Source organism: Sebastes umbrosus, chromosome 16 (genome assembly GCF_015220745.1).
Source record: "Sebastes umbrosus isolate fSebUmb1 chromosome 16, fSebUmb1.pri, whole genome shotgun sequence".
Lineage (NCBI taxonomy): Eukaryota > Metazoa > Chordata > Actinopteri > Perciformes > Sebastidae > Sebastes > Sebastes umbrosus.
This window is the reverse complement of record NC_051284.1, coordinates 9044117-9105073: the sequence shown is the minus strand read 5'-3', so window position 1 is coordinate 9105073 and position 60957 is coordinate 9044117. Positions and strand designations below refer to the sequence as shown.

Sequence of the window (60957 nt, the reverse complement as noted above, 5' to 3'; positions counted from 1 at the left end):
TTTACTCTCAAAAGAGCCATTTTAGGCAAAAAAAAAAAAAAAGAAATCCGTCTGGAGCCACAAAACATTTGATTGAAAACATTGACAAGGTAACACAGTTTATAGTTTAAGTATATAGTATATAAGTCTAATGCAGTGAGGGCCAAAGTGCAAATGTACTATGGAGTATTAGGGCCACATTGAGGGAAAAGAAAATTGGAGATTCCCAGAATAAAGTCATAATATTACGAGAATAAAGTCATAATATTACGAGAAAAAAAGTCGGAATATTACGAGAATAAAGCCATAACTTTACGAGAAAAAAAAGTTGTAATATTACGAGAATAAAGTCATCATTTTACGAGAATAAAAGTCGTAATATTACGAGAATCAAGTCATAACTTTACGAGAAAAAAAAGAAAATAACACCTAAAATGACTACTTTATAATATGACTTTATTCTCATAATATGACTTTTTTCTCATAAACTTCTGACTTTATTCTCATAATATTCCGACTTCTTCTCGTAAACCTATGACTTTTTTCTCGTAATATGACTTTATTCTTAAAAAAAAAAATCATGAGTTTTTTCTTTTTTCCTCAATGTGGCCCTAATACTCCGTCGTACCATAGATCTACAACAATGAACTGAAAATGTAAACAATAAACAGTTATTCATTTCCATTTTTAAAAATCCACAGGGAGCCACTGGAGAGGGGCTAAACAGCCACATGTGGCTCCGGAGCCGCAGGTTGCAGACCCTTGGTCTAGGTGGTAAGAGATATCTTGCACTGGCCTGTCTTATCAGATAATTATGTTCTCCACTGGTGTACACTACTTGGTCAGTAAATCAATGTGGCTTCCTATCATGCAAAACATTCCTGAAGAAGATCAGAAGACTGTATTGAAATCTGTTCTGTACAGGAAACCATGAGAGATTATGGTGTATTTGAAAAACATTTGTGTGCATTGAACAATGGAGAGCTAATCTGGTGGCTCCGCTTTGGGCAATTTGGAGTTTTTTTTAAGATCTTTCTTAGATGCGGATGACCAAATGACTGGACAGTAAAGGTGTGACAAAACTAAAGCTTGGATCACCTGGTTCAGAGTGCTTGATGTTACATACTCAGATCATTTCCTGGTCACAGCAATGCTCTTACCCATTTTAGTTACGATATTATTATGTGTTCAGTCCACCTAAGTCTGGCATCCAACACAATGCTTAGTCTTTTTAACTTGTTTTACTGGCTTTCCGCCAAGTGATGAGCCTAGTTGAGGATCACTGACCATCATATGTCTAGGTCACCATCCGTTTTGTTTTTAGAAATGTTCAGCATTAATTTGTTCTTACTTACCCACGCTAGAAAGAAAGGCTGGAATGCTAAACACCGGAGGCCAAAAACAACAACAACAAACTGGCAAGAAACAAAGGAACTGGACTGGTATATATAGTGTATATATGACTGATTGGGTGAAGTGAGAACAGGTGAGCAGGACGTGAGGTGACTAATGAGGGACAGGTGAAACTAATCAGGGTGGAGCACACAATCAAAACTGGTGGGAAAACACACAAAGACAGGAAGTGAAGTGATCTGAAGTGAGAGGAGAGGTGAGTAACAAAATAAAACAGGAAACATGAATGAATGACACAACAAAGGGCAGATCATGACAGACACACTGTTGCATTGGTTGACATGATCCTTCATTACCGGGAACACACATAGTCGATTTTGACTCAACCCCACATACACCGTCCTGCAGCCAGAAATACTCTGTGTGAAATACTTTGCTTTTTTGACAATGGCCGCTAGATGGCGCTGCGGTGGCCAATTTGGACTGTAAATGGCTGACGTTGCAATGGAATGAACAATTGACTTGAATTCACTTCTTAGCAATATATGTTTTTTTGATTCTCACTAGAGCATCATGGATTAATCCATCAATGAAAATGGTACCCAACATATACTACTTCCTCCAGTTTGAGTAACGTTTGCTAAAAACTACAGTGTCCCAACTGTTTTAGGAAATTACTAAGCTTTTTTTTTTTTTTTTTTTTTTAAATGAAACTTTATATTTATGAGGAGTTTTAGAGATTTACATCTTCAGTAGGAACCAGTAGCTTTGGAGCTGAGAGCCACAGACAGAGTAGAAAAGTACAGTAGTGAACTCATGCTGTCTGAGGGGCATGTACTTCTACATTGATATACAATGCAATACATAACTTAGCAACATGATAGTTTTGCAGTTCCAGTGACATACAACACAGCAAAATCACAACACAAAGAAGTCTGTTGAGACCATTTATTTTGCTCTGTAAACACCTGACGTGTTTAGCTTTTGCTCATATGAACACTGTTCAGCATGTACAGTGTGCATCATTTGAAAGATCTCTTTATTATGTGCATTGCATTATTTGAGTGTAGCAACACAGTGGTGTTATTTTGGAGAGACATTCAGGACCGTCCGGATGCTGTGAAACAAAAATAAAATAGAAATTAGCAGAGCAATTTATCTGTGTTGTTGTTGTTGAGTTATGAATGGTGGAGAAAGTATAGGTGTGTAAATCTACCATTTCCCATGCTTCATCAGTTCAATGGCATCATTGACCTGGTCCAAAGTCATGTTGTGAGTGATGAACTCGTCCACCTTCAACTTCTTGTCCAGGTAGGCTTTAACCATCTGAGGCACGGCATCCCTACCCTTATATCCTGAGCCACAAAATCACATAAAAAGAGCATGGAGTCTTCATCCAGAATACAACTAGCTAGAGAGTTGTAGAACATACGCCTAGGGCTGGACGATAAAAAACTTTATCACAATATGTTTTTTTATATTGATCGATGTCGATAATTATCACAATATATATTCATTAAAAATAATAATAATAATCATGCTCAATTTAGAGGGTTTTTTTGTGACAACAATTTTATTGGTTTACCTTTTTGTCCCACTTTTGCATTCATTATGGAGGAGACATTACATATGAAAATAACTGAAATATTGTGTTGACAATACATAACACAGCTACATGTATTCACTAAGGTAATCATATATGCATTATAAATGTAAATACATTTACAGTCACACAGTGACATGGGATGAACACACAAAAATAAATGTTGTGGTTTACAGTTTTAATAGTTTACTCCTAAACACACCAGAAGGTTAATTATAGTTTATAATATACAATTATATTTTATGAGAATGGCTCAATCAGGTTGTTGCGGGTTGATTATGTACAGTATCTACAGTATGATACTTCTTGTTGGCCTTCTCACTGCTGCACGCTACTATTGAGCATGCGCACCAGAGACTCCCGCCAACCAAGCTGGCTAACTTCCGGTTAGCCCTATGCTGATTTGAATTGGGATAAGATAATTCAATCATGTGGCGGCACGGTGGTGCAGAGGTTAGCACGGCAAGAGGGTTTTAGGTTCAAATCTGGCTTGGGGCTCTTCTGTGTGGAGTTTTTGCATGTTCTCCCTGTGTTAGCGTGGGTTTTCTCCGGGTTCTCAGGTCTCTTCCCACAGTCCAAAGACATGCAGGTCAGATTAGTTATTGGCTCTAAATTGCCCTTGGTGTGAATGTGAGCGTGAATGGTCTGTCTCTATGTATCAGCCCTGTGATAGTCTGGCGACCTGTCCCGGGTGTACCCCGCCTTTGCCCAATGTCTGCTGGGATCGGCTCCAGCCCCCCCCCCGCCCCACACGACCCTGAATAGGATAAGCGGTTACAGATAATGGATAGATAGATAGATAATTCCATTGTGCGGCTCTTTTAAACTTTCCAAATCTTATCCAACCAAATTGACCAAATGCTGATTGTGAAACAAGTCATTTCACTCACTCAGAACAATTGAACTACCGTTTTACAGCCGCAACAGTTGCAGTATGATATATTGGCCATTCATAGTGTTTGTAGCTCGAGGAAAAAAGATAAAAAAATAACTTTAGCGAAAAATATATCACATGAATTTATCATCGTTATCGTTATCAAGACTGTTTTATCGCCCAGTCCTACATAAGCCCGTAAGTTACCATAGATTCATTAGTTAGTGGTGATGGTCATATTTGTCTCACCTCCAAACACAGAGCCCTTCCATGTGCGTCCAGCGATGAGCTGAACGGGTCGAGCAGAAAAGTCTTCCAATTCTGTCCAGCCGACAATCACGCTGACGCCCCAACCTTTCACACAAGACTCCAAGGCACTGCGCTAGATGGAGAAACAACACAAAGTCAGTGGGCTTGTTATCAGAAGGGTCCAAATTTCTAGACTAGCAGAGGAAATGAAGGCTGGGAAACTTAATGAATGACACTCAGCTCTTCTCCAATACAAGTGAGCTCAGTTGACATTATTCAGATTAAAGGTCATTGTTTTACTAGTTAGGTCCCACCTCTTCATTATATTCTTGAACCAGATTAAATTAAATTTCCCTACCATGACTCCCACATTCCCGACACATTCCAGGGAGAAGTCCACTCCTCCGTCAGTCATGTCAGACAGCACTTCGCTGATGGGTTTACTGTGATCCTTGGGGTTCACGAATTCTGTCGCGCCGAACTCCTTGGCTTTCTCAAACTTCTCTGGATTGGTGTCAACAGCGATAATCCTCTTGGCTCCTGCATCCTTACAGCCCATGACTGCAGCCAAACCCACAGCTCCAAGGCCGAACACAGCACATGTGGAACCCGGTTCCACCTAAAGTACAAAAGACTTTGGTCAACGTGGCTCTTAAGGTCAGAATTAATGATGCTCTATTTAGTAATAATCAATGGAAAAGTATTGCGTCCCATAATGAGTGATAACTCTTTCAAAGGCTTTCCCATCTGGGCAAGAATATTAAGTGAAATAGTGATACAAATTGTCAAATTTATAGGCATTTAACCCTGAATGTCTCATTCCATTGTTTTAATCTAGTATAATGATGTAAGCAATCTACAACAGTCACACATACACACCTTAGCATTATTAACTGCTGCTCCATATCCTGTGCAGATCCCACAGCCAATGAGACAGACTTTGTCCAGTGGGGCAGCGGGGTCGATCTTAGCCACGGCCAACTGGTTAACCACAGTGTACTCAGAGAAGGTACTGGTTCCTACAAACTGGAGCACCTTCTTCCCCTTACAGGTAAACCTGGATACTGGGGGTAACCTGAACAAGATAATCATAAGACATAAGAAACCTGAAACTATATATGAGTGCTGCTCTTGTCCTATTAGAGGGTTCACCAAAAACTTGCAATATACTATTTATCTAAACATTCTGTCCTGTGGTGTCGTCAGACAGCACCAAAAGTTGCTACACTGATAAGGAAGTGTTGAATGAAACGAAAAGTTGAGACAATGGAGTGGAAGGAAGGATATGAGTGTTTATTGAGCTCACCATCCTTTGTCACATTGGTTCGTCTTTGGACTCTTACAGAAGCGACATTCTCTACACTGGCCGATGGTCAGAGGGATGACCTTGTCTCCTGAAAGACAAAAACAATGTTACCATGTGACAGTCACACTAATCTTTGGTAAACTTTTGTAATGGTGCAAAAATAAATATTCGCTGAATGGCGCAGAGTCTACATCCCTCAAACACCTTGACTAATACCCCAAATAGTCGTTTCTACATTTCTGTTCATGCACAGATTAAGTTAAGAAGACACGACTTGTTAGTACTGAGCTTTAGAGGTTTTGGTCACTGGGGATGTCACTTTCCAAAAAGTCAAAAAATGTGAATTTCGAATAAAAAGTGACAGCCATAATTCTGAACTTTGGACAGAGCCAGGCTAGCTGTGTCCATTCTTTTCACTAAGCTTAGCTAAACTAAGTACTTCCCAGCTCCGTAGGCTACTCAATACACAGACATGTTGTACCAATCGAAACTGACCTGGCTGGTATTCAGTGACTCCAGGCCCGACGCTCTCTACGATGCCGGCTCCCTCGTGTCCAAGGACTACTGGGAAGTTGTCTTTTTGAGTGTTCTCAAACAGCTGGTACAGGTCCGTGTGGCACACCGCAGTCGCCACAATCTGTACCAAAGAAAGTAACCAAACAATGAAAGCTGAAAGACGATTAAGGGGACTGGTTGTGTTCACTCTCAGTGGGTTCAGCAGTACTAGCAACGCTTTCATAGTATATTGATACTTTTATTTAGTGTTAAACAAATCAATAAATGGATCTTATTAGTTAAGCACTAAGGAGAATTTGTATGTAACAATACACTTCTGCAGCAGCTGAACCTTTGTCACACATTGGTAGTAACCAGCATTGCCAAATGTATGATAATTATCGTGTCTGTACGATAATTTTCTTCAGCTTCTGCCTGCCTATAGGTATATGAAACACACTTTACAAGGAACATTGAGCGCTCACTGCTTCAGCACTATGGAGTAGCATGTGTTTCAGGACAACAACATTAGCACAAACAGTACATGGATGCGGTCATTGGGCTACATCTGCAAATACATCGATAAGGTTGTACCAACAATTACTGTACGGACATTCCCAAATCAGAATCTCCGGGTTAATGGGGATGTCCGTACCAAATTTAAAGCATGGACTGATGCTTACAACTTTGGCGATTTGGACGAATACAGGAAGTCCAAGTATGCGCTCCAAAGTAATGGGAGTGGGAATGGCCCTCCACACTGCCTTCTGCCACCTGGGAGAATGCTGTTCATTGACTATAGTTCAGCATTCAGTACCATAGTGCCCTCCAAGCTCGTCATCAAGCTCAGAGACCTGGGAATTAACACTATGTGACCGGGTCCTGAATTTCCTGATGGGCAGACACCAGGCTGTGATGACAGGCACCACCACATCCTCCACCCTGACTCTGAAAACTGGCGCACCTCAGGGCTGCGTCCTCAGCCCTCTTCTGTACTCCATGTTCAAGCATAATTGTGTGGCCACCCACAGCTCCAACACCATCATTAAGTTTGCTGACAACACGACCGTCATCGGCTTGATCACCAACACCAACAGCGATGAGACAGCCTACATAGAGGGGATCGGCAAACTGCAACTACAGGGTGGCACAGCGCAAATCTACTTTTGGTCAGTCATTCGCAGTAAAAGGAATGCATTTTTGGAATACCCTACCAACAGAAATCAAAAAACACAAACTGATCTGAACATGATTAATGAAAAGGTGAAGCACTGGTTGAAACAATACCAAACCTGCGATCACTGATCTCTCATCATGCACTTGTGCACACTGTGAGAGAAAATACCATGTCCCTTTGTGTAGAATTTGTGTACTCATATAAATCTGAATACCCTGGGAAAGCACAGACTAGTAGATACTGTACTAGTTTAGATACATTACTTATCATCCTCGCCTCTGCACTCTGCTAAAACTAGCTAATCACAGGTCACTCTTTTTAACAATAGACAATGCTTTCACTCAGAAGCAGGGTGGAAGGTGTGGACTACAAGGGGGGGAGGCTAAACCAAGATTATAAAGAATGATGTAGTGAGGGAGCTCTTGGTCTTTGTACACTGACTTGTCTGTTGTATGAACCCAAATGCATTTGCTTATAAATGGTATTTGCTTCTTAACTGAATGACCAGAGACTGTTTATTAGATAATTTCTCCAACAACACCTATACACACAGGCACACATGGCTAAACATACAAACACACTCATAAAGACAACGTGCATGCATGCACACGGACACACACATAAATTATGCACATCCACACATATTGCCATAAATTACATACACATATCCAACACATATACAAGTATTGTAATGTGATGTGAGTATTTACATTTTTATATGATCATGTCATGAGAATGTCACTATTTATTATGTGCCCAATTTAACTTATTAAATAGATAATACTCTTGGCAGTGATGATGATGTTATGACCATTTTAAGCAGAAAAGCCAAACCAGGGATAGGGGTCGCAAGTTAGCCTTCCTATATGCAACACATATGTTTCATGTATCACCTGTTAGAATGTTTTTAGAATTGTCCCTAACAAACTAATAAATAAAATAACCTTAACTTGAACCGTGTGTGTCCAGGTGTGTGTTGTGATAGTGGACGTCTCTCACCTTGATGCGGACCTCGTCCTCCTGGGGCGGGGCTACCTCAATGTCCTCAATCACCAAAGGCTGGTTGGGCTCCCAGGCCACTGCTGCCTTGCACTTAATGATCTACAGGGCAGTGACACCACATGAAATTACCCAGCATGAGATATAACAAATACTACTGGGGACTGTTAAACCATATAGGGAAGAGCCGCAGTGCCACAACCCTTTGTTGAACTTTGAACACTTAACATAAAAAAGGCAACATGCTACATTAGCAAGATATAATGTTGCAATCCTTTGTGCTATAATTCAAGGCAAATACTCATCTAGAGGCCCATTTCAATGTCAAATCGACTGACTGCCACATCGCAAGAGAGTATCATATTAAGCAAACAAATGCAGTTCACATCCTCCCTACATTTTTGTATTACTTTATTAGTGGTTAACAGCAAGTGGTTTCTATGTCTCTGATACAGCTGCTCCTGGCAAAAGCAAACATGAAGAACAATGGTTTAAAGTCCACAAAAACAAATTTTTGTTATTAGATCAGTAAAAGTTAATTTAGGGTCAGTAAATAAACCACTGAGTAAAAATCAGTTGTTTCAGTTTTGATAGATCAAATGGTTTGTCTTGAATTCATGAGTATTTTTTATAGGGATGCACCGATCCGACTTTTTCAGTCCCAATACCGTTAGCGATACCTGGGATTTTCGGTATCAGCTGATATCAAGTCCCGATCCGATACCAGTCTTTAATTAATAAGCTGTATGCCTCACTGTGTGGAAGTGACCGGGCTCATTTTGTTATGTGTAAGGCAACATCCGGCTTGGCTTAAACATTGCTTTCCTAACTTAAATAAATACATAGATATAAATTTAGTGAATTGTTATTTATTATCAAAATAATGAATTGTACACCAACAACATGGAAGTGGGCAAATATGGTTGCTTTCTGCAAATGTATGTATATATTTCTTATTGTAAATCAATTAACAAAACAGAAAAAATTACAAATATTGTTCAGAAACCTTCATAAGTAGTGCATTTAGCATAAAAAAAATACGCTCAAATCATAACATGGACATGGTGTGTCAGTGTGCTGACTTTACTATGACTTGCCCCAAACTGCATGTAATTATCAGTATATTGCAGCAGTATAATACAGCAAAGGAAAGCATTGGAACACTTATTTATAGTGTCTCACTGAATCAGCCTCATACAGTATACAGAAAAGCAGGAACTGCACATCGTACAGAAGCACATTCAAATGAATAATATTCATGTAATAAATTGTCATTAACTACATTAATGGGATACTGTTTCATTGATGTTTCGTTTCACTATTGTGTCCAGCACTTTCATTTTCTAGTGTGTGTGTGTGCATTTACACATATTTGTCACCATGTGACAGATAGACAATATTCTTAAACAAGAAGAAGAAGAAGAAGAAGAAAAACACATCATTAATATGAGTGTCCACATATTAGGTTATTTACCTTACCAGCTGTGGCCATTTTTGCTGCAAAGATCAGAATAAAGAAGCGAGAGAGGAGTTAAGAGAGGAGTGCAGCTGCAGGACGGGAGTGGGGAGGAGACAACCCTGGACTCATGATTCAGTTGACATTCAGAAGGGCGGGGACTTGCTTTCACTTCCTTGAGTTCCCAGATAAGCAAATCTCTTCAACAGATCTGGAGCCTGTGTTGAATAAACAAGCAGCAACCACAACCGCAACTGAAATCTCTTTTTACACCTTTTTGATTAAACAATCATTTTCAAGTGACTTATTGTGTTATTCAGTTTCTTACTGAGTTAGACGAGAAGATGAAAACAGCTCCTAGAGTGGGCAGGGCTGGGAGCTAAGAGGTGGGAGGAGTAAGGTGGGAGGAGGGATCTGAGATCTGGGAGGAGGGAGCTGAGAGGTCAGGTTGAGAAGTGGGAGGCAAATCTACGGCCCAATTCCAATTTGGCACCTACACCCTCCCACTCCGTGATGGAGTAAACTCAATTTGTAGTCAGACTCACAGCTCAATGAAGCACCCTTCTTTAAGGTGTAGGTATAGTGGCCACTTCAGGATGAACTTCCCTCTCTCTGGCAAGGAAACTATAAATAAAAATCTGAATCTAAAAAAAAATATATATATATATATTTATAAAAATAAAATTATAATACAAATAAATAAAAAAAATAACATTTATATATATATATATATATATATATATATATATATAAATTATGTTATTTGTTTTATTTATTTTTATAATAATTTTATAAATTTTATAAAAAAAATCATAATAAAAAAATTACATAATGTTATTTTTTTATTTATTTTTCATTATTATTTTATTTTTTAATTATATCTTATATTATTATAATTTAAAATTAATAGATAAGAAATAAGTATAACAACAGCGTAAATATTAATGCATAATGCTGAAAAATAGGATCTATCATTAAGTGTGTAAAAATGATCATTTAAATGTACTGCATAAATAAATGCAGTGTTAATGCCAGAGTAAACCAGATTATTGCACAGCTGAATTATCGCACAAAATTATTGCACTGTTAAGTCAGTATTGCACAGTTGATGATATTATAAATGATGGGGTTATAGCTGCTGATAGGGATAAAAAAATAATAAATATGTTGTATGTATGTATAAATATACAACACTCAGTATATTTGTATAGAGTATATTTGAGTATATTTGTTCCTACAATCTATTTATTTTAACTTTATAATGTCTGTATGACAATGAAGTAGAATAAATTAAATGTCTATCTTAGTTTGAGCAGTTTATGAGTAAATGTTTGTACCAGTAGTCGCACGGAACTGACATTGGAGCGTGTTCCATGACGAACATAAAAAATGGCGTTGCACATCGTCAGTAAGGTCGGCTGGTTAAGTAGGCATCGATGCAGGCTCGCTGTTGGAGGGTTTTATAACCCACTTCCGCTCCCCGCTACTGTTATTGGTTTGGGATGACACGTAATATGGCGGACCCTCTATGTGAACGTGCAAACGGAGTGGAAGTGGGTAGGCAGGTGTAGGGGGGTGGATTGGAATTGTAGGCCTACTGGAGAAAAATGGCACAAGCGAACTGGAGTGCTGCTCAGCAGCAGTATACAACCACTGGTGGTCAAAGGATATGGAGATTACCATTTTGTTCTTTAACGGTTATGTAAAAGTTTACATGTAGTCGTGATCAAAAACCTAGGTCAGGTAGGGAGAACAGTAAAGTGATAAGGGAAAGTTAGACTGGGTTTATTGAAGGACAGGAGGGAGTGGCTGAGAGAATGAATGACAAGGAGCTGACTGCATATTAACAAGGCAGATAAGACAAAGCAAGTTTATTTGAAAGCTCACAAGAGTGTGTTGTACTGCACACTGATGCAAAAACATTAGTGTAGACAAAAAAGAAAACCGTAGCCTCCATCGCCACAAGCTAGGTTGACATGGTTGGTAACAATGAATTCCTTAGGTTTTCTGGTTTCATATGATGCCAGTATCTTCACTCTGGCTTTAAAACTGAACCCGCTACAACCTAAAAATCCCAAGTTGCGTGTGTTATTATCGCGTTAACTTTGACAGCCCTAGTTTTTTTCAATACTGTTAAACACATTTTTGAAAACAGGCCTCTCGTTGCTACTGTACGTTGACTTCCATTGCTGTTCTAAACAGGTACTCAGCAGTGGTCTTTTTGTAGTGCTTATATTCTGATTGATGAGCCGACAATCAAGCAATTAGGTGTTCGGCCAGGTGGCACATGCATTGGCCAATTGGTCCATGGGTGTGTCATTTTGAATGGTAGTGTTTTGAAATGGCAAAGAACTGAATTTATGTCAGATGTCCTGTGTCGTATGTAGAGAACCGTGCGCAGTATGTTGCAAAACGTGCCATGTTGAATTGCAAATTGGGTGCAAAGCAGAAAGAGGTTTTACTCTCTGAGTGACAGTTTCAATAAGTGTGCTTTATGTGTCAATTTAGGGTTTTAGCAATTGAAAAATCGATACAACTAAGCTGGAATGAGTAAAGCTGGGTATACAAGTTTGTGATGTAAAACCAAAGCTTGTGCTCACATTGTACGGTCCGATCGTCAGCCACGACTTGAGTGCTCACACTGTACGCAGCCCCTGCGCGTCGTTCTGGCTGTTGACAAGTTGTCAACAAAGATTTGTTTGAAAGCTCGGAGGCAGGTAAAGTTTGCTTGCAAGCAGAGGTCTGTATGGGTTGCAATGCTAACAAGGCAGATATGTGCTGCCTTGATCATCTGAGCCATCCTGCCTGCTGAAACATTTAAAAAAAGAGGCGTTGGCGTATATAGACTCGCAGGTGGTTAGGAAGACACGGAAAGTATGGCTTGTCCATTTTGCAGAGAGAACTGGAGGTATTACTATATCTATTGTACATTGTTATCTTGGTAGCTACAATTTCTGACATGTCTGTACACTGCATGGAAAATGACGCCAACGAAGCTGAAATTCAGTACGACTCTAAATTGAGTCGTGGGACTCAAAATTCGGGCCAGAAACGGGCTAAGATCGTACAGTGTGTACCCAGCTTAAATCTGACCTAAAACTCTGTGAAATACATAAATGACACAACATAACAAAATCACAACACAAACAAGTAAACCACAGACCGCATCTGTTGAGACCATTTATTTTGCTCTATAAACACGTTCAGCATGTATAGCTTTCGCTAGTACGAACACTGCAGATGATTCTCACAATCTGCACGTAATCCACTGAATTGTATTGAGTGTCGTTTTGAGTGATCTCTGTATTATGTGCATTGTATTAATTGTGTCAGTAATATCCTGAGATTTTATAAAACATACTGGTGAATTATTCAATTGCTTTGTGGTCATTGAAAGCAACACAGCAGCCTTATTGTGGAGAAACATGCAGGACCGTCCGGATGCTGTGAAACAAAAGTAAAAGAGAAATGAGCATATTAATTTATCTATGTTGTTGTCGTTGAGTCATGAATGGTGGAGAAGGTAAAGGAGTGTTAATCTACCATTTTCCATGCTTCATTAGCTCAATGGCATCATTGACCTGGTCCAAAGTCATGTTGTGAGTGATGAACTCGTCCACCATCAACTTCTTGTCCATGTAGGCTTTAACCATCTGAGGCACGTCATCCCTACCCTTAAAGCCTGAGCCACAAAATCACATAATAAGAGCATGGAGTCTTCATCCAGAATACAACTAGCTAGAGAGTTGCAGAACATACGCCCACAACCATTTAGTTACCAGAGATTCATTAGTCAGTGGTGTCTCACCTCCAAACGTTGAGCCCGTCCATGTGCGTCCACTCATGAGCTGAATGGGTCGGGTAGCAATGTCGTACATTGTTGACCAGCCAACCAGCACACTGACACCCCAACCCATCACACAGGACTCCAAGGCACTGCGCTAGATGGAGAAACAGCACAAAGTCAGTGGGCTTGTAACCAGAAGGGTCCAAACCTCTGGACTAGCTGAGGGAAATGAAGGTTGGGTAATTTATCGAATGACACTCAGCTCTTCTCCAATAACTACTGCTGAGAAAGAGCAAGTGAGCTCAGTTGACATTGTTCAGATTAAAGGTCATTGTTTTACTAGTTAGGTCCCACCTCTTCATTATATTCTTGAACCAGATTAAATGAAATCTCCCTACCATGACTGTCACACTCCCGACACATTCCAGGGAGAAGTCCACTCCGCCTCCGGTCATGTCAGACAGCACCTGGTTGATGGGTTTACTGTGATCCTTGGGGTTCACGAATTCCGTCGCACCGAACACCTTGGCCTTCTCGAACTTCTCTGGATTGATGTCAACAGCGATAATCCTCTTGGCTCCTGCAGCCTTGCAGCCCATGAGTGCAGCCATACCCACAGCTCCAAGGCCGAACACAGCACATGTGGAGCCCGGTTCCACCTAAAGTACAACACACTTTGGTCAACATGGCTCTTTAGGTCAGACTTGTTAATGCTCTATACAGTAATAACCAATGGAAAAGTTTAGTGTCCCACAATGAGTGAACTGATTACTCTTTCAGAGGTTTTGCAATCTGGGCAAGAGTTTTAATGGACTTTTGTGTCATGGAAATTGTCAAATTTATAGGCACTTAAAAGCAGGGTTGGTGATCTTGAGAAACCAGCAAGAGTACAATAGATTTTTTAAAAATGATCCAACCAATAGCCACTCCCCCAATATTATCATAATGGAAGACTCCGATGACAGAGTGCACAAAGGTAGACAAGCAGGTAGCTCATCCAATCATGACATTTGGGCTGAATGACATGATTTGGACGGGTTAATGACAGTCCTGCTACTGATGAGAATTAAACTAATATAACAAAAGTGTTTCTAAAATGTTCACCAACCCTGCCTTTAAGAAAAAATGTCTCATTCCTAAAATAATGATGTAGGCAATCTACAACAGTCAAACATACACACCTTAGCAGTGTTAACCGCTGCTCCATATCCTGTGCAGATCCCACACCCAAGGAGACAGACTTTGTCCAGAGGTGCAGCGGGGTCGATCTTAGCCACAGAAATCTGGTTAACCACAGTGTACTCAGAGAAGGTACCGGTTCCCATAAACTGCAGCAACTTCTTCCCCTTACAGGTGAGCCTGGATTTTTCTGACACTTTGAGACGATCAACCTCCCTGAATAGAGAATTTATTGAAATGAAAATAAAACTTCAGACTTAATTTTTGAATTTTGCATTGTTTTGTAGAGGGTGGAACAAATATTTGTAAGAATTAAAAAACAACATTTTTGTACGTTAAAATCCAGAATCAAAATTGAAGCGCTACTTTCATCACATTAGAGGGTTTACTGAATACTAGCAATATGCTTAGAATGAGAAAAAAAAGTCTAAATTATCTGCGCTGTGGTATTGTCAGACACAAAATACAAATTGAATACTATGTTTCTGTTTATAACTGTATGAACACACTCAAGAGGAATGAAATCAAAAGACTGAAGAGAAAATGGAGTGGAAGACAGAATATGAGGGTTTATCGAGCTCACATTATTTTTTCACACAGGTGTGTCTTCGGGCTCTTACAGAAGCGACATTCTCCACACTGGGGGAAGAACAGAGGGATAACCTTGTCTCCTGAAAGAAGAAAAACAGTGTTGCCATGTCACAGTCAAATTAATTTAGGCCCACTTTTATAATGGTGTAAAGAGAAATATTGGCGAAATGGCACACAAAGGCCTCAGTTTACATCCCAAATACCCCAAATTGACGTTTCTGTGAGTTCTGTTAGTGTACTGATTAAATTAACAAGATACAACTTCTTAGTAGTGAGTTTGAGAGGTTTTGGTCACTAGGGCTGTCACTTTTCCAAAAACTCAAAAAGTTTGAATTTTGAATCAAATGTGACAGCCATATTGGTCACTGTGTCCCAGTTTGGCTCACACTTTGAACAGTCCCCTTTCTGGGGAACTCACCTTGCTATCTCCCCGAGGCTTCTTGGGGTTGTGGTCCCCAGAAGGAAGCGTGGGTCCCCTAAGCTGCCCAGAGATGCCGAGCTTTAGCTGCCCTGTGGCCTAGCCGACATCTCGCCAGTTCCTGTGTTGGGGGTCCCAGCCAACTTCAAGTCTGTTCTTGAGTAGGGGGTCCAGGCTGACGCCAAGCGTGTTCCTGTGTCGGGGGTCCCAGCTGACCTCATCAATCCGGCCAACCCCTGCTCCACGTATCCTGTCGGCGGTCCGGCCGACCCCTGCAGCTTGTGTCCCGTCAGCGGTCTGGCCAACACCTGTTCCTCGTCCCCTGACGGCGGTCCAGCCGATCCCAGCTCCTGGTTCTCTATCGCTGGTCCGACCGACCTGAGCTCCACTTGTCCTGTCGGGGGTCCGGCCGACCCCATCTCTTGGTTCCCTGTCAGCGGTCCGGACAACACCTGCTCGACGTATCCTGTTGGGGATCCGGTCGACACCTGTTCCTGCAGGGCCACAGCAGCCCCCTGTCCCTGTTCTGCTCTCCAACAGTCCTACTAGTTGGGTCATCAGTTGCTGGATGCCCTCTCTGGCCTCAAGTCTCCGTGGACGTGTTCCAGTGTGGTTCCTTCACAGTCATCATCCACCTGAGGGGTCCCGTCTCTATGGCCAACCTCCTGCTCAACCTCGAGAGGGGTTCCGCCTTTGCGCCTCTGCTTTCGCCGATGCCTTCCAGAGCAGTCCTGCCCTCGCCGACGGCTATTTCGATTTTGCCCATCTGCCCTGCCCCTGTGCCGGACTAGGCTCTGGTTATGCTAGCTGTTTCCAGTCTTTACGCTAAGCTAAGCTAAGCCGAACACGTCCCGGCTCCGTACTCAACACACAGAGATGATACATACCAATCTCCTCATCTCACTTTCGGAAAGAAAGCAAATAAGCATACAGTATATTCAAAACTGTTGTACCAATCGAAACTGACCTGGCTGATATTCAGTGACTCCAGGCCCGACGCTCTCTACGATGCCGGCTGCCTCGTGGCCGACGACTACTGGGAAGCCGTCTTTATCCATTCTCTCCAAAAGGTGGTGCAGGTCCGAATGGCACACAGCAGTCGCCACAATCTGCACCAAAGACAATAACCAAACAATGAAAACACGAAGACGGGCAAGGGGTAGGCTAAGGAGAGGGTTCACTCTCAGTGGGTTTGGCAGTACCAGCAACACTTTCACATTATATTGACACTTTTTTAAATGTTAAGATCAACCATATCACTAAATGGACCTTGTAAGTTCAACTAAGCAGGATCTTATATGACTGAGAGAGTGGCAATGTCATGATGAACCAGCTGATGTGGTACCGTAGAATAACGTCATTCATGTAGATGTATAACAAACTGAACTTTCATTTTGTTGCTGGATTCTATCTGCATCATTTTGAAATCTATTTATAGCTTAAGCAACTGTACAGTGTGCTGCAATGCAATTGCAATTTGTGTTTCTCTGATTTTTCTTTAGAGTAGTGGTATTTTAGAAGACAATTGAAATGTTTTATTTTCATAACAAATTTGTATATAGGTTTGTATGCATTTTTAATTGATCTATTATTGATTATGTTTTGTTTAGATCAAGGAATTTAAGGTCTAAGGTTTAAGTTGTAGCTCTTAATCATGGTTTCACGCACCTCAAAGCAATTACGCTTGGGGCACTCCAATGGCCAGCAGTTTGCCCTGCAACATGTATATTTATTACTTCTGTTCTCATTATGTATGTACATACTATATTACTGAACAGCCTGTTTATATCACGGTTCCTATATTTTAGCTGCTGCACTATTTTATGTCTTAGATTCTAATTAGATTTTGCTCCACTGACATGTGTGTCCAGGTGTTTTGTTGTGATAGTGGACGTCTCTGACCTTGATGCGGACCTCATTCTCCTGGGGCGGGGCTACCTCGATGTCCTCAATCACCAAAGGCTGGTTGGGCTCCCAGGCCACTGCTGCCTTGCATTTGATGACCTAGAGGGCAGTGACACCACATGGAATTACCCAACATGAGATATGACAAATATAACTGGGGACTGTTAAACCATAAAAGGAAGGGTTTCTCAAAAAAAAAGCCACATTGCCTTTGTTGAACTCTGAACCCTAAATGTACTCTGAGTGAAGATGGGGATAAGTGAAGCAACATATTGTTATACTGTAAAAGGCAACATGCTACATCAGCAAGAACTGGGATATAATGCTGCAATCCTTTGTACTATAATTCAACGCAAACACTCATCTAGAGTCAACAATGAGCCTAACCTGCATGACTGTGGACTGTGGGAGGAAGCCGGAGAACCTGGAGAAAACCCACGCTAAAATAGTTTCATATCAAGCAGAGAAATGGGTTTCACATCTTCCCTGCATTTCTTTTTTATTACTTTATTACTTATGAATGTTAACAGCAAGTGAGGTGGTTTAAATGGCTCTGATACAGCAGCTCCTGACAAAAGCAAACATGAAAAGCAACAGTTTAAAGTCTACTCTTGAGTTATTTGACAAACAAACAAGAGCAAAAATCTATTTTTTTATCCGAACAGTATCAGTTCATGTTGGGTCAGCAAATAAACCACTGAATAAATCAGTTGTTTCAGTTTTGATAAATCAAATTGGAAATCCACAGTGGAAATATGATTAAATCTCGGGCTTCCACTGTCCCCTCAGCGTTGCCAATATCAACAGTTCCACAAAACGGACTACTTTGATAGTTTCAAACTGTGCACCGAGTCAAACAGGATGAGATAAGTCACTGAGGCAGAGAGGACAGAGAGACAGATAGAGGTAGAAACTAAGAGACGGAAAGACAGGGTGTTTTAAGGTGAATATACCCTGAAACATAGCTATTACATCTATCAGGGGTTCTCAAACTTTTTGGGGCCAGGGACCCCTTACAGGGGAGAATATTTTCCAAGAACCCCCTCTTAATTGTAACACTGATTAAGCATTTTGCTATACTTTTTGAAGTCTTAAATGCCATTGGAACTATTAGAATTCTGAAACTTTTTAACATAAATACTTCAAACGTGTTTCATAGTGATGAACAGAAACACATTTCAATTTGAATTCTATTAATCACGTACATACTTTTAAACAAAGGGTCATTTTATTCAAATTGCATTTGGACTCAACCTGAAAGCACTTTTCAAGTGATTGATCTTAAAAACTTTCAGAAAAGGAACAGTGGCCTGACTGCCATAGTCAGAATAAATCCAGATATTTAAACTTACCAGTTTAAAGCTGACTTTTAGTACTTTTTACTGCACTTCTTAATGACACAGCAGAATGTTATAATTCATAGCTCATTATTTTGCGGCCCCCCTGACAGAGTGCAACGGATCCCACTTTGAGAATCATTGACATACAGTATATTACAAATCTGTAACCAGATATGCAGTCAAATATTGCACAAGAAAGCACACTCCAACCTCTGAATAAGCCACATATACACAAATGTGAACTGCACACCATACAGAAGTACATTCAAATGAACAATATCCACATGATAAATGATCATAAACTACATTAATGAGGTACTGTTTCATTGCTTTTTGATGTTTTGTTTAAATACCGTGGATAGCGCCCTCAGTTTAATGTATGTGCATAAATACACAGGTGTGTCAAACATATCATGTGACGTAGGACATATCAATGTACATATTGCAAAAAAAACAACAACAAGAAAACGATTGAAACATCACATAAATATGATGAATCCCACATGTTGGATTATACTTACCTTACCAGCTGTGGCCATTTTTGCTGCAAAGATCAAAGTAAACAAGTGAGAGAGGAGCTAGGAGGGGAGTGGACAGAAGTGGTGAGGAGACAACCCTGGACTTTTGGTTTATATATTGTATCAGTAAACAGTATGATATTAAAATGGGCATGGACTTCCTTGAGTTCCCTTGTACCAAAATCAAGCCAACAGATCTGGAGCCTGATGTGAGGAATAAACAAGCAGCAACCACAATAACTGAATTTAAATATCCTTTTACACCAAAACAATTTTTTCTATCTAATCTTCCAAAACACCCCCATGCTTCAATTAGCTATTGAGACTTATGGACTTATTGAAAGAGAAGTGGAAGAGAAAGGTTTTAAAGGAATAGTTCGAGATGTTGGGAAATATGCTCATCCACTTTCTTGCTGCTGGCTCTTGCTACATACTGTACAGATGTGAGAGCGGTATAGATCATCTTGTCTAGATCAGACTCATTGTTCGTCAGTGTCTTATTACAGTACTTTTATTTTTTCCAGTCGGTTTTATTTTCCTTTCATTGTCTTTGAAATGTTTTTTTGTATTGTGTAAAGCATTCTGAATCGCCTCAGTGTTTGAGAGGTGTTGTATTGCTTCTGTAAACTTGCTCACTGTCTCTTTAGCCACTCCCTCCTGTCCCGCAGTAAACCCTTTCCAGCTCACGCGGTCTCACTTTCTCTTATCACTTTCCAGCCTTTCATTCACCCTTGCCTGACTTTGTTTACTGTTCTCGACTACAAGTGAACTTTTACATAACCTGCATTGTCTTCGGGCGCATCCGGGTTCAAACCGGGTAATCTAGTGAGCCATTTGCAGTTGTTTTACAAATGACTGTAAAATCATGACTCACACCTCTCATCATATCTCAGCTTTGTCCTCGACTGAGGGCAGCGGGGACGACGCAACGACACAATGTAATGGAAATATGTGACTAGGAATAACTAAGAGTGCAAAGTACATGATAGCGTTGGACTATAAATATGTTACCCAAGGAAAAACTGACCATATATACATTTATTTATAGGAGTTGATCATTCCGTTCTGTAGATTATTAGCTTAGTTGTTCAAAGTCTATGTTGTGTAGCAGGCGGCTGTATGGCTGTGTGTTACCGTCTGCTCAGACAGTAATGACAAACAACACAATGACATAATGCAGAACACAAACAAGTTTAGTGTAGTTTAGTTTATTAAATGTATCAGGGACCACGTACAAAAAAACATTAATCTCAAAAAAGAGAAAAGATGCTTTGTAGCAGATGTACTAGCTAATTTTCATCTGTAGTCTCCCTGGGCAGGGGAAATATCCCATCTGCTTATGTGAACACCGCACATGATTCTCACAATCTGCATGTAATCCACTGACTAGTGTTGAGTCTTCAAGGTCAAGCACATATAGTGTGTATAGTTTGATAGATTTCTTTATTATGTGCATTGTATTGTGTGTATGAATACTGTATTGAGATTGGGTATAACATAGCTGCCGGCCATTAACTGATTCTTGTGTCATCGCAGTCTTATTGTGGAGAAACACTCAGGACCGTCCGGATGCTGTGGAGCAAAAACATAGCAACATTTAGAGGATTTGCACTGATTAAGTCTTCATCTGTGTAGCTGGTTAGTAAATCATGAATGGTGGAGAAAGTATAGGAGTGTAAATCTACCATTCGCCACGCTTCATCAGTTCAATGGCATCGTTGACCTGGGCCAAAGTCATGTTGTGAGTGATGAACTCGTCCAGTTTCACCTTCTTGTCCTGGTAGGCTCTAACCATCCGAGGCACGCCATCCTTACTCTTAAATCCTGAGCCACAGAGAACACACACATAATAAAATAAGATCAAATAGAGTCTTATCTCATTCAACGTTTCCTCATACAACGGTTGGTATCTTACGAAAAGTTATTCCTCATTTTTTGTGTGTTTTCCTACAAATGTCCAGCAACACGTGTCAATTTCCGCTCATTACATGCATTCAAATTGAACTTCCGTCTTCACAGGAAACAATTTGGTTAGGTTTAGTCAACAATACTACTTGGTTAGGTTTAGGAAAAGATCATGGTTTGGGTTAAAGGGGACCTATTATGCTTTTGTGCATCGTCTTTTGTGTGTTATATATTTTTTGTGCATGTAAAAGGTCTGCAAAGTTACAAAGTCCACGCCAAACAGAGTTGATTTTCCACAGAAACACTGCTCCTGAACTGCCTGAAATGCATTGCTTGAAGTCCTGCCTTTTCTTCTGTAATGCGGTGATGTCACCAAGTAACACATTTGCATAAAGCTAGTTTGGCATGCCCTCAAACGAAGCTAGTTTAAGCGGAGCTGAAGCGTAGTCCAAAGTGTTTGATACGGTTGACCGATCATAACAGTGGGCCAGCTGACCTATCAAAGCAAACTGGGCTTTCCGAGAGGGCGGGGCTGGAGTTCAAACAGCGTTTCAGACAGAGGGTGCTGCAGCACAGCCGGTATGAGAAAATTGAAACAATTTTTGAACATTAAAGCATGCACACATGCAGTAGTAGAAACCCCAAATAAAGTATGCACTTGAAAATAAGCATCATAGGTCCCTTTTAAAATAACTACGTAAGTTGCGTTACTTAATATGGAAGTTACGTGACAAATAAATCAACGTTTTGGCTCAAATAACTACGTAAGTGGCATTACTTAAGTAAGGAAGTTATGTGATAAATAAATCAACGTTTGGCTTAAAATAACAATGCAAGTGGTGTTTCCGAAGTATGGTATTTATGTGACAAATAAATCAACGTCTGGGCTGAAATAATTACGTAAGTGGCATTACTTAAGTACGGAAGTTAGGTGACAAATGATCAACGTTTTTGGTTAAAATAACTACATAAGTGGCGGTACTTAAGTACGGAAGTTACGTGACAAACAAATCAACGTTTCGGTTAAAATAACTACTTTAGTGGCATTACGTAAGTACGGAAGTTACGTGACAAATAAATCAATGTTGTCTTCTGATTTCACACAGGATACGAACACCAGTCTTCTGGGCGAAAGTCCGGTATTTTTTTACCCACCCATCCACCCTAACCACCTCACTACGCAGAATTTGTCATTCTTTATACTTCCTGGTTCACGATTACGTGGATTACATACAAATTGATTTTATGGGATATATATTAATTAAAGTGCATTACTTTTCATAGGTATAGCAACGATAGCAGAGATCAAGCGTACAGCCTTTTGGTTACTGTCACGTAACAGGTAATGGTGGTAAAATGGGGGGATTTAATTAGCATCATGAGTTATGGCTGTACCAGCTACTAACAGGCCGTACAAACGAGAAATGCCTTTGGTTGCCAGTCAACAAGAAAAGGATGCAGGCCTTACCTGAAACCCTTTTGAGATGGACTCACTTTGTTGCTCATATTACTACTACTACATATTAATACTATTAAGTTCCGGCCTTTTGAGATTGACAACCAATCACAAATGACAACCTGTTACTGTGACAGTTATAGTAATGTCATTAGTTAGTAGGGATGGTCATATTTGACTGGCATGCGTCTCACCTCCAAACAGGGAACCCTTCCAAGTACGTCCACCGATGAGCTGAATGGGTCGGGTGGCAACGTCGTGCATGTCTGTCCAACCAACCAGCACGCTGACACCCCAACCTTTCATGCAAGACTCCAAGGCACTGCGCTAGATGGAGAAACAGCACAAAGTCAGTGGACTTGTAAACGTATAGGGTATCAAATCTGCAAAGAAAATAATCACCATGACTCCCACATTCCCGACACATTCCAGGGAGAAGTCCACTCCTCCGCCGGTCATGTCAGACAGCACTTGGTTGATGGGTTTACTGTGATCCTTGGGGTTCACGAATTCGGTCGCGCCGAACACCTTGGCCTTCTCAAACTTCTCTGGATTGATGTCAACAGCGATAATCCTCTTGGCTCCTGCAGCTTTGCAGCCCATGACTGCAGCCAAACCCACAGCTCCCAGGCCGAACACAGCACATGTGGAGCCCGGTTCCACCTAAAGTACAACACACTTTGGTCAAAATGGCCCAATTCTTAAAACACTATTTCTCCCTAAATACTGTGAATTCATACCAGCAAGTATTAGCCCAAACCAAACACGTTGGACTATCCAACAGTCAAACATACACACCTTAGCAGTATTAACTGCTGCTCCATATCCTGTGCAGACCCCACACCCAAGAAGACAGACTTTGTCCAGAGGTGCAGCCTTGTCGATCTTAGCCACGGCAATCTGGTTAACCACAGTGTACTCAGAGAAGGTACTGGTTCCCATAAACTGCAGCACCTTCTTCCCCTTACAGGTGAACCTGGAGTCTGGGTCTGACATCACATCAGCAGCAGAAGCAGCCCTGGATGGAGGATTTATTCAAATGAGAATAGAACTTGACACTCAATTTTTGCATTGCTCCTGTTCTGTTAGTTAGAGGGTGCAACGGACATTCGTTGTATTCATTCATAATAATTTGCCAAAAGATTACCAAAGACCCCAACGATCTATTCTGTGTCATCATCACACCTAACACCTAAAGTTGCTCTTCTGACAAAGTGGGCACTATGACAAACGTAGAGACACAAAATGTTAATGCACCCTCTAATGGGTCTATAACCTAATGAACCTGAACACATCTTGGATTGATTCAATTAAGATGAACTCACCATCCTTTGTCACACTCGTTGGTTTTGGGACTCTTACAGAAGCGACATTCTCCACACTGGGAGATGAACAGAGGGATGACATGGTCACCTGAAAGACAAAAAACAATGTAGCCATGTCAAAAGAATTTTAAGCCAACTTAAAAAAATCAAATGTAAAAACAGGTTTGTTGTCATGAATGGCACAAATATGCCTTGGTGTACCCATTGCTATTGCTGCAACAGGGAGTCTGACAGGAGCTGTTTGGGTTGTAAGCTTTAACTGACCTATGTGGAACTCAGTGACTCCAGGCCCGACGCTCTCTACGATGCCGGCTCCCTCGTGGCCGAGGACTGCTGGGAAGCCGTCTTTGTGCATACCCTCGAACAGATGATACAGGTCCGTGTGGCACACGCCGGTTGCCACAATCTGCACCGAAGACAACGACCACACAATGAACACTGTTTCTTTTGAACAGTTGTGTATTGAAATTATAGCAAAGCAGCCTGTGGGCACAGCAGGCCTGTCACGCTTTGGATTTCTCCACATGCTAAAGCAGTGGGCATGGAGCTTGATTGAAAGCAAAACCTCTTTATCTATGGAACTTTGGAAGGTGATATATTTTTCCAAAATCAAGAGCGAAAGTTTAAGGAATGGATGAAACTGTGTGTTATCTGCTCTAACCAGTCGGCGATTTGAGGATGGAATGCCATCCCTTCTGTTAGCAAAATGCCCAGAATGCGTCCCCCCCTTGTTTACCTGTCATCCCCACTCTCCATCCCCTAATAGCAGAGAGCATGCAGGGGCAGAGGGGTTCTTTAGTTGAATATGGTAGTCTAGTCTGCCTGACTTCATTGATCCTTTTACCTGACTGAGATTTGTGCAACGTACGTGTCAATTTTCGCTCCAGTCTTTTCAAAATAAAACTACTTAGTTAGGTTTAGGAATAGATTGACTTGGAACAATTTTCTCATTTTCCTGTGTTTGGGACGTTTCTGGGCATCAACCTCTAGAAAAACGACCAGTTGCCAGATCGTAAACAGGCAAAACAGCAAGCGGACAAAGCTCGTTCCAAAAAGGGAGTGAATCTGGGGTTGGCTTTCAACCACTGGTGAGCACCCTAACCGACAAATTATGCCTTTAAGCTCTTAAATAGTACTTGTTTACCTACATTTAGCCATTATTTTCTTGGCTAAGGTTATGGCTGTTAAGGTTTATGACCAAAAACACAAAAACAAAGATCACTTATGAAGTGCTGTACTTGGGCCGGTTATGAACACTATTGGAGAGCCATCCTATTTACCCCCTCCACTGCACATCCAGAAGATGATATCACTATGGATTTCTGGTTGGTGAAGTCCTAAAAATCATCAACTTCTCACTACTACAAACTACATTCATTCTCTAACCCTTACTCTAAAGTGCAGTAAGACACCCCTTGTGTATTTACACATGTAAGTCTTGAAAGTGGACGTCTCTCACCTTGATGCGGACCTCGTTGGCCTGGGGCGGGGCTACCTCAATCTCCTCCATCACCAAAGGCTTGTTGGGCTCCCAGGCCACTGCTGCCTTGCACTTGATGACCTACAGGGCAGTGACACCAGGATGAAAACTCACATTAATGGGCACTGCCACAGTTACGTGGAAAGGAGCTATGGAAGTTCCCGGAAACCCCTTCAAGCCCTGTATTTCACTACGACTGGTTGAGCAATAGATCAAATGCTACTATTCTCTGTACTATGATTTCAAGGCCAACATTAATCTAGATGCACCAAATTAACCATGGAAAACAAACATAACCAAAGGGGTTTACACATAGGTTCACAGGTGGTTTCCATTTCTCTGATTAAGTTCACACAAGGTTTTTGGAAAACCACTTGTTGTCACACTTGATAAACGTTGTGGTCTGTTTTTTTTAAATCCCATTGTGGAACCGCAATGAATTCTTGGATTTCCACTGGGATCTTTTTTGGCTGACTACCCCCTCATCTTTGCCAATATCCACAGTTGCGCAAAAAACGTCTGGAAAGTTTGGAACTGTGAACCGGGTCAAAAAAGGACATGCAGTATTTCACTGAGGCAGATGAGGACAGAAAGAGAACGATATTTTACTGCATTATTATACATGTTTTATTGTAGTAAAAATAATATTTCTATGCTGGTTTGTGTGAAATAAACATGCACGTGCAAAGAGAATTACATTAACACTGCCTATGAGAGCACTGAAGCACTTTCTTTCAAAGGTCTTTTTTATTAATTGTCAATAATCAAAAGAGCAGTCACTATACAGGGAATGTCTTTTTTTTTTTCTTAACAACACTCACCCGTGACACAACATGACACAAGACAACTGATTCTCAATCATGGATACATAAAATTCAAATTGTAGAAAATACAGGGAGAATATCTACAAATAAGTCAGGAAATAATACAAATATAATATAATAATTTTGTATAAATAAAAATAAAATAAAATAAAATAAAATGAAGATACTACTACTGGCTAATCAGAGATTACTGTAGTGGGTTTCTCAAAAAAATGTCAAAAAGGGGCCACACACTGTAAAATTTACTCTTCCCCAGGTAGTATAAAGGATTTTCTCTAGATTCATACAGGACATAATGTGTCTGAAACACTTTGTAATGTTTTCATATAATGTGGATGGGTGGAATAAGTCAAGCTGATAGCTGACAATCACTTAAAAATCTCATAATATCCAAGTAAAATATATTATTATAAAGTTTGTTGCATTGTTGTCTGATGTTTTGTTTTCCTATACCGTCTATACAGTACTTGACCATACTACCATACTCTGAAAAACTCATCAAAACATCACATTTGTCCATAAGAGTACTCACATATTGAATTATTTACCTACCTTACCAACTGTGGCCATTTTTGCAGCAAAGCTGATTGTCAGAAAGCGAGGAGGGAGTCGTGAACCAAAGAGCTGCCGGAACGAAGAGTGGGGAGGAGAGACCTTGGATTTGAGGTTTAAATACTGCTGGAAGAAAAGGCAGTTATGCAAAAATCCTGATGGGCAGGGATTGGTCGTACTTTGAGTCATTGGTTATCAATAACTGTAAAAAAAGAAGAAGAAAAAGAAAAAGACCTTTTGCAGCCATGTTATCAGTTCTTGACACTCAAAACTAGGCCACATACGGTATATACTGTGGAGGCTGTATAAAAATGAGTTGGCACTAACAAACAGCAATCACTGTAGATGATGCCTGTAAATCACACAAATACCCTTTTACGATGACATTTTCTTGATTAAAACAATGACTATTAATTATTTTTATATTAATATTAAATTACTCTCATGACTTTATACCCACCCTCAACTCTTAGGTAAAAGTCCCCTCCACTTACTCCGACCCTGTGGCCTTATTACATAAAAATGCCCTAATTGCTTTCCCTGTTTAATTTAAGTTTTAAAGATAGGATCTTCCTATTACATAAGCAAGTCCTAAACTCACGGGTGTGTCCTATCTTATCTTATCTTAACTTAAACCTGCAGTAGGCAGAATATTTTTTGGCATCATTGGACAAAAATTCCATAATAACCTTTCAGCATATTGTAATTCAAGTGTTTTGAGAGAAAACTAGACTTCTGCACCTCATCATGGCTCTGTTTTCAAGCTTTAAAAAATCATATCTGTCATAAATAAGTTGTTTCATGTGTCCTTTTTGGGTGTTATACCTGAGAATAAGAGAAACTTGTCTTGTATTATGCTCAATATATATAATGTAATGTAAATGGTGCTGTAGGTATCAACCAGTTACATGACTTTTGTGTTTTTTTTAGACATATAGATTTGTATAAAGTAATTTAGTAGTTCAAAAGTTAAATATGTTGTCAGAAATGTTTGTAATTGATCTGTTGATATCAATTTAAAAAGGGCTTTTTAAAAAATGATGTCCCAATATACTGTATCATGTACAATCCACAATTTTATTGAAGTTTGTAGAAGCTCATGAACTGCCAGAACCTAAATTCTTTTAACCACACACCCTCATCATCACATGTAAAACAACATTGTTATTTATATGCTAAACTGCCCATACAGTACTCCGATACCAGTTTATTAGGTACACCAATCTGAATGGTGGGCAGAGAGAAAAGAAGAGAGAAGACAATATAGGATGTCTGATGGAATTATCAGTTTATCTAGGGTGGGTTAAAGATGAGTCTTAACAACGCTGAAGGCAATTCAAAACCGCTTTGACTTTATTGTTTTAATGATCTACTGATATCATCAACATGGGTGACATTTTACATATTAATAATTTGCTGATATGTTGCAAATAGTGCATTTTCTATGATCAAATGCATGGCAATTAGTCAACACAGAGAACACATCCAGTGCTAATTAAAAGTACTGTTGAAGACAAGGTAGTAAAAGAAGTCAAACGAGACTGTAAGAGATGAACAATCCAAGTTATGACACTTAACGATAATCAGAATTCTTAGAAAATCATTTGCTTCAAAAGGCACTATATCAGAAAATAATTATCTCTGATGTGTGGGAACTTGCACTCAACCATTGAAATGATTGCCTCCATTAATGGCACACTCGAGCGCTTTCAACAAAGGCTGCCTGTAACAGTGATAAGCATCGTTCCTAGGTAACTCTATAGTAAACAAAATATTATGAATAGCTCCTTTTCAGCGAAACAATATACACTTTGTACAAAATATTGGGATCATCTTATACCAATAAATCTCACAGATTTTCCTGCCTTTGTGCATACAGTATGGTTTTCAAGACCAAAGTGGTTTAATGGTTCAGATTGTTAAGGGAACATACTGTAGGACCAAATGGATTACATCTGGTTCTTGTTTATCAAGTACCAATCATTCTTAAGGTACTGTAGAGATTTAAGTTATATTAAGAATAGCATCATTAAGACATCAGGCCTTACAGTCTTTGGGTTTTACATAATTCTATTTTCATATTAAAATATTCTCTAAATGCCTGCTTTTAGTATCATTTGATGACTTTGTGCACAAACTTAAAAAATATATAAAAAAGACAATCTGTATCTATACGAGTAACATTGTAACTCTTAGCTTTTAGCTCGTGGACAATCATTTGTAAATCCAAGATTTAGTTTTTTTTCTATAGTAAGGAAACTAAATAACACAAATATCTCCCATTTACAGTAACAGATAGATAAACCAGCCGATTAGACTGTTGTCAGGCTATTAAATAGGCGTTATCAGTTGCTATAAGCCCCATAGATGTGGGTCAGTAGGGGCCTACTAAACCCATTAGTAGGTTTTATCATCTATTCACATGGTAAATTGCTGAAAGAAGGTATAAAAGAAGACGACAGGGGCCTTTATGACAGGAGCAGAAGCGGAAGTCAGGCACTGTAGTATAGACAGTGTTAAACTCCATAAGGGGTGGAGGTCGGGGATGATGGATGGGACACAAATCACAGGGTTTTTACCAAGGAGACCGGAGTTCGCATTCTGTGTGAAACCAACAATGTGTAGTTGTGTTTGTGTCTGTAGTTAATTTAACCCAAAACATGATGTTTTGCCCTAAACTTAACTGTTTTTCTTTGCCTAAACCTAAAGAAGTTCTAGTTTTGTTGTCTAAACTTAAAAAAGTTGTAGTTTTATTGTCTAAACCTATGTTTTGCCTAAACCTAAAGAAGTTGTAGTTTTGTCGTCTAAACCTAAAGATGCCTTTTTGTTTGTGTTCAAAATTTGACGTTTCATTTAGTTTTACGTGTTAGAACATGTTGCTTTTAAGTTTCACTTTCACTTTTACAACGCAGTAGGCATAGTAGGCACCTAATGACCCACATCTATGGTGCTTATAGCGACTGATAACGCCTATTTAATGGCCTGTTAACAGTTGAATCGGGTGGATAAACACAGATATGGAAGAAAAGAAAAATAACCTTCTGAGAGCCCAGACAGACATTGTTAACTTTCTCTGGAATGAAGTGAATTTTTATGACAACATTAAAAAAAAAAAGGTCACATCTAGCAGAACATTGTATACCATTGAGCACCACTGGCTGTGATGCAGAGCAGCTTCAATGACTATTTCTTACTGTACATGCATTAGTATGAGGAACGAGTGGTTACACAATACTTGTCAGTGTGCATACATGCAAGTGTGAACGTATTCATGTGGGTTTTCTTTGTACAGCTGCCTTTGTTTAAGGAGTGTTGTTGACCCAAAGCTCAGTAGCACAATGTAAAGGTAAACCAAGAGTTCAAAAGACAGGTGTGTACAGTACGTGAAAGGAAAGCAAGGTAAAGGTGGAGTAAAACACACATTAATACCCGAAACCATGCAAACAAGCACACACACCCATCCTTAGTCACACACTGATTGAATATATGAATGCCTTTTAAGTCACAGCACAAAGAAAGCGCTTTGTTTTACAAGGCATTAAACATTATCAGACATAGAGCAATGAGATTATTACTAATAAGCACCCAAGAGATAGGGTAGGAATAAAGGATATTACAACCAGCGCTGAATCAAATCCACACCAGTCGTAGATAATTAGATTTTCTACTGTCTTACCTCGTGTAAGTATCTAAATATAATTTCAATGTTTTGCACTTCCTGGAGGGATTAAACTCATCTAGCTTTAAAGGGGAACTACACCCATTTTCAAACATTTTATTTCTATGGTCTAAGATAGTCCAAAAAATATTAGTAAACATGGACAACTCTCTCCCAAATCCAAAAAGTAGAGCGCTAAAACTCCAACTTGTGATGTCATAGGGTATAAAGTCTAGAGCTGCTCCATAGACAATGAATTTGAGGCTGAATTTGTAGACCCACAGGATGTTTGTTTTCAAATAAGCTTTATTGTATTGTAGTGCTCTCAATTATTAAACAGAAAATGTACCATAGACTGTATATAAAGATGGACGAGATGACAGCTCCCCAAAAGTGAAGCAAAAACATCTTGATCGCCCCCTGGTGGCTGGTTGAAGTTAAGGCCATAAAGCCCGCCCCTTTCATGTTAGCGGATGGGACATGGGCCAAACTAAAAAGTCAAAGTACAACACATTTTTCCCAAAGATGTTTTTTTGTCATTTTAGGTAGTTCTTATCACGCTGATGTATGTTCAAGTGTTAATTTATCTGCTAAGTTTGGTTTTAATTAGTTAGTTGATGCTATAAAAAGGGGTTGAAACTCTCTCGATGCAAGCGCCGGCCGTGCTCGTATCGCGATTGGTTTGGGCGGGTGACCTCGATACCCCTATAACTACTGTGCAGACTCTGGCTCCAAATGACTTCAAAATCTCAAGATGGCAACTCCCTTATCTGAGATATTTCGGCTTCACTTCTGTACAGTAGGAGGAAGTGAAGACGCGTCGACATCTATATAAATATATAGTCTATGAAGTACCCATATTCAGAACATTCCTCTGGGTGCTCTCAGGGTCATCTGTAACATCTCTCCCAATACATTGTCTATGGAGCAGTTCCAGACTTTATACCCTATGACATCACAGGTTTGAGTTTTAGCACTCTAGTTTTTGGATTTGGGAGAGAGTTGTTCATGTTTACTAATATTTTTGGACTGTCTTAGACCATAGGAATAACATGTATGAATTTTGAAAATCGGCGTAGATGCCAATAAACTGGACTGTATATTGGACAGATGTTGGCCTTTGAATGAAAAAAGTAAGACTAATTTGACAGTCTTTTGAGTCGTACAAATACACACCAAGTTGGTCGAGTAAGAAACATAGAATCACACTGAGGGATGCCAGTGATGGTGACATGTAACACAGCTGTGGGAACGAGACGCTAGCCAAATCCATGTGTAACAGACGATTAGGGATTAAACTCCCCATTCAAGTTTCAATAGACATTTGCATTATATTTCAATAGCAGTGATTACTCTGATTTACCAACCCGTTCTCACTCCCAACTTGTCAAATACCGACTCTTGGTCAGTGGCCCTTGGAGTGTCAATGTCAATGGAGATGCAACAAAGTGTTAGACTACAAGTGTTTTTCTTCTTGCATTTGGAATGGATACAGATATGTTTGCTGATTTTGCTAATGCCATGTACAGTCAGTTTAAGAAGATATCAACCTCTGATTGTTGGAGCTGTGCAGCATTGGGGTTTTTCATCTGTGTGTGGGCAATTTACTCTCTTACACTACGATAACACGGGTTATGACATGCTCACTAGTACTTTCCATTTTGGCACTGTTGCACTGACCCAGAGCTGGTGTATGTTGAGGCAAATGAAGTTTTCAAGCTGTAGTTCAAGAGAGTTTTTATGAGTTTTTCAAGAATGCTCATAATGCTAAGTAAATAAGCTTACAAGTATTAGACATTTAACCTGACAGCCCACTGATTCAAATTTAAGAGGAATGGTTTGCCATTTTGGTAAATACACCTATTTGCTTTGTTTAAAGTTCAATGAGTAGATCGATACCACTCTTGTGTCTGTGCAATAAATATGAAGATAGAGCCAGCAGGTTATTAGCATAACTTAGCATAAAGTTTAATTGGCACAAAAACCAAAATGTAAAAATAACAATTTTTTTTTTTTTTTTGGGAAGTAACGGGCAGGAACCATTTCTGGTTGGGCTACGCTAAGCCAAGTGGAATTGATCTCCTCATCAACCTCTAGAAAGAGAGAAAACAAACAAGCTTAGTTCCAAAAATGTCAAATGATTTCTTTACAATAAGTCATTGCATTGATCAGGGTAGCTTTCTGCTGTTCAATGTATTCTGATAATTTGGCAACTTTATTTTGTAGTGCTCCATCAACACCACCATTGATGGAAATGCCACGCTTAACTCTGAGGTTCTATATTTTTTTATACTGTCTAGATGAACCAAGGATGGAATGACGACAATGTAATGTAATGAAAATGTTGGTTCAAAAATATGTAAAGTCGGCCTAAAAAAAATGGGGGAAACGTTCTACCTGTTTTAATATGCAAAACCACTTCCACCAAAAACTAGAAGCTCCCCAGTAGAGTGTGCACTGCCACCAGCAACAAGTCTCAAAATAAAATGCCAGGTGGCTGTTGGGGGTTCTCCCATCAGCACATGAATACAGTATAATGTTACAATCGTCCAATGGCAGAAAGATCCAGATCTGGATCATTAAATACATAATCCTTAAAATCCATTTCACTTGGTTATGATATCTTGCAAAGAAACAGACCGACAGGGATGAAATCCGGTCGCTCACATGGGTCCTGTGCAAACATTGCGACATGCAGTGCTTTCTGCATATGGCAATGATCACTGATCTGAACGGTACTGGATGAAAGAACAAGCCTTTTGTTTAAAAAAGTAATCTAACTTTACCCCGTTAAAGTTCACTTTAGATCCATAATATGAAAAAAAAAAAATAATAATCCCAGCGGCTTACAATTTCAGAGACAATTGGAAAGTTGGCATTTGTCCACTTCACAAACACATAACCACAAGGCTTAACATGACGAATGCTACAAGCACTGCAGACACACACACACACACACACACACACACACACACAACTAAAATCCTTAGACACAAAATGATAAAAAGCAATAAAAAGTACACAGTGAAAAAGCAGAAGTGCTCTTTTTCCAATGTGTGCACCACCAAGTTCTGCATGTTTATGTAAGGCAAAGTAGAATTAGACGACAGTGTTTTCCGTTTGTTGGGGGTTACATTACGGCAAGCTAGTGACGAGGGGCACCTGTGCACGTCTCAGGGCCCCTGGGGAAGACTTGTGATCCGTCTTGAGCCGTTCTGTATTTTTTCTGGGGTTGTTCTGGTTCACGCCACTTTGAGGGTGAGGAGTGGCTCATCAGTCGTCGATGTCCTCGTACACGTTATCGTCAAAGGGCCGCGTCATAGACGGCTGTATTTTGTGTCGGGAATACTTGAGCTGAAGGAGGTCTCCTACCTCACTGATGACACTCAGCGCCTGTGGAGACATTTATACAATAAAAAAGCTGTCAATGTGAAGGGCAATATGTGGCTCATGGAAATTTAAAGCTGCACCAAGCACTATTTTTATGGAAAAAAAAACACACCTGTCTTGAAAGATTAAATCATAAACTCGGGCTGAAACAGAAAACGCCACTGACTTTAATGCTGCAGATGGACCCAATCGTTACCATTTTTCATTCCTATTACTTGGGTGTGTGAGGTGAAGTCACCATGTGGACATCTTAGAGAGGCAACGAGTTCATACAGATAAGTCATCGAAACAGCAGCGAGTGTTCATTCTGGCTGAAACTCTTCACCCCCCAAAAAAAGATATTCAGTCTGAGAAGTGCCTTATTTCTGAGTAATGTAATTGAAAGTTTCTGAATATCAAGCAGTCATAAGGTCAACAATAACAACATGACCTGGGGATGACTAAGTTATACAGTTTTTTATATAACTGTAGACAAAGTCCACTGGCTTGATTATGGTGTTTTCAGATAAGACACTGACAGTTGTGTGTGTTGAGCGTGCATTAGTGTAGAACAGCTCATGCTTAGAGTATTCAGTATTTTATGTTTTTTATGCAAGTTGATGTTTCTGGCAACTAGAAATTTGACTTATTTTATGTCATGCGGCATTTCTTTCCGAAATATTATGAATAACTAATTTAAGCTGCATTAATTGATATTTTGGCCCGTGCAACAAGCTGTGAACACAACATTTAAAGTCAATAAAGTGAACGTGTTAATAAAAACGTTGCTTATTTAGGTGACCTACTGAGATGGCGCAACATTATTATTCATTTGGAGTTGTGCTTGTGGTCACCTCACAGATGTTAGTTCAATATTCACTCTCTTTAGCGGCTACATGCTCAACGTATCCTTATACAACGGTTCATATTATATCTTACATCTTTGTGTGTTTTCCTACGAATGTCCAGCAACACCGGATGAATGTCCAACAACATGTGTCAATATCCGCACTTAACATGCATACAGTCTTTTCAAAATAAACTTTCGTCTTCAAAAGAAAACAACTTGGTTAGGTTTAGGAAAAGATTGTGGATTGGGTTAAAATAACTCCGGTAGTGGCATTACTTAAGTACGGAAGTTGCATGACAAATAAACCAACGTTGACTTCTGGTTTTACACGGAACACGAACAGCGGTCTCCTGGGCGAAAGTCCGGTGTTTTTGACCCACCAATCCACCCCGACCTCCTCCATATGCGGCGTTTGTTGCTCTTTACACTTACTCGTTCACGATTATGTGGATTACATATAAATTGATTTCATGGGAAATTACAGTGCATTACTTGTCGTAGGTATAGCTAAGCACGGTGTACGATAAACAGCCTGAAATGTTTCACTATGCTCACTGGCCACTTGTCGCTAACTGTGTCTAGCTGCTGTTTGGTGCCGGGCAGGTAGCATACAGTTGGATTTCAGAGCTTATATTGCTGAACGCCTGCTGTGTCTGAAAACAAGGTTAATGAGAGCTGTGAGACTGAACCAAAACAATAAGCTGAGAAATGCTAAAAGGCCCAGAGAGCTGAGGGGAACTGCAGAGTCAGGTGATCATTCTCTGTGGGTTCATTATTATTTTTATCCATTATTATTATTATCCATTGCTAATGTAAAAATATTGATTAGTGCAGCATCAGTTTGTGGCACTTCAGTAAATCTCCATCTATTCATCTCTGTTGTAGTCTTTCCATTGACTTGACATGTATGCCCTGAATAAAGTCAACTTGGTCTGTTTTCACTTCTTCAAGAAGTCAGTGTAGACTAGTCTTTTGTTTCAGGATTAGGATATTATTGGGTCAGTGAAATGAAAGGTCTTCAGGAGGACAAAAGTAAAAGAATTTAGGTTTATGTGTACACGCGTGGGTGTGTTTGAACGGGAAGTCAAAACCGGGAAAGCTCCTCAGCAGATAAAAGAGACACAAAACTCGACATGGCACATCAAACTGCGAGAGAACGATACAGAGAGGAAGGCTAACAAAGAGAGACTTTAACATCATGACAGATAAAAGCACTAAAGCACTACAATACTCCCACTCCCTGTCTTCACTTTATTTCGTTTCATAATCTTTTTTTTTTGAAGAGCAAGAAGAGGAATGGGAACGGATAACAGCAACTTCCTGGAGACATGGTATGTATCTGAGCCAACTGAGCCACAAGGACACTCCAGTTATAGAGCAGAAGGTTCAGTCACTGTGTGAAACAATATTTATTTGTGGTTAAAATGAGAAACAGACCGAAGTTCAAGACGGTTACAGGAAGAGGGTCGTGTCTAGAAGGTAACCACCAAAAGGCGAAATCATGCAAAAAGCTCTCGCGAAACTCGCCGCCCGACGACCATAGACTGTATACAAGAAATGGATGTAGTCACCGTGACATCACCCATTGGTTTGTGGACTGCCGTTCTGAAGCCTCGAGTTCGGCATTTTGGCTGTCGTCATGTTGTTTTTTTGCAGCTAGAGATGACATGAGAGGGTGGAGCTAAGTACAACTCAACGCTGAATAGGCGACAAAAAAGGTCATAATTAACTTTCAAGGAACTGGAAACACAATGTGAAAGGGTTAAAGTTCTACGCCGAAAATACAGAAAACTCCCAGACCTGACAACCTGTAGTGACCTGCCAATTACAAGGTAGCCACGCTCTAAAACATACCCTGCTTTATCGTCTATTCTAGTCTAAATGAGACCATCATTTATTAAATGAACATCATACTGTATCGAAAAAGACTTGAAATTATAGCGATTGAGACCATAAACTCATGTTTACAATGTTTACTGAGGTAATAAATCAAGTGAGAGGTAGGCTCATTTTTCTCATGGACTTCTATACAATCAGACTTTTTTTTGCAACCAGAGGAGTCGCCCCCTGCTGGCTATTAGAAAGAATGCAAGTTTAAGGCACTTTCGCATTGGCTTCACTTTTCAGACCCGGAGTCAGCCCACTGCCAACAACCTATCCTAACCTTAACCATTCAAGGTCAAGGCCTAACCTTAACCATTCGAGGTCAAGGTCTAACCTTAACCATTCAAGGTCAATGCGTAACCCCAAACATTCAAGGTCAATGCCTAACCTTGACCATTTGAGGTCAATGCCTAACCCAAAATATTCAAGGTCAATGCCTAACCTTAACCATTCAAGGTCAATGCCTAACCCCAAACATTCAAGGTCAATGCCTAACCGTAACCATTTGAGGTCAATGCCTAACCCCAAACATTCGAAGCCAATGCCTAACTCCAAAAATTCAAGGTCAATGCCTAACCCCAAATATTCTAAGTCAATGCCTAACCCCAAACATTCAAGGTCAATGCCTAACCTTAACCATCTTGAAATTCGCAATTTGGGTGTTACCTTCTAGACACAACCCTGGAGGGGTCAGGCAGGTCAGCAGTGAGCTCAGTAAAGTAGAGGTGGAGCCCTAGTTGAGAGTAGGGGTCAGCTTTTTAATGTGTTGCCAAAAGCAATCAAACCTTAACAGTCTGCGCTGATGTAAAGCAACACAATGAGGAAATAGGATGGTTAGAGTGGAGGTCTGAACTCTAAACACAGGGAATATACCATGAATACACTGTACATTAACCTGCAGGGCGATCCAGCTGACAGACACAGTGCTGGGAGGGATTCAGTGTGTCTGAAGTGACTCAAAGACATCCCCAGAAGTAGACATTTGGGGTCATAACAGATCACACCTGTGTCCTTCAAACTACAGACAATTTTCCCGCCCATTAGACCGCCCTTCTTCCCTCTAATATCATCATAACCTCTTGGCTTAGTTTCAAACAAACTGAAGGTTAGGTATCACACCAGCTTGGAACAGGAGAGCTGTAACAATAAAAACAATAAAAAATAAAAATACTTCTTTGAAAAGAAAAAGGAGCAAGTTTCGCACACTGAATACAAGGTGGTGCTGGCGAAGATCAACGGTGGGAAAAAAATACTGAAAAACATAAGTTTCATCAATGAGAGTTAACTAGCCATGTTTGAGGCGTCCGTCAATGATCACCGGCCAACCAATCGGAGTTGAGTATTTTCAGTGGCCATGATTTCACAGGTTTTAATAATGTAGAGTAGTGTGTAAGAGCTTTTTCCTTTTTCTCTAAAGCAAACTACAAATGTTCCTGTTGATATGGGATTTACTGTTGATAGGGTTAGGAAAAAAGTTTTCATCTCTTCTCTTTTAAAAAATGTTTTGAGTGCTTGTTTAGTCATTTAACTATTTCTTTGTTTTAAAGAGGACCTATTATGCTTTTGTGCTTCTCCTTTTCCTTTAGTGTGTTTTAAATATTCTGTTGTGCATGTAAAAGGTCTGCAAAGTTATAAAGCCCAAAGACCAGGCAAAACGGAGTTACTCTCCCCTACTGAAACACTGCTCCTGAACTGCCTTGAAATGCCTTACTTGAAGTCACGCCTTTTATTCTGTAATGTGGTGATGTCACCAGGTAACACATTTGCATAATACCTGCCAAGCGGCTAGTTTGACACGCCCTCACACAAAGCTAGTTAGAGCAGAGCTGGAGCGGAGTTTGGTTTGGTTGACCAATCACAACAGTGGGTCAGGTGACCAATCAGAGCAGACTCGGCTTTTTTTTCGGGGCGGGGGGGTCAGGAGCTCAAACAGAGTGGTGAAAAGGGGTGCTGCAGCACAGGCGGTATGAGAAAAGAAAAGCGTTTTTTGAACATTAAATGCTCTGGTAGAAATCCAAATTGCCAGTATGGACCTGAAAATGAACCTAATAAGTCCTCTTTAGTAACGTTCTCAAATGAAGATCTAATTTCTTTCGCCATTTTAAGTGATAAATCTTGTTTCCCTGTCTGTCTAAGCTTATGTTGCTCAGTAATAAAAAGCAATTAGTTACCCTGTTGAGCACGTCTTTTGTGTGGGCGGCTGAGATGCAGAAGCGTGCCCGGGACTCGATGATGGGCGTAGCGGGGAAGCCCACGACCACCACGCCGATGTTCCTCTTCAACATCTCCCTGCCAAACGCTCTGGTGGGACAAACGTGAGGAGACAACAGCACTAAATGACACAATAAAGATAGATGATTTATTTTCCTTCCGTGAGAGGACATTGGTTTCCACAGCCTGTACATACGTAAGAACAGGCTGTACCCAGCCTGTACACACGTAAGAACAATTAATGAATATCAATCACAAAACAATAGCTATACAAGGAACACAAGAGTTCATTGAGTGTTATTGCTACAGTTTGTTGAGGGCAGTTATGGGAGCTCTTACTTTAGCATGTTTTTTTTTACTGATCAGAGATCTGTGTCTGCAGACGAATGGCAGTAGAGTGAAGCATGAGTTCAGGGGGGCAGCTGGGGTTGTGTGCTATGGTGGGTGCTTTGCATGTGATGGCAGTGTCAATAAGGGCTGTGTGATTTTTATGATTCCATGAAAGACATAAACCTGGCATGTCAGCTCAATATTGACCTTAAAATAAAATGTCATTGTTGACCGAGTGTACACTCATCTGATTGGATGAATACGGGTAGTTGAAAGGTGGAAAAAGCTAGTAGTGGGCCTTGAGTTGAGTTTTTTTTTTTGATTGAATCAATCATACTAAATACTTAAAAAGATAGGAACTGAGCAACAATACATATGTAGCAGTCCCTCATTCTTTGGTATTAGCTGTCATTTCCCTTTTCCCCAATTAGTTTCAGCAGAATGTCACAATTCCTCGGAGTTGATTGGAGGGTTATTCAGATCACCTGTTGTGGGAGGGGGTGGGGACTGGCTCCTAATTAAGAATTGAGAGCAGCTTGGTGCATTTCCCCTCTTTCTCCGCCAATCAGGGTGTGACGACACACTTTCTTTTAGGGCTTAAGAGAGGTGGGGAATTGCACACCTTTCAACTTCTGATCCCTTCTAGACTAAATGCAGACCTCATTATTGTGGATTTAGCCTGGTCTTTAGGCCCTTTTGAGACTTCTTTGATATCTTAACTTTTCTGAATGGGGGTTGATTTTAAGCATTGTGGAACCTAGCTGGTTAAAAATCAAAGAGCACCTTTCCAATAGTTTTACCTGCATCGGGGCAGATCTTAGTGCTATTCCTGCAAGAGTTTGTTTCTCGCCTAATGCCAGCAGGATTTACTTTGTTCTTCGTTGCTTATACACATTTCCTTGTTATTGAACAGGCATTTTTTCATTATCTTTAAGGAGGCCGATTTTCATTGTGAAAACACTTATGAGATTTGTTCCTCCTAGAAAATATTTCACTATTATGTGGTTGGGGAACTGGTTCTCAGGCTTCTTCCGGATCACTCAGGCTGAAATCTGTAGAGGTGTTCCGATACCGATACCAGTATCAGAAATGCTTCCGATACTGCCCAAAAAAATCTACTTTTTTTAAACCGCAAATCAATTCTCCATTCGCCGCTCCAAAACAGTCACCTTCACTGTGCTATCGCCCTGGATGTATCATGGCTGCCACTGGCAACTACTGTTTTAGAGCAGTGAAGAAGAACTGATTGAAGGTAGTTTGTCACGTGATGATAGCAAACAACAACAGTGCGGTGCTAGTGGAGAGTGAAATGGTAGTCAGAGCGAGGTAAAAAGCCATTTGGCAACATTTCACGATGGAAAATTCAACAAGAAAAACAGAATAATCAAAGAATGTTCTATCTCTGTATTCAAACTGAGGTTTCAGACAAATAAATCAACTTTGATATTGTCAGAATCATAAAAATATCTGACATCCAATCACATTATTCATCATCCTATTGATCCAGGGGGTAGTTAGTGTTTTAACAGCAGCTGGTCAAAAGCTGGAGGCTCACCCTATCTTGGCGGGCATGTAGAGCATCATGGGCACAACAGGCGAGTCCTCGTTGCCGTAGATGATGAAGCCCATTTCTCGAAGCCTCTTGCGGAAATAGACTGTGTTCTCTGCCAGCTGTCGCACACGTTCACAGCCTTGGGGGTGATAAGAAGAGATATTGAATCATTAGTGTTGACAGGAAATGCAGTGAAAAGTAACCACACGTCTATCAGAGTTAATGATCTTTAGTTTATTTACAGCGTGCCGAACACTTGTTACTTTATGTATCTGTAGTGAATGTCCTTCATCTCTATTCAGTGCAATTTACTACTGGAAGTTAAAGAAAAGTTCAGTTAAACAAAGACTATACTCTCCTTTACAAACATGTTTATTCTTAACCAGATTTGTTGTGGGGGAGGAAAAAAAGGAAATTATTTATAGCTAGTTTGATGTTTTGAAAAGTAAAAAAAAAAAAAAAAAGGTTTACAAGCAGCTGAAAGCAATCGCATTCATGAGATGCGTGTGAGAAAAACATCTGAGTGTTACGGCATCCCGGCACCATGGGGAGATCAAGTTTTTAGTTTCTCTGTAATGTTTTCCTCCTGCCACAGGAGATTCACTGCATGGAGCTCTTTGAAAAGCTAGGTTTGCAAGACTACAAACAACACCGTTAGTTTGTTCACAGCTAGTCACAAAATAACTATCCCACGCAGAGTGTTGCAAAAACATACAAGTCCATAGTGTGTTTCTCTAATCATACAAATGATCACAGCCTATGCCAGCAACAAAAAGTATGTTTTTGGGTTGAAAGAAATAGTAAATAGCATGAAGGCTAAATCTTACCCAAGTACGATTTATCTGGACTAACCTTGCAATAATGGAGGAGTAGAATAAATCTAAAAATGATCTCTCCTTGAGGAATAACTGGTTTTAGATAAGCCGACTGTGACGTTGAGTCTGTCTGAAGATTTCATTGGTGTGCACTGACACCCGGTGGCAACTGATGACAATTACAGCAGCTGAGACCAGATTCACTCAACACTTACACATCAGATGGCAGCAGCACCACCATGAAAGTAATCTTTGTTGGTCCTTCTATCTTTTGACATATCACAAAACAAAATAAACATTAACAAATGAACCTTACAATGGTACTGTTGGAGCAGTGGGCAACTTCCGGGTTTGAAAAGTGAGGCCAATGCTTAAACTTGCATTCTTTCTAATAGCCAGCAGGGGGCGACTGCTCTGGTTGCAAAAAAGAAGTCTGATTGTATAGAAGTCTATGAGAAAACGACCCTACTTTTCACTTGATTTATTACCTCATAAACATTGTAAACATGAGTTTTATGGTCTCAATCGCTAGTTTCAAGTAGGGATGCACCGATGGTATATCGAGCCAATACTACTAACTCAAATAGCTGAATCAGATATCGGCAATGGAGCCGGTCTGTTCAATTACATTTTATGTTTATATACTATATGCATTATAAGCTGTAATTTAAATTTGTTGACCAGTTTATTGCTGCATTATAAATGTTTACACTGGAATTGTAAATTCCTGTTAATTTTGAAGATTTTTTACCAAGTTGCTGGTGTACGATTTATTATTTATTTATTATAAATTTATATCTATGTGTTTGTTGGTCAAATTTTGTTTTACAAAGTTAGGAAAGCAATGTTTAGGTCAATCCTGATGTTGCCTTACACATAAAAGAATGATCCCAGTGACTGTCTTATTCAGCGTTCGGTTGTTCGGTTGTACTCGTGTCACTTTTGGTTGCAAAAAAACGACATGGCGACGGCCAAAAAGCTGAACTCGAGGCTTCAAACCGGCAGTCCACAAAACGATGGGTGCCGTCACTGTGACTAAGTCTACTTCCTATATACTGTCTGTGTGTTAGAACTGTAGGCTACTTTTGAAGCAAGCGCCTTGAGCATTTGATGCTATTGAAGCATTTGATGCCAAAATAAAATAACTCTTCTAAGCACAATAGTTTTCTTTCTGAGGACGTCAAAGGGCTTTTTATTTTGTGGTTGGGATATAAGGACTCCAACAGGTGTCTCATTTTGTCACGGTTAATATTTAAAGACACAAACACACAAAGGTATGCCCTATCAATCTATTTGGACCTGTAACGTTAATGTTAAAAAAAAAAAGGTTACAGGGCATTGGGGCCCAGGTAATACTATTTTAAAGACAAACTCACTCCCATTATGAGAAAATGCAGTGGGTAGACATCTAAATATCAGTCAGGGATCTTTCAAAGCATCACATTTAAAGGTGCCCTGTGGAGTTTTCTTGTAAACAAATAAAAGCTGGGTTCACCCTCAGTGTTATTCTCTAAAATGCATTGTGTGCATCTTTGAGGAACAAACGTGTCAAATGTATTTCCTTCCTTATAAAACATTTGCAAAGCCACATTCTTGAACATTTTGAAACCTGCATTATGGAGATCCATGTTTACTCGCCAGCAGTCTTCTGCTTCCCTGCCTTCATTGGGACATTGCTGTAGATCAGTGGCGATAATAGTGTGAAACCGTTGGACTGTGCATTGCATTACCCGTGTGACAAACAAAACGGGGGGCCCCGCTCATTAAAAAACTGCATCAATAGCGCTACTAGGTCAAAAACTCCACAGGGTACCTTTTTTAATATCGTTGTACCACTCACCTATTGTTGTGCCATCCTCTCCCATAATGCACTTCATAGAAGTGATGATTTGCTCCACCACAGGAGGAGACATGGAGGTGGCGTAGACCGCACTGTGGGAATGGGAGCGCAGGTACTCAATAAGCTCCTAAACCCAGCAGATACACAGGAGATGTAAGTAGATGTGCATGGGAAGCTTTAATTACTCTACAACCAGGGAGAGCTCAGGACTCTCTGTAACTGAAACTTGGCATAGCTTACTTTAGATTTACTGTGGGAATAAGAGCATGGCCCTTATTAACTGTATGTATTTGCATAAAAAAAATATGAACAGTTGGTTATAATGATTACAATTTCAAAAGATCATGGACAAATATACAGTTTTGCATAAATTGTAAGAATATAATAGGCTCTGGCATACAATGCAAATTGCATTTTATGCAGTAAATTTGAGGAAAATGTATTGTAGTTTTTGATAGACACATGTAATACACTTTAAATTAGCATCCGTCTTTACCATTTTGTTACATGCCAGTTAATAAAAAGGTATAATATGCAAGAATTAACTAAAAAACAATGTACACGCCCCACGTGGGGGTGTAACCCCCAGCCAATAACAGCGTGCAGGGGTGTGCAGCCCATTCATGTGGTTAGTTGTGTGTTTTAGAATGTAACCGCTGGGAAACATCAGAAAATAACGTTTTATTTCTCCGATTTGCTGCTTTGTTCTCACCAATGCCGCTCCCTCTCTTCAGTCACTCTATAGCTTGCTCGACCATCCCTGCTCTCTCTCTCCCTCTAGGCTGTGTGGGGGTGTGGCCAACTTTGAACGCGGTGAGTTTCCAAACAGGAACTGACAACGGTTGCATATTATACCTTTAACAATTTATTGTAAGCTACATCCTTTAACTTGACACACCACATGCCACAATGCCGCCTTTCTTTATAAATGAAAAAAAGTCACAGAGAATGCAGTGAAAGTGATGGGTGTAGATGACAAGAAGCCATTAACGGCGACACTAAAGTTGTTTAGTTACGAACCTAGCCATTTGTTTTGATAGGTTGATGTCAAGGAACTGAGCTAATATGTTAGGAATGTGGAGTCCATGCACTGCAAGACTGTAAATCTACATTACTGAGATGACACACTTAATTAATACTTTGTGACTTGACACCATTACATACCTGATCTTGACAGATTGTTTGCAACTAAAGCATTCTTAGTAAGATTGCCGTTAAGATTTTAGTAACCCAGTAAGCACACTAGGTTATCAAACAGGAAAACTATCCATGTCTTGTGACTACAAAAGCTTGAGTTTACACGCTGACACTCTTATCTCTTATGTGTACATCTTTCTTTAGAACTCTTACAAAAGCAAATGAAATGGCAATACAATAAACTAGGGCAACAACTAACGATTATTTTCATTGTTGATTAATCTGTTGATTATTTTCTCGATAATCAAATTAGTTGTTTGGTCTATAAAATCTCGGAAAATGGTTTTCCCAAAGCCCAAGATGACGTCCTCAAATGTCTTGTTTTGTCCACAACTCAAAGATATTCACCTTACTGTCATACAGGAGTAGAGAAACCAGAAAATATTCACATTTAAGAAGCTGGAATTTGATAATTTTTACTTTTTTTCTTTAAATAATTTACTCAAACCGATTATCAAAATAGTTGCCGATTAATTTAATGGTTGACAACTAATCAATCAATCACTGCAGCTCTACAATAAACCCACAAACCCTCCATCCTCACCCTTTTCCCTGCGATGTATCCCCCTGCAGCGCCGAAGCTCTTGGTAAATGTGCCCATCATGACGTCCACATCACAGGGGTCCAGGCCAAAGTAATCGACCACACCTCTCCCCCTCGGCCCCATGGCCCCGATGCTGTGGGCCTCGTCTAGGTAAAGGTAGGCCCGGTAGCGCTTCTTCAGGGCGATCACTTCTGGCAGGCGCACTACACTGCCCTCCATGCTGCGGGGAGGAAAAGAGCAAAGTAGAAGGCGTTATAGCCGGTGTCAAGCAACTGTCCTGATGTGTTCATTTCTTTCCTGACAACCCAGGAAATCTGAGCTCAGGGGAGTACTAGCTGTTCCCCACTCAAGGTCTGAGTCTGCAACTGCTGGGACCTGTCAACTGTCGAACAGACTTTATCTGAATGACAACTGCATGTCTGAAAAATATTATGTTAACATATGCTAACTTGTGAAAATAATGTAACAATGTCACAGGGAAGCATCTTGTAGCAGCAGATTGCTATATAGTGCAGCTGTAAACCAGCAATGTAGTCCCAGGAGTGTTGATACTGCTGAATCTAATGGAACCACATGAACCATCAATAGAAGATAAGAGCTGCTTCTGGAAGCCCGTTTTTTTTGCATGTGTTTTGTGTAAGACTCCTACTGACATATACGTGCTTTGCCTGATTTTTAAGCTAGTACAGAGACGTAGCTTAGTGCATTAAACCTGCAATTTAAACCATGTGTTAGTGCCCATCAGTGTTTTTTTTTACTGTAGTGACAGCCTTAATGATATTTATGTTTGATAGCTTGTTTTCTGATAATCTGAAGCACTTTTGATTAGGTTTCAACAGTATCTACATAGATACATCTTCTAGACAGTTATATTGGAAGGTGTAGAGTGAACTTTAAATGTTGCTACTCTTACCACTATAACAACTTTTTTAAACCCCTATTGTTTGAGAGTGTAGCAAGCCACTTGGTGCATATAGTTTAGGCATATACACTGGGCAATCTCTGGGTCTGAAAAGTGAAGCAAATATGAAAGAGCCTTAAACTTGCATTCTTTGTAATATCCAGCAGGGGGCAACTCCTCTGGTTGCAAAAAGAAGTCAGATTGTATAGAAGTCTATGAGAAAATGAGCCTACTACTCATGTGATTTATTACCTCAGGAAACATTGTAAACTTGAGTTTATGGTCTCAATTGCTAGTTTCAAGTCTTCTTCAATACAGCATGATGTTCATTTTGTAAATTATGGTCCCATTTAGAGTCAAATAGAGCATAAAGCAGGGGATGCTTTAGGACGTGGCTACCTTGTGATTGATAAGTCCCTAACATGGCAAATCTGTCAATAAGGACAGAGGCAGTAGTAATGCATATCCCTTGCCAGCTCCACCCTCCTATCTAAATATTGTCAATTCTGGCTCCAAAAAAAAACCAAGATGGTGATGGCCAAGATGCCAAACTCAAGGCTTCAAAACAGTAGTCCACAAACCAACGGGTGACGTCAAGGTGGCTACGTCCACCTCTTATACATTCTATTGGTACCTTCAAATGGGGTCGTGTTTACCGTGTTCACGAGAAGAGTCCATATGAACGCCCCCCCCTCTTCTGCTATTCACGACCTCATAAGTTCAAAGTTTCTGAAAGCTCTGAGTTTACGAGTTGTGACGTGTTTGCTGATGCCATGGAAGTTCATTTTTCGGTACATAATAAGTGAATATATTGTAATTTTAGTCGTATATATTGTCAGTTGTGGTAATTATATAATATGACTGAGGAAAATGTTGATATTTCCAACGGCCTCATATTTTTCCTCTGTCATTGTGCCTTTGCATTTCCCACTTGCAAGCAATCTGATGAAACTACTGCTTGTGCAATTAAGTCAGGCAGTGTTGATGTTGCAACCAGGAAGGAAATCATGCGGTTTTAAAGCTGGTAACTCCTGTTGTTCAACTGCTTTTAGCCAATGACACTTTTGGCCTAGTTAACTGTTAAATTGCTGTCAACATTGATGACTCACACAGCACTGATAACGCCTTTTTGATTGTGTTCTGCACCAACTTGTTACCATTTGAATCACCTTGAAACACAAACCTCAGAAAGGTCAGAAAACAAGCAAAAGAATAGAGATATAACTCTACAACAAAACTTAGAAATGCCTGGAAGGTTTTATTAAACATCTATCTTAAAAAAGAAAATGTGTAAGCTATACCTGTAAATGCCCTCGACCACAATGAGGATCTTCTTCCATGGTCTGTGTGTCCTGGGCTGTCCGTGAACTATGGCCTCTCTCAGCAGTTTCTCAAGGCTCTGCATATCTTGACAGGGAAATTAAGAGTCTTACAGTATATTCAGAATTAAAGTTGTGGTATCAACAGCTGGAAATTCATTAGAAACACTCGCCTACGCAGTTTCAATACACCCCCGAACAAAGTGTGGACAACAATACTGAATATTAAGTGTTTCATTAAAACATAATCATCGAATGGAGTCAGATTCTTCAATAAAGTTGTTCTTGATTTTAGCACATTAGCCATAGCTCAACTGTTCAACCCCGTATTTTAGCAAAAAAATGACAACCAGTCACTTGTTTATTATCCACCATTCAAAAAACAATATGTACTTGCCAATTAACTTGGTTTGTTTGTGGCTATAGCTGACAAGTTACTGAACAGACATACCAGTAGAACTAGACAAGCTGAGGAGTTTTGGCAAGTTAGCTGATAATTACACAGACATAAGTAATTAGCATTAAGCAGCAAGCTTTTTTTTTACATCAACGTTATCATTATTGTATTACAGAAGATGACCCAGCTACAAGATATACTCAATATACTTGTTTTATTATGTGAGCCACCATTAGCAGCTAGCTAGCTAGCTAGCTCTTCTTCTCTGCATTTGACATACAAACACAGATAATTGTTTTTGTGTGAATATAATGATGTTTGTGTTTAGAAGAGAAAGACGATACAGTAAACTGAATGCCAATATGACTTTTTGACTTTTGTATTAGGAAAAGCACAGGTGTTACTTACAGCATTAACAAATGCTATTCTTGTGTTCTATTCAAATGTCTCAGTGAGCCGTGACAGTGTAACAGTGAGACAGCGTGAACAATACCAGGACCTTGAAACCGGAGGAGCCATCGTTCATTTTATTACTTACCCCCTGTGCTTTTCTTATTGTGACATGTCAAAATGTCTTCCATGAAAAAGGTCTATTACTTCAAAAAGCAAAAAACAGATGGTATATTTTTTTTATCTTAAAGCAGCAGTAGGTAGAATTAGAGCAAATATGATTTAAAAAAGTTATTTTTTATAAAACGTTCACTATATCCTGACAGTAGCACAAACGGGTAATTTGAAAAAAATAAAAATCATGTTCCTGTGTCCTCCGGTGCTCCTAATGGCATCTGCAAGATTTCACAGACCGGAGGAAAACAACCAATCAGAGCCGAGCTGGAGCTTTGCAGTCTCTGAGCAGCTGTCAATCACTCGCAAACTCTGATCAAACGGTCAAACTAGGCAGCGCTGATCAAATATTAATCAATATTCTGTTATTATTCTGTAATTTTCCAGAAACATCTTCTAGTGTACCGTTTAGCTTGTTAAATGAGAAAGTTTGTGACCTGGCAGCCATGTTGAGATTAGTTGAGGAAATACCAAGCACCGCCAACCGGCCGGACCACAGCCAATAGGAACGCTCTCTCTCTCTGAAATGACCTGTGATTGGCCAAAGTCTCCCGTCACGGGCTAGATTTTTTAATGCCTGAAAACAGAGTCATGAGGAGGTGCAGAAGTCTAGTTTTCTCTCAGAGCACTTGAATTACAATATGCTTAAAGGTTATTATAGAATTTTTTGCCCAATGATGCCAAAAATATTCTGCCTACTGAAGCTTTAAGGATTAACCCTTTAAGTACCAACCATTTTGTCCGTCTTCTAAAATGAAACACAAACATCTGGCTTGGTCAGGCATTTCAAAAGACTCAAATTATGATACAAGACTTAAACCGAGACATACTGTATAATGCAGAGCTAAATCTCTAGTAGAGTGTGTGCATTGTAATGAACAGTATGTCTACCGCTGTATGAATGAAAGCGATGAAACCAAATTTACACAAAGCGGCGACACACAGCATGTGGAAGGACAACTAAGAAAATGATTATTAAGTAGAGTCATTAAGTACATCAATGATGTGCGTGGTGATAAAAGTAATAAAAGCCGCAGACTTCTGGGGGAAGGAAGCAACGAATGAAGATAAACTGGGGGACTGACTAACAGAAATATAAAGAAAAATAAATGGACCTATAAATACAGAAGGAAATATTTGTGATCACAGACTCACCGTTGTGTTTGAAGACTCTGATGGTGGACCCGGAGAGTCTGGCACCCAGAACCAGAGAGGCATGGTTCAACTCATCGCTCAGAATCAGACAGCCCTGCAGGACACCAGACAAAATTTTAATAAGTAGAAATGATTCATACGTCCGACTTGTTTTGATCCATCTGAGGTAGCAGATAAGTGTTACAGACCTATTAACACGTCACTTTAGTACATATTTATCTGGTGAGTGGGCGGAGTGTCATTTTATGTTTATACAAATGATCTGAGCTGAGATAATTGTCAATACTGCTTTTATTGATTCCAATGTTTGAGCAACTACTAAAGAATTTCGACTGTAGGTTTCCCTCTCACCAGTGGAAACCAAACTACGGGGTGAGGTATATACCTGCCAAACGACATCCGCAGCAACGTGACAAAACAGACTGGTCTGAACTCTTTGTTATTTTTTCACTCCGACATGCAGTCAAGCCACCGATTGCCAACAGGAAGTATTTCCTCCTGATCTGAGGCCAGAGGGTGGCTTTGTGTCTGTGAACTTGGCACTACTGGTGATCTGTGATAGTGTGATGTTTATGGAATGGTTTTGTTTAAAGCTAAATGTACTCTGCAAACAAAAGTGCCTTGTAGAAAATGTATATCAATGGCAAACATACATGAGAGCATACACTAATACGAAATTAACATTCATATAATGTATTGTGAGTGACATTGAGAGAGGAAAAAAAGAGGATAGAAAGTGCTGAGAGAACATAAAGAAAAAAAAAACAGCAAGCCAAAGACTGGAGATGAGAAATGGAAAACATCTGTGGTCTTACCTTGCCAGCCAGTGCTGGTATGTTCATGGAGTTGGTTGCAAAGCCCATCCCAAACGCCATGGCTGACTCCACGCCCAGGAACTTAGCCGCAAGTTTCTCCATCTCCTCGTGTCTATCTAGGTTACCTGAGATGCAGATTTAAAAGGAGGATCACCATAAACACATACCAATCAAAAAACCTCAAAGATGTATGCTGATCCTTACACAACCTCTTTCACACAGTAATTCCACAATAGAGTGCTGACGTAATTTTTGTAGGCCAACCAGGGAAGTTGTGTCATCAACTGTAGAACTACAGTATATGCATGCGTCAACTTATTCAATTTAAAAGGGGAACTTCGCCCATTTTCAAAATTCATACATGTTATTCCTATGGTCAGACAGTCCCAAAAACATTAATAAACATGAACGCTCTCCCAAATCCAAAAACTAGAGTGCTAAAAATCAAATTTGTGATGTCATAGGGTAAAACGTGTAGAACTGCTCCATTGACAATTAATTTTGAAAGATGTTCTAGATGACACTGAGAGCAGCCAGGGGAATGTTCTGAATATATTGGTACATTTTTCTGTTTCACAACTGAGAACACTACAATAGAATAAAGCTCATTCAGGTATAAAAAAAAAACATTCTGCAGATCCATAAAATCAGTCTCCCATTCATTGTCTATGAAGCAGCTTCAGACTTTATACCCTATGACATCTCAGGACTTACTTCTTTGGTTTCTGTCTTTGAGAGAGAGGAGCTCAAGTTCACAATTATTGATTGAACTTTCCTAGGCCATGGAAATAACATATTGGAATTTGGGTTGGTGTTCCCCTTTAAAACACACTTCTGTTATGAAGCACACATGACAGCATTCTTTATGAAAATGTGGGCTGGCCTTCTCCCAAGGAGAGAAGCGTCATCATTGCTTCTACTCTATCAGTAAAAAATCTGCTCACCATATGACCCGGTTTGACTTCCTCCAGGGTGGTCTGGATCTTATCAGACTCGCTCTGCAGACCGACTTAAGCCGCATATCTCTAAAGTACACACTGACTCACTGACTTCAGATATTCTCCATTGTGCTGGAATTGAATTACAACTGAACTGAACTTTTTTTTGTTTATCAAAAGAGCAGATTTCGGCTATTTTCATTGTTTTATTCTCCGTTTTGTTTTTAATCCGACCTTTTGTCTTTACTTGAAAAAGAGGGCTACTATGCCCCCAAATAAAAGATAAAGGAATAGTTTGGGGGGGAATCAGCTAGCCGGGCTCTGTCAGGGTAACAGAATTATCCACACGCATCTCTGAGAAACCCCAATGCTTTGTCATGTATCTATTAAGAAGAAGTAAAGCCGAGATATTAAATAAAGCTTTGGGATACTCACATTGCAACTCAAACACTACGTGGTTAGATGGAATCTATCGTGGTAGTTTCCACTGCACCGTAAAACAAACAGGTCTATTGTGCTTTCTTTTACTGTGGTGAATTCATCCCTCCACATTCCTGCTGATCAGTTCCCGACAGTGATAGCAAAAAAGTCGAAGGTGTGTCTGTGTTTTTGGCGTGTGTGTTCGTACCAATCTCCTGCCTGGTGCTCGCAACTCCGACGCCGTACTTCATGGTAACCTCGGCAGCGGAGTCAGCACACGGACCCGTGTTCTCAGCGAAGCCGAGGTAATTATACGAGCCCAGGTTGATCACATCCTGCATTACCCGACCTGTGTATCTGGAAGGGATGAGAGAAGATGATCAGACGGAGGAAATGATAAAATTAGGGCTGTCAATCGATATTTATTCGCTGATTAATCGAATGATTGTCCCCAGTTAATCACAATTATTCACACATTTGTTTATCTGTTCAAAATGTACCTTAAAAGGGAGATTTGTCAAGTATTTAACACTCTTATCAACATGGGAGTGTGCAATGCTTGTTTTATGCAAATGTATGTATATATTTGTTATTGGAAATCAATTAACAACACAAAACAATGACAAATATTGTCCAGAAAGCCTCACAGGTACTGCATTTAGCATACAAAAATATGCTCATATTATAACATGGCAAACTGCAGCCCAACAGGCAACAACAGCTGTCAGTGTGTCAGTGTGCTGACTTGACTATGACTTGTCCCAAAATGCATGTGATTATCATAAAGTGGGCATGTCTGTAAAGGAGAGACTCGTGGGTACACATAGAACCCATTTTCATTCACATATCTTGAGGTCAGAAGTCACGGGACCCCTTTGAAAATGGCCATACAAGTTTTTCCTCAACAAAATTTAGCATAAGTTTGGAACGTTATTTAGCCTCCTTTGCGACAAGTTAGTATGACATGGTTGGTACCAATGGATTCCATTTAGCTTTAAACTGACTTTAAACTGAGCCCACTACAGCCTAAAAATCACAATTTAATGTGTTAAATAAATATTGGCTGGTCTTAACAGCATAAAATTGTAACTTTCAGTGTTATCGTAGACAGGTAATGTTCCCCAGTCTTTTTTTTCGAAAGTGAAATGTGTCACTTGTCTTGGTATTTGTCGGGAGTGTTAGCACACTCTGTACTAATCCTTGACTGAGGTATTAACCTTACAGCATACTTCCCTTTGCTATTGTCCCATCAACACCTCCTGCTCTGCCTCTTGTGTCTTGACATTGACTTTTACAGTGTTTAAGGTCTTGAATACAGTAAATGGCACGTGTTTCTCACTCAAAAGTCCAGTTGTAGTCGTGGGAGGCTCGTTCCATCAGGTCCATTTTGGCCCCCGGGACGCTGCATAGGGGCCTGTTCCAGTTGTCTCTTATACGCATGTAGAGGTTTCTGGTGTAGAAGTTCTCAAAGTCCTGGTAGAGGGGCACAAAGCCCTACACGTGGATGAAGAAAAGAGAGAAGGAAGGCTATAAAAACTACTAGTAACTTCAGAGAACTACATGCCATTCATACTTTTGGAAAGCTCAGCTGGAAGGAATTCAACCTCTAGAAATATAATCTTTAACATTTAAACACGTGACACGGGGAGTTAATTTTCCTCGGTTCTTGGAGGAAACATCCGTGGGAAATCCTTGGGGTGACTTAATGACTTCCCCGCGTCTATCCCACTAGCTTCCTTTCCTCAACATATCCAAATACTTAAAAACAATGGGCTTCATTATCAAAAGTTACATAACGGGTTGAAAACAATCTCTGTTGTCAAGGGCATGTTCCCAATGTGCTGATAACTCTGCCATTAGCTGTGCGGTGACAAAAATGCAATCTTAAGTGCACATTCCACTCGATTGTGAAGAAAACCAGAGAAATTTAAAGCAGCAGTAGGCAGAATGTTTTTGGCATCGTTGGGCAAATATTCCATAATAACCTTTCAACATATTGTAATTCAAGTGTTCTGAGCCATAACTAGTCTCCTGCACCTCTTCATGGCTCAGTTTTCAGGCTTTAAAAAATGTAGCACGTAACGGTGGACTTTTGGCCAATCACAGGTCATTTCAGAGAGAGAGCGTTCCTATTGGCTGTTCAATCAACGGAGCCAGCTGTCAATCACTGGCAAACTCCAATCAAACAGTCAAACTAGGCAGCGCTGATCAAATATGAATCAATATTCTGTTACTGTAATGCCTATTTCTCGCCTCAAATGTTTTCAGATACATCTTGTTGTGTACTGTTTAGCTTTAAAATGAGAAAGTTTGCTCTGCTTGGTGGGCGGTGCTTAGTATTTCCTCAACTGATCTCAACATGGCTGCCGGGTCACAAACTTTCTCATTTTAAAAGATGTTTCTGAAAACATTTTATGTGAGAAATAGGCATTACAGTAATAGAATATTGATTCATATTTGATCTGCGCCGCCTAGTTTGATCGTTTGATCGGAGTTTGCGAGTGATTGACAGCTGCTCAGAGACGGCAAGGCTCCAGCTCAGCTCTGATTGGTTGTTTTCTTCCAGTCTGGGAAATCTTGCAGATGCCATTAGGAGCACCGGATTGTTTTAAATTACTGATGAATATAATCCAATTTATCTTATTTCCATATATCATTTTGTTTATACAGTTCCTTTTGTTAACACCTTGTTTTGAAAACCAGACGTAGACGCACGTCTATACTTCCGCTAACTTCGCCAAGTCCGTCTCTAGCTCCATGGTCAGCTCCATCGGGGCCGTTTGACTGCATTTAACATAAATGTCAGTATATAGGTGCTCTACAGTTGTAGCGTCGGCGATACATGGGTGAATAATTTTTTTTTCCAACCCCTACAGAATAGGTGACCGTTTTATAAAATTAACTTTTTTAATTATATTTGCTCCAATTCTACCTAGTGCTGCTTTAAGGGGGATATTTGAAATGTTAGACTCAGCGAGTTTGCATTTGATAAACAAGGCACATTAAATTCTGTCAAACACCATTGTAGCAATCTATATCCTGTTTGGGATATCATTACATTTGACAAGATTGCATCAAACAATCTGTTTCCAAATGTATGCTTCCTGTCCAAACACCAAGCTTGAAGCAATACTGCTTAAAATGTGTGAAATATAAGAGCCCATAGTTTCTACTGTTTGTGGGGTGAAAATATCACTTTGGTTCAATCTGGTTAACAAAACAAAACGTCTGAGGTCTATTTTTCCATTCGTTATCACTGCTGTTTCTACAGGAACGAGGCAAACGCCCAGTCGCCAGGCAACGTGTGCTCAGTCTACCAAATCAGTTCCATTCAACAGCCTGAAACGCATCTGGCCTTCTTTTCCTCGACAGCAATTTCGCTCACGACATTGTCACCGTGCAACCAAAACAAATCAGAGGATTCCGGTCATTACAGTGTCGGCAAAGCGTGCTCACTGCAGTCTGAAATCATAACATGTTGCTCAACTGTTATAGGGAAACTGTTTCCAAGAATACAGGGTGTAAAAAAACACTACCAGGGTCACAGTCAGGTTGTGTCTGTGGCTCCTCTCACCTTCAGCTCCTCCTTCTCTCTGGCGATGTGGCATCTTTCGATCTTCCAGTGACGGAGGAAGTCGCGGAGGTAGCCGAAGACGGTCAGGATGCCGTAGCCCATGTAGGTGAGCACTGCCACTAGCATGGGCGTCTCCTCGAAAGACTCAATGAAGGGCCGGCCGTATAGGCCGCCATGATGCGATGCCACATGGATCTGAGCAACACGGAAACAAGAAATTCTAATTAAATGAAAAACTCTGGCACATAGGCATGACCAGTTTTTCATCAAGTTTTCTCAAAAGTAATAGTGTCTTTCAGTGCATACTACTTATTTCTTTATATTTGGGCTTTAACAATATACTTTATATGTTGAAACATGTGAAATGTAAAATACACGAATGTTCTGGCAGGAATATGCAGATTTTGGAGCTGAAACCAGTGGGCTACCTCCGGGTCTGAAAAGTGAAGCCAATGCAGATCTTGCATTCTCTCTAATAGCCAGCAGGGGGCGACTCCTCTGGTTGCGAAAAGAAGTCTGATTGTATAGAAGACTATGAGAAAATGAGCCTACTTCTCACTTGATTTATTACCTCAGTAAACATTGTACACATGAGTTTATGGTCTCAATCACTAGTTTCAAGTCTTCTTCAATACAGCATGATGTTCATTTAGTAAATTATGGTCCCATTTAGAGTAAAATAGACCATAAAGCAGGGAATGCTTTAGGGCATAGCTACCTTGTGATTGACAGGTCGCTACCACGGCTTTAACACGGCATTGTCATGAAAGTTAACTGACATTCTGAACACCTTATTCAGCATTCAGTTGTACTTTGCTCCACCCTCTCGTGTCAATTCTGGTTGCAAAAAAAACAAGATGGCGACGGCCAAAATGCCGAACTACGTCTTTGGTTGAAGAGCTTAAAAAAATTGACAGAATCTACGTCTTTTAATAAAAAAATATTACATATAAAGATTGTTAATTTATAATCTAAAATATTATTTATAATATTAATTTAAATATAATCTGTTTGCTGTCGGGTTCTGTAAACGGCGCAAGGGCAGTTTCATGCCGACCTAGTTAAAAGGAGCAAAAAATACAGAGCCATTGTTAAACATAGCAGGAACAGCAAGTTAACACTCTCTATGAATAGAAGTCTAGCCTGTAAAAAGTTATCTTCCTATGCAAACACAGCACCTTGTGACTTAGCTGGAAGTTTCACGTTTGGAATAAACTTTACATAAATGTACAGTCTGACTTCCTCTCCTTTTGTCCTAATAAGAAAAAACAACACAGTTTGTTATAGTTGGCTGAGGTTTCACTTAAAGGTGACTTCTGTGCAGTCAAATTGTAAGTAGGGGAAAGATAAGAAAGTATTAGCTTTGGTGCAGCTGTACTGTAAACCAATTATACAGGAAAGAAAACACAGTGTGACAAATGCCAGGGAGGGAGGGACGATTTGACTGCCAAATAAGGGAAGAACTGGTTGTGTTTATGTCAATGTGTGCACTTGGAGTTGAGTGACCTACAATGCACTTTACATGTGTTATTATCTTTCGTAAAGAAAAGTCAACTTTCACTATTTCCCCTGTCTTGGTGGACAGAAAGTCACTATTCACAGACGTTATGCAATTCGCCTTCTCATCATGCGCGTGCATCATGCTCTGTGCTCATGGCTATTAGGCACTACATGTGACCGGTCATGCCTTTCTCTCAAATACCTTCGAGAGTAGCAACGCTGACATCTGCACGAACCGTAATCAGCTGAGGTTCAGTCACCAGGCGCTCAGTTTCTCTGCACAACCAGCCCCAGTTTACTGAAATCAGCACCACAATGTCTGGTGATGAGAATAAGCTGTCAACAACGGTGTGTCTCTACCTTTATTTTCCTTCGAAATCTCAAACTGGAATCGATTTTGAAGAATTTACTTTCGCCAACAGTTAACCCACCGAGTAAGATGCCAGTTATTATTATCTTACTATGACTGTCAGATACTGAAAATGTCTTTCTTTAGTCATGGTGATGTGCAACCAAATTCTATTCAAAAAGTTACACATTTTACATGCACACAGCGGTCAGGAGAGAATTTAAAAAGTGTCCCTTTTTTATTTTCATTAGGGCTGTCCTCGACCAAAGAAATTCAGTAACACTTCATTTTACTGCTCCGCAAATTTCCTGGTAATTATGTGATAATTAGCAAGTAACCCATTTAAATTTTTTGGAAATTACAGCCAAATTACCCTCATATTTACCTCAAAATGTATCACTAATTACTTTAAACATTAGTTAATAATGATATGCTAAAATAGCATATAATCATTAAAATAGGGCCCTTAGGCTTGAGAAGCGGCTGTGCGCTGCTCCTCATCGGAGGTGGAAAACTAATAGAAGACACTTCTGATCAGGCACAAATCTCCCCATTGTGTGACTTATTGTCTACACTAATGTAACCTGGTAGCTGATGTAATGATTCAGGGAGTTTTTTTTAAAGAAATTTCAAAGAAGTTATTTGCTAATTATTATCTATTTATCAGCAGACATGGCAATAAAGCTCATCAATTAACTTTTTATTCTTTTCCTGGAAATGTATTAAATAAATTACCAGCTATTGTGGAAATAGTGGCATATAATTATTAAATAATGTTTATAATAAAGTGATTTTTGATAAATTTTTAGGTAAATATTGGGGTAATTTGGCAGTAATTCCCAAAAAATTTCAAATAGGTTACTTGCTTAATTATCACCTAATTACTATGAAATTTGCGGACCTGTAAAATGAAGTGTTACCAGAAATTCTTAGTCGACAAACTCTCATATGATTTTGTCGACTGATTGATCCATAGATTTAAGACAAATCTGTGAAAAACACCACTTTATATCTCAGAGATGTGCTCATAAGTGTCATGGAAATAAGTCATTCAGCACGAAAAAAGCATAAAAAACGACCAATCGACTAAAGAAATCTTAGCTGACTAAGGTGGAAATAACCGATTAGTTGACTGAGAGGGGGCAGCCCTGCTTTTCATTTTGATAAGCAGTGCAAAATTCAGAAACAAATTGATTAAAAAAAACCTCTGTATCGTAACATATCCATGAGTCTCAATGCTCTTGTGCGACAGCATCTAATCACAATGTCTGAGGGGACCGGTAATTGGGAACAGTCACAGAGGGTGCACCCAAGGGTGGAAATTTCATAAGCTCTCTTCGGAAAAAAGCTCTTCCACAGCATGCATTTGCAATCTCAATGAACAGCTCTGAACTGAACAGGTGCACTGGTTCACTGTCTCCCTAATCACTAACACATCATAGTTTCTCTTTTATTTATAAAAAGGGAGTTATCCACTTCAAGAAAATGGAATTTTTCCAAAATTTTACAGGCAAATATTTGCTACTCAGAAGACTGCAGCCAATACACACCCAGAAATTAGCCTTAAAAAAAAGTAAGAACATTTTACAGCTCAATTTGAGACTGAAAGGAGTAGCCAATAAATTACTACAAGAAGTATACACACTCCACTCCCTCTCAACTACTAAGATAGGAATGCATCCTGCAAACTGTATTGCTATCATCCAGGCAGAGAACTTTCACAAGTTGTTTGACTGGCTCTGATAGGCATATGCATCACAATTATAGTAGAGTTTAGAAATTGTTAGGGTGGGGTTATTATATCATCCACAGTTTGTATAATCAAAATTCACAAAGTGGGGCTATAAAGCTATTCCTCTTCTTCAATTCGGCATACACATTATGTCCTGAACAGTATTAGAATCCAGTGCAATGTCAACTTTCGTAGGTTGTCACACCCGCCTTGTTTTTTTTTTTTTAAACAACCTCCCCTCCCATACAGTAGCATACAAACAACTGAGGGTGGGCGGTGGAGCGCAGTGTGGTGTCCATTCATAAAGTTGACATTTTAATATATTCAGATGTCGCTTGGTGCAAATATGACTACGCCGAATTAAACAGCGCCTCGTTAAGATTCACAGAAAGTTTTTGATTCGTGTTTTGGGGCAGTATATCACATTGAGAATGAGCAAAAACTCTTTAATCTCGAGTATTGTATATGGAGTTTGGCGTTTGTACTTCGAGAGAATCCAAGCTTGATGACGAAAACTGTCAGACAATCAGGACTTGGGCAATATATGGAAGCTGTTATCGTGTCATATAATAATAATAATAATGATAATGAAAATGACATCAATGACAGCTTCCCCAGCCTCTCCTCCCGCCGTCCCATCCCCGGGCCTCACCTCCTCCTCCTCGGGCTGGCAGTGGCAGTGCTTGGGCAGCCGCTCATGGCAGCAGCGGTGGAGGCTCCTCACCAACGAGAAGCCGTTCCTGTCCGGCTTCAGTCCGTTCTTCACCCGCTGCTGACACACGTCCCCGTTGGCTGGCTTGGTCGCGGGGCTTTCGGTCATTGCTGGCCAACGATGGTGGAGCCGCAGACGGTAACTTGCATGTAGGAAACACACACGGAGCCCTGCCTGCTGCGGTGCAAGGCGGTGACAGGATCCGGAGCTGGTGAACGTTTACAACCTACACTACAAAACACTCCCACACACACTCAACATTCATACAACACACACACACACACACACATAAAACACTCACTCTGTTGAACCTGAATATCCAGACGGTAAATACCGGAAATCAACGCCCATCATCATAATATGGTAGCATGCAGGAGGGGGGCGGGGCCATGTGCTTCACATGTACAGAGGGGCGGGGCTTGTTCATGAACTTGAGGCTTTTTATTATGTTTATGGCACTTTTTTAAGCGGGAATTAATAGACAGGCAGTGCTCCAATAAGAGTAGCGTTTATAGTAAAAAGTAAAAATAGTAAAAAAAAAAAAAGCTCCACAAGAATCAAGATAATTGACAATTAAATTACATCCAAAAGGCTACAGTAAAAAAATTCTTAAAGGTCCCATATTATGCTCATTTTCAGGTTCAAACTTTTATTTTGTGTTTCTACTAGAACATGTTTACATGCTGTAATGTTCAAATAAAACTTTGGGGCTCATACCGTCAGCCTGAATATGCCTGTATGTACCCCTTTGTCTGAAACGCTCCGTTTTAGCCATGGATGTATTAAAAGAACTGGATACAGCGTTGGAGGCGGGGCCCCGGTCATTCCTATGAGAGCTGCTCATTGGCACATGAAGCCTAAATGGCTCGACTTCCGTCTTGAAAAGTACCCGTATCTTGTCGTCTCTTGGGCAACTGGGACATGCGCAGTAGCATCTGCTCGGTCACATGACTCAGTCACGGGGTCCCGACGTCCCGACGTCACGACGTCGTCACGGCTTTGCGCTCCAGCCTCGGTCTGGGTCTCACTCACATGAACGGAGGAAGGGAAATAACTCTGGATTCAGCTATTTGTGCATTTTACAACTTTAAAAACTTTATTTTTTAAATAAGGACTATTAGAGTGTTCGTACTGGGAAGTTGATTCACCTAAAAAAAATTATCTGCTGAGTTACAGACGTCTCTTTCCCAATGTAAGTCCATGGGGAAAAGTATTTTTGGGCTAAACGGCATCACGTGACTGACACAGAAGTTTGGCCACTACGAAAGTCCGGATCCTCGACTGGAGCTAAGCCTGGGGGCTTGGTTTTAGCGCATTTTGACGGAATTGCAATAGAATTGCGTTGCTAGGCAACAGCTTGGGTCCATGTGTACTGCCTGTCAGCTGATGACATTCACATACACTGCAACCAGGTAATAAACTGGGACACATTTAGAATGTTTACATTTAAAATTGTGTCAAGGGTCTAAATATTGTATATTCGTGACATCACGAATGGGCAGAAATCCTGACAGCTTGTTTCAAATGCAGAGTTTCTGATTACGGGCTGTGTGTATTTCC

At 40.1% G+C, this 60957-nt stretch overlaps 4 protein-coding genes and 1 long non-coding RNA gene across 5 annotated transcripts; all 5 read right to left on the bottom strand.

Annotated features, from left to right (window-relative positions):
- Positions 1-2266: 2266 nt before the first annotated feature.
- LOC119474260 (alcohol dehydrogenase 1-like) lies at positions 2267-9668 on the bottom strand. The gene is made up of 9 exons (XM_037746150.1): positions 9510-9668; positions 8036-8137; positions 5860-6001; positions 5365-5452; positions 4938-5133; positions 4417-4677; positions 4059-4191; positions 2549-2687; positions 2267-2449 (listed from the first exon to the last, which is right to left on the bottom strand). Exons 1-9 carry the CDS (start codon positions 9525-9527, stop codon positions 2416-2418), a joined length of 1113 nt encoding a protein of 370 aa, XP_037602078.1. The 5' UTR covers positions 9528-9668; the 3' UTR covers positions 2267-2415.
- A 2990-nt stretch (positions 9669-12658) lies between these two features.
- On the bottom strand, positions 12659-19309 carry LOC119474259 (alcohol dehydrogenase 1-like). Its single transcript, XM_037746149.1, has 9 exons — positions 19233-19309; positions 17369-17470; positions 16434-16575; positions 15041-15128; positions 14460-14673; positions 13677-13937; positions 13300-13432; positions 13035-13173; positions 12659-12935 (listed from the first exon to the last, which is right to left on the bottom strand). The coding sequence occupies exons 1-9, from the start codon at positions 19248-19250 to the stop codon at positions 12902-12904; spliced, it is 1131 nt and encodes a 376-aa protein (XP_037602077.1). The 5' UTR covers positions 19251-19309; the 3' UTR covers positions 12659-12901.
- A 1112-nt stretch (positions 19310-20421) lies between these two features.
- LOC119474255 (alcohol dehydrogenase 1-like) lies at positions 20422-26887 on the bottom strand. Its single transcript, XM_037746144.1, has 9 exons — positions 26772-26887; positions 25375-25476; positions 24180-24321; positions 23916-24003; positions 23389-23608; positions 22993-23253; positions 22785-22917; positions 20915-21053; positions 20422-20801 (listed from the first exon to the last, which is right to left on the bottom strand). Exons 1-9 carry the CDS (start codon positions 26787-26789, stop codon positions 20768-20770), a joined length of 1137 nt encoding a protein of 378 aa, XP_037602072.1. The 5' UTR covers positions 26790-26887; the 3' UTR covers positions 20422-20767.
- A 2940-nt stretch (positions 26888-29827) lies between these two features.
- Positions 29828-60006, bottom strand: LOC119474265. The gene is made up of 2 exons (XR_005203541.1): positions 59638-60006; positions 29828-33406 (listed from the first exon to the last, which is right to left on the bottom strand). It is a non-coding gene; the product is annotated as an uncharacterized LOC119474265 (long non-coding RNA).
- On the bottom strand, positions 32373-59703 carry LOC119474254 (serine palmitoyltransferase 2-like). Its single transcript, XM_037746143.1, has 12 exons — positions 59338-59703; positions 55105-55299; positions 52870-53024; positions 51739-51887; positions 50173-50297; positions 49358-49451; positions 47224-47329; positions 45022-45241; positions 43281-43407; positions 40629-40764; positions 38704-38833; positions 32373-33822 (listed from the first exon to the last, which is right to left on the bottom strand). The coding sequence occupies exons 1-12, from the start codon at positions 59503-59505 to the stop codon at positions 33703-33705; spliced, it is 1725 nt and encodes a 574-aa protein (XP_037602071.1). The 5' UTR covers positions 59506-59703; the 3' UTR covers positions 32373-33702.
- Positions 60007-60957: the final 951 nt, after the last annotated feature.

What these genes read in the sequence shown, in the direction of transcription:
- LOC119474259 (XM_037746149.1), bottom strand. An exon ending in TCGGGAGTGTGACAGTCATG is followed by an intron (nt 13,433 to 13,676) that starts GTAGGGAGATTT and finishes TTCTCCATCTAG; the next exon opens with CGCAGTGCCTTGGAGTCCTG. An exon ending in GACGGGCTCAACGTTTGGAG is followed by an intron (nt 13,174 to 13,299) that starts GTGAGACACCAC and finishes TTTGTGGCTCAG; the next exon opens with GCTTTAAGGGTAGGGATGAC.
- LOC119474255 (XM_037746144.1), bottom strand. An exon ending in AGTCACTGAGTTCCACATAG is followed by an intron (nt 24,004 to 24,179) that starts GTCAGTTAAAGC and finishes TTTGTCTTTCAG; the next exon opens with GTGACCATGTCATCCCTCTG. An exon ending in AACGAGTGTGACAAAGGATG is followed by an intron (nt 23,609 to 23,915) that starts GTGAGTTCATCT and finishes TCCTCCATCCAG; the next exon opens with GGCTGCTTCTGCTGCTGATG.
- LOC119474254 (XM_037746143.1), bottom strand. Translation starts at nt 59,505, where the DNA reads ATGACCGAAAGCCCCGCGACCAAGCCAGCCAACGGGGACGTGTGTCAG. An exon ending in GACTACAACTGGACTTTTGA is followed by an intron (nt 51,888 to 52,869) that starts GTGAGAAACACG and finishes CATCCCTTCCAG; the next exon opens with ATACACAGGTCGGGTAATGC. An exon ending in TACATGCCCGCCAAGATAGG is followed by an intron (nt 38,834 to 40,628) that starts GTGAGCCTCCAG and finishes TTGTCCCACCAG; the next exon opens with AGCGTTTGGCAGGGAGATGT.
- LOC119474260 (XM_037746150.1), bottom strand. An exon ending in AGGACGAGGTCCGCATCAAG is followed by an intron (nt 6,002 to 8,035) that starts GTGAGAGACGTC and finishes TCTTTGGTACAG; the next exon opens with ATTGTGGCGACTGCGGTGTG. An exon ending in TCGGGAATGTGGGAGTCATG is followed by an intron (nt 4,192 to 4,416) that starts GTAGGGAAATTT and finishes TTCTCCATCTAG; the next exon opens with CGCAGTGCCTTGGAGTCTTG.